Source organism: Callospermophilus lateralis, chromosome 5 (assembly GCF_048772815.1).
Source record: "Callospermophilus lateralis isolate mCalLat2 chromosome 5, mCalLat2.hap1, whole genome shotgun sequence".
NCBI lineage: Eukaryota > Metazoa > Chordata > Mammalia > Rodentia > Sciuridae > Callospermophilus > Callospermophilus lateralis.
The window spans coordinates 10,311,256-10,372,203 of record NC_135309.1 but is presented as its reverse complement, the minus strand read 5'-3'; the positions used below and the strand labels follow the sequence as shown (position 1 = coordinate 10,372,203).

Sequence of the window (60,948 nt, the reverse complement as noted above, 5' to 3'; positions counted from 1 at the left end):
GTTATTTATGAAATTATCAACTTTTTAAATAAGAATTTTCAGTCTAACATAGCAGCTCTTTGAGTACCTACTAGATGTGGAAGATTGTTGCCCGGAGGGTGCAGTACTGACCAATGACTCCTGATCAGGAGGAGAAGTGGTGACCAGGTGAGGAGGTGGGCATGGTGGGGCACACCCCTGCCTTTGTGGAATAGAGAAATTTAGTCATGTTTTCTTTCCTAAACAGCAAAGTCTGATTTCAGTGGTTATACATTTTTTTAGATTGCTTATTTAAATTTTAATTTTCAATTCATCCTAGTGTTGAAGGAAATCTCCAGAAATTCCCTTATACAGGTGTGAGAAAACTGAAAAGTTACAATCACAAGAGAGAATGCAACATCCACTAATCTACATGAATTCAAAAGTCCTCCAACAGGGAGATATTCCAATGTAGAAACCTGGGATTACACAACATGGCTTCTTTGGGCCAGGAAGACATGAAAGGCATCTCACTGGCAATGACAGGCCAAAGCAGCAGCCTTCTCAGACTAGCACTCTGCTGCAGCCTGAGAGAGAGCCTTGTATAAAAGCTGTGTATACATTTTTTTCTAATTTAGCTGAAATTGAGAACATACTAAACTCCTGGCAGCTATGAACCATGGAATGCTAAGGAAAATGTTTTGCTGGAAAGAAGAAAATTAAATAACTAGGCCTTCAGGATAAGGCTTTCTGTCATATAACCAAGCCATTTTAAGGAAGTTCCAGATCCTCATTTTAACCAGGCCAAATTCCTCAGCCATCCTCCTGCCTTCCAGGTTGCCCACAGGCATGGAGAACTCCACTGACTCCACAGGGACGAACTTCATTCTTTTGGGGCTCTTTGACCACACACAGACTCATCGAGTCCTGTTTTCTCTGGTGTTCATGACCTTCATCGCCTCCCTGGTGGGCAATGCCCTGATGATCCTGCTCATCCACACCGACCCCAGACTCCACACCCCCATGTACTTCCTGCTCAGCCAGCTCTCCCTCATGGACTTGATGCTGGTCTCAACCATCATTCCCAAAATGGCAGCCAACTACCTGCTGAACTCCAGGTCCATTTCTCCTGCTGGCTGTGGTTCCCAGATCTTCCTGTTCCTTACTCTGGGAGGGGGAGAGTGCTTCCTCCTGTCAGCCATGTCCTATGACCGCTATGTGGCCATATGCCACCCATTGCGCTACCATGTTCTCATGAGCCACAAGCTGTGTTCCCAACTTGTAGCAGGCTCCTGGCTTATGGGAGGGATTGATGGGCTGATGCAAGCCAGTGCCACTATGAGCTTCCCCTACTGCCACTCCAGGGAGATTGACCACTTCTTCTGTGAGGTACCTTTGTTGGTGAGCCTAGCTTGTGCAGACACCACTGTTTTTGAGCTTTTTAGGTATGTTTGCTGCACATACCTAAATCCTTGATCCCTCTGTCTCTCATTGTGGCCTCATACAGTCTCATCCTGGCTGCTATGTTAAGAATGCATTCTGCTGCAGCCAGAAAGAAAGCCTTCACCACCTGCTCCTCTCACCTGGCTGTGGTGGGGCTGTTCTATGGCACCCTCATGGTCATCTACATGAAACCCAAGTCCTACCACTCAGTGGGCCAGAGCAAAGTAGTCTCTGCATTTTACACCATCTTCACTCCTGTGCTGAACCCCCTCATCTACAGTGTGAGGAATAAAGATGTCAAGGGGGCCTTCAGAAATTGGCTGGGTAAGACATATGCTATGTGATTCCAACGAGAGGATTTACCAAAATGGCACCTCCCAAAATGGATTCATGCTGCCTTTACAAATTATTAGTTTATTTCCTCTATTGAACTGCTGATTTTGTGTTCTACCAATTTATTTTGTTTTAACTTTGCCATTTTATCTTTTAAGGTATATCTGTGCAGTGTTTGGTGAATCAATTAAAAATTTAATTGTACCAAGTGATAGACCCAGTCTGATTCCCTCTTAAAACTGGGAACCATCTCACCAAAAGACATGAAAATCTAATTTCAGCTTTACTATAAATTACTGCAAATTCTGATCTTGATTGGAATGCCTGTCTGTGCCTTGAACTCACCCATGCCTGGCTTTCTCTGACCAGATAGCAGCCCTCTCTAAACTTTAGTGATGCCTCATAAATCTTGGCCTTCCCTGGCCAGATAAGGACCCTCACTGAGGCTCTAATGACCTTCATAAATTCTGATGTCAGGGCCAGCAAAAATGTAAACTAGCCTTTGTGTTATGCTCCTCTGAGTTTTGTTATCTGTAACCCCCTTTGTGTAACTTTCTGGGCTATAAACCTGGGCTGCAAGAAAGATGCAGGGCTGTCTTTTTTCTGTGGTTTTTGTTGGGAGAGGCAGCCCAGCTGGTTGAAACAATAAGCTTGCTTTAATTTGATTTTAATTGGAGTCAGTGGTCTTTTCTTTGAGTCCTGATCTAACACCAAGGTTCCTCTTGGTACTGTTGAGATTTCTTTGTTCCCTAATATGGAATCTAGCCCAAGAGATGCCAGAGTCTGTGGATAAGAACATGTTGGGGGCCATGTTCTTGCTTGCCCACTGCATCCACTTGGTTCCAGTTGCAGTTAAACCCAGGGCTGCCCTGTTGGTTTTCTATCTGATTGAGGTTCCCATTGCTGAAGGCAAGTGTTGAAGGTGCCTGTCCTTATGACACTGCTGTCTCTGTCCTCACAGTGAACAGCCTTGCTTTATATATTGGGTATGTTTTATTCTCCTGCTGAATCATTCTTGCATAAAGATGGTGACTTCAGCTCTTGTTTCTTTCAGTATCAGTCATTTTATCTGAATTCAAGCCTAGCTGGCTTCTCTCTTTGGCTTCCATTCATGGAATATCCTCTTTTTTCCTGCACTTTCCTCTGTGTGTTCTCACATGTGAGGGGTTCTCTTGGATGAACATAGAGTTGTACTTTGGTGTTTTTAACCATTCAGCTGCTTAATGTTTTATAACCAAAGAATTTATTCATTGTGTGTTCAATTTATTCATTTTATGTTCAAACGATGTAATTATTAATAGGTAAGAACTTATTACTTTCCCTTGTTTTTTTCCATTTTTGCTGTATGTTAATTCTTTTTTTCTTACTATATTCCATGTTGTTAGTAATTGAATCTATTGTTATGTTTTGAATCTTTTCTTTTGGTTTTCATTGCATCAGGTTTTTTGCTTAGTGATTACCAAAACCTCTATGGGGAATATTACACAATAATATCAGGTTATATTAATCAAATGATTACTTAATTTTGATTACCTTAAAAAAAAGAAAAAAATAATTAAAGCAAGACAGGTGTGTCTCAGTTGTACAGCACTTGTCTAGGATGCATAAGGACCTATGCTCTGTCACCAGCCCCACAAATATACATACATAAATGTGAATACTCCATTTTAACTCCACTCCTTCCTCATATTTACAAGGCAAGTTGACATGATCTATAACCTTGTATCTTGCATACTTTTGAACAAATAATGGTTATTTTTAATACATTTGCCTTTCAAACTTTGAACTAAGGAGAACCAGGGTACACACCCCGTTGTGTTGCTGGTATTTTGATATTAACTTCAGACTTCTCATTCACTGGGCTTTGTTCCTCTAATTGTCTTTCTGATGCTCAGCAAGGCCCTTTCTTTCCCTGACCCTTGACTTGGTGCCTGTTTTTACTGGTGAATGCCATGTGGGTGAGGTAGGAGCTCTGCTGTTCCCAGCCTACTGTGAGCAGTGTTCTGCTTGATGTGGACCCTTAATCAGGAAGTCACGGGCCCTGAGCAGCAACTCCCCCTTCACTACTCCAAGGGGAATGATTTACAACCCAGAGAATCAACTTGAGTATATGACCAGCTAACTGTGCAGTTGTGGGAGAGAAGTGAGTCAGAATTCTGACAGTAAGACATTGTGTTTGCCTTTTAACATTGTGTCAAATGTTCACTCGTACTGAAATACAGAATGGAAGGTACAGATCTATCCACACATGCTATCTTCCTATATGACTGAGGAGGTGTGTTCACTATCTCTGGAGTCAAGGGGAAGATTTTCCTCAATGCACCATGAGCAGTAAACCCTTTTTTTTTCCCTCTTTGATGTCAGTGTCTCTTCAGGACTTGTGCTTGGAAAAGAAAAGTGAGTGATGGAAGGAAGGGTTCTCATGGAAGCAGAAGCTTTGGGAGCCTTCCTCTTGCTCCTCTTCCTTCTTACTCTGGGTGATGGAGAGTGCTTCTTCCTAGCAACCATGTCCTATGACCGTTATGTGGCCATATGTCACCCTCTGCGCTATCCCATGCTCACGAGCTGGCCACTGTGTCTGAGGATGACCATGAGGTCCTAGTTCCTGGGAGCATCTGACAGGCTGATGCAGGCAGTTGTTGCCCTGAGCTTCCCATTTTGCAGCAGGCAAAATAATTGCCATATAATTTCTTCTGTGAGGCCCCCATGCTGGTGCGCTTGGCTTGTGCTGACACGTCTGTCTTTGAGGATGTCATGTACATCTGCTGTGTGTTGATGCTCCTGGTGCCCTTCTGCCTCATCCTGAGCTCCTACAGTCTCATCCTGGCTGCTATCCTCCACATGTGCTCCACAGAAGCCTGCAAGAAGGCCTTTGCCACCTGCTCCTCACACGTGGCTGTGGTGGGGTTCTTTTATGGAGCTGCAATTTTTAACTACAAGAGACCTAAATCCTACAGGTCAGCTCACCACGGTAAGGTTGTGTCAGCCTTCTATAGCATCCTTACCCCTATGCTGAACCCCCTCATCTACAGCCTGAGGAACCGTGAGGTCAATTGGGCCCTGAGAAAGGATGTAGCCAGCGTGTGGCCTTGAATAATTGTGGGGACAAGTGCACGGAGTACTGCATATATGGCATATGATAAGGGCATCTAAGTGGCAGGCTGCTCCCCTGTGCTAGGCATGTGAGCAGCAGGCTACTTACCTCATAGGCACAGCCCTGTGCATGAGATCATGTGTTGCAGTCCCTGCACTTGCTCCGTGGCCCACTCCTTCATTGGTCACTGCAAAGACAGCAGAATTTGCATTATTGGTTGCCTGTAATCTGCTTAGCTACTGTTGTAGTATATATACTTGGTAACTGCACAATAAAATCAGACCTGTTTTCTGCTTAGTCTCTGGAAGTCTTGATTAGCGACTCCGAAGTCACATTCTCCCCTACCCTGTTTCATGGACCTCCTTGCTGGACGAATGAGAGCCCACACACCTGGCACCTGAGCAGGCATCTGAAGTAAGCCTATAAGACAGGGTACAGAAGGGGAAATGGGGAACCTACTGACTTGCAGCTGTAAGTGCTTCACACTCTCTTGGATACTAGAACCCTAAATAAGATAGAAGTCCAGAAGTTCTGGGATATAAACACTAACCCATGGGTCAATACTGCTGATGTTTCTGTTCCTAGGATATGGGACAAGATAATGGCAAGTTCATGGCAAGCTGAAGTGAGACAGGGGTATATTTTGCCACTACATTTTTTTTTTATTGTGACAACCATTCAGCAAAGTTTAGGGGACCCTGCAACAGACCCTTGCCATATAATGATGGCCCTGAGGGAAAATGAGGCTGTGAGAGACAGGGGAAAAAAGGTGGGGGAAACAATCTACCTCAAAGCTAGCAACCGCAGCAGGTACAGGAGGGAGAGAGGCAGAAAATGGTACCTCTAGCCTTCATGTGCAGGAAGAGGTGACCACAAGTGGTGCAGGTGCACCTTCTACTGTCAGGAAAAGGTGACATCCTTCCCTGAGTCAATGGCAACTGTCTCCTTATGAGGCAATGCCCATCTAGCAAGGGACTATGACAGCTTAGAATTGACCAGGCCACTGGACAGGCCCATGACATGGTCTCCCAGAAACCCATTCCAGGAGGCAGAGATCCTTTTGAAGGTCTATGTAGGATAAGAGATGAGAAGTGGGGTGAGGGAGTACAAGCTTTCCCAGTCAACACGGTCCCCACACCAGAGCACCTTGCAGAGCAAACGCTTGAATCTCTCAGTCTTGAAGTAAATTGCCCTCAAGACTGGAGAGACTTAGCCAGAGCAGCTCTTCAGCCTGCAACATTTTTGAAGTGGAAGGCATTCTCCTGTGATGAATGTGAACAATAGGGGGATCCTAACAACACCCCCAAATATTAGCCTCCCAGCTGAGTGCTTGCAGGAGAGGGAATCTACAGATCCCCTGCAGTCCAAGCCACAGGTCCACCAAATTATTTTGATCAGGTGCAGCTCTGTGCTCTGAGAGCCTGGAGGAAGTTGGCAGCTGGGGGAGGGACAGTTTCCATACAGGACTTAAGGCAGAAGGCCACTGAGGACTTGCCACAGTTTACTGACAGGGTAAACAAGGCATGAAGGAGGCAGGGTGGCCTTAGCCAAGGAGTTGATCTGGGATGGACTAAATAAGGAACACAGAGCAGCAGTGGTGCCAATATACAATGGCACACTGTTTGAGTGGATTTTGGCCCCCCAGGATATAGGGACACAAGCAGCTCAAGCCTCTCTGCAGCCCTCAGCCATGACAGTTTCAAAAAAGCAGGACTAAGGAGGCTTGCAGACAGCTAGTCAGAGACTGCAAAATGTGCACCTTTTCTCTCCACTGACCTTGCACAACCTGCTGGAGTAAATCTCTGAGAGTTAAAAATCTAATGCTCGATGGCAAATGGGTGTCACTTACTTTGCAACCTTTGGAAATTTAAAATATATTCTTGTAATAATTGATGTCTATTCAGGCTGTGTAATGGCAGCAGCCCCCACAGGAGAAACCACAAAAAGGCCATCTCTCATCTACTTAAAATGTTTTGGAATTCCAAACGTTCCCATGTCTACGAAAACTGACAATGGGCCAATCTATACTAGCAAAACATTTGAATCAGTTTGCAATGATTGGCATATACAGCACAGAACTGGGATCTCAAACAACCCTTAGACTCAAGGCATCATAGAAAGAAAACACAAGGAATTAAAGACCATGGTACAAAACAGAGGGTGAAACTTGTCCCCTCCTGATGCCTTGAAAAAAATCTTATTTGCTTTAATTTTCTTCCAATGTCAAAATCTTCTATAGAAACAGCAGCCCGTAAGCATTGGGCCCCCCTCTTGGAGCCCTCCCATCTACCTATGGTCTCATGGAAGGATCCCATAACAAATGCATGGGATGGCCTGGGGACCCTCTTAACCATGGGTCGGGGGTTTGCATAGGTTAAGAGGAGCCTCACCCCATCTGGGTGCTTGCCAGAAAGTCAAGCCCTGGACCTCCAGAACCACCAACCAAGAAGATGAAGGAACCAACTCTGGAGGAGAAACTTCACAAGCAAAGGACTCAACAACACAAACAGACCTCATGTAGAGTAACCTGGGGTGATAAAGGTCTTGTTGACCAAGCCACCAGATTGACCCCTTTGCCTGGTGACAATCTCATCCCTAGGCCTATGATGATGGTCCTAGTGTGTGCAATGTTCAATGCTAACAGTGAAGCCTCCCATGAGGTATATTCAGCTTTGGTCACTAGGCCACCACCTTTATCTGTGGCCAATTGGGAAGGAGCCCTACCCAAGCTCTTTTCCAATAAGTCTAACCTTACTGATCCTGAGTTATCCATCCAGGAGGTAACTGTACCCTGGAATACCACCATTTCCATACCTACTCTGCCAATTTGTTTCTCTGAATTAGATAATGTCCCCTCTGTTTTGCTCTTGCCAATGAAACTATTGTAGATAACTATAATAAGTCACATGTTGGGCTGTCTCTCACTGATCTTGAAGTTATAGTTAATGCTACCTATAGTCATAGACTCCCCCATGCCAAATTCAAGAAACCCTTGCTGCCAACATGCTCAACAATGCTTTGGAAAGCTCCCCTCAGATAATGATAGCATCCGATGGAATCAAGGTGTCACTGCCACACCTTATCTCCTTGATAAGAGGAATTTCTCTGGGGAAGACCAACATCTATGTACCTGGGTGGGCACAGCTCCCTGGAATGTAACTGATGTGCCCCAATACCATATGGGCCACTGCAGTAACTGCTACACGGGATAAGCCATTACCAACCAGTAGGCAGGAAATCAGTATGGCATGATGGATATCACGCCAATATTACTAGCTGCAACAGCTGGCTGGATGAATGGGTTTATACTGAGTCCAGACCCTGACCATGGACTTGCCTTTGTGCCAAATCATACCCATACCCACTATGCACAAGCTTGTGTGACACCACCCTTTGCCATGCTAATAATCAATGATACTGATGGCATAAACATCACTCATACAGAGATCCCTTGTGCAGTCAATACATCCTGCTGGCTCACAAATTGTCTAAACCCTGCAGTGAAAGCTAAACCTATAATTATCCTCAGAGTGCCCCCAGCAATCTGTCTTCCAGTGACCCTGTCCAGAGAGTGGAGGAGTCCACGGGACATGGAGATGAAGAAACTTCTGAATGAGATCCTGCACCAGACAAGGTGTGCAATTAGCCTCATTACTTCTGGGGTTACTGCCCTTGTAGCTGCCATCGCAGCCACAGCCACTGTCACTGCTTCCCTCTCTCAGAGTATCCAGGCTGCTCAGACTGAGATGAATGTGTCCACTGCCATGGCAGAAGCCTTTGCCATTCAAAGTGACTTAAATAAACTATCCTGAGCCACTGTTTTAGTCATCAGCAAGAACTAGACCTCACTAGGAACAACTAGATATTCTGTTTTGTTGCAGAGGCTCATTGTGACCCTGAGTTTCATCGTATTTGTGTCACCCAATATGCTGTGTCTGAAAACGTAAACTTACACTTCTCCAGTTTTTCTCTGCATATTCAGAGCACTTGGGATGCTAACTATGTTATGACTATGCATAACCTTACTAAGGCAATTGTCAAAATCAGTGAGACTAAGATGTCTATCTTGACAAACTCCTCTTTCTTCCAGGGATTGACTGAACACTGGAAAAACCTGATAGGCAAATTAATCTTTATAATGCTATTACCCTGGCTTTACTGATTATAATAGTGATAATTTTTTCTTGTGTTGTGAGGTTTATGTAACCATGTAAAGGCCACCAAACAAAAAACAGCAATGCTGGCTGAGGTCCTTGCAGCAGAGTCAGAGGGGGGAGATGTGGGGACAAGTGCCTGGAGTACTGCATACATGGCATACTTTAAGGGCATCTGGGTGGCAGGCCACTCCCCTGTGGTGGGTGTGTGACCGGCAAACCACTTACCCCATAAGCACAGCCCTGGCTGAGAGACCATGTGTTGCAGTCCCTGTGCTTGCTCCACCGCCCATTCCCCAATTGGTCGCTGCAAGTACAGATAGCAGAAATTGCATTGGTGGCTGCCTGTAATCTGCTTAGCTACTGCCTGAGTATGTATGCATGGTAACTGCACACTAAAATCAGACCTGCTTCCTGCTTGGTCTCTGGAGGAGGTCTTGATTAGTTACTCCGCAGCCATACTCTCCTCTACCTTATTTTGAGAATCTTTTTGCTGGATGAGAATGAGCCCACACAAATAATGACTAAAAGGTTATCTACTTGCCCAAACAGGAAGCCCTGTACAAAGACCTTGGTATTTCTTAGGGAGAAGGTATTTAACTTTCATATATACATAGATATAGATATAAATATATTTTTTCTGCTTTACTCTGGATCATGCGTGAAGGTCCACACTTTGAGTTTGTTTACTGAGCTGTCTTCAGCAGGTCAAACTGTGGATTGTTAAAACTCTGTCAATTAAAATGTCAGTAACATTTCTATGTTATGCACCACAGTGGTTTCCTTTTTAAATAATGAACTAAGTGTCTAGTGACTTTGAGGATTGAGGTACTTTGCTGCCCGTCAGTGTATGATTTCCACAGTTGGGTGTTTAGACTGCAGGCATCCTCTTCAGAGGTTTCCACAAGTCTCTGCCCTCGCAGCTCACACCCACCTCGAGCAACATGGCCCACTGAAGCAGGAAGGCAGAGCATCCCTTGGGACAGGACCTGGGCCTCAGCAAGGGAAAGAGGCAGAGAGGCTGTGCCATCCTGGAGGAGACATGGGCCTGGATAGCACCCTTCACTGCCCCGAAGGCGTCAGCTGCGGTAGCTCTTCCTTAGTGTCCCTTCCCCTCCCCCAGCCACGGCCAACCGCAGAACCTGTAAAGCGCTTCCTCTTGGACAGCAGAGCCTCGCCCCAACCCTCGTGCTAATGGAAGCTTGGAAACTAAAGGAAGCTTGGAGTTTGAGCTCCTGAGAGGAGAGCCCCCAGCCAGCGCGTCTGGAGCTGCAGCGCTGCAGGACGGCGCCCCTGCCGGTCCCACGAGGCTGCGCAGCTGCAAGGTTACCCTGGCCCTGGGCGTGGCCAAGTGGCCGCAGGCACTGTCTGTGCCTGGGTGTTTCCCTCCAAGGTCAGGACGCTTGTCAGAGTCCCGTGTTGCACTGTCTGTGGGTCTGCTGTTTTCCTGCCAGTGGTCCTCCCTGGCTGGCGCCTTCGTGTTCCTCCGCCCATCGCTTAGCGGAGAGGCATCTAGGCAGTGTGCAGTGCGAGCAGCTGTGACCTAGCTGCAGCCAGCCTCTCTATGTGTCATGTGCCTCTGCTCCTCTTGTCGATGGTGGTGACTTACTCAGCCTCTTTTCAGAGCGTCTGCTGACTTCAGCCAGCAATGAACACGGATCCCAACTGCTCCCAGTATTATGGAAACTTTTCCATTTGGGCAGATTCTTGTGAGCACTTGGCTTTTCATTTGAATTTTCCTGGTGACGAAGGGCCCTGAGGACTTGTCATCAGCAGATTGTCTATGTGCTTATGTTCCTTTTTGTGTTTTGAATTATTTCAGTTTTTGGGAAAAAAAAAGTCTGTAGATATTTCAAATCCAAACACAGCCATTGATCCCATAATAGAAAGTATAGGGCACTCAGAACACTACTGGGAGTTTTAAAAATAAAAGTCATGTGTTAGGAATTTTCTAACATATCTTGTAATTTATTGCCCAATTTAATTAGTGTGTGTGTGTGTGTGTGTGTATGTGTGTGATATTTCTCTTCCAACTCCTCTGTTTTGCTAGAAACTGTAACTTTATTTCTTTTAATTATGATTTTTTATAAACTACTGGTCTTCCATTGCAGGGCAGATTCCACTGAAAATCTAAGACCTTTTTAAAATTGGGACTTGGGTGTTTTAGAACAATCTTTGTTTAACAAATGATTACATACTCGGAATAATTAATAAGGAATAAATTCGACACCTTTAAACAAATTGTTGAATTTGTCAAGAAAATAATTTTGGCTATGCATTTTTAGTAGACCTATCTTTCACACATATTTGTGTGATGGTCAAAGACAAAGCTAGTGAATTTGAAAATTATCCCAAGGCTGTGGTTTAAAATACCACCTACATTGATTGCTGTTTTTATTCTTTTCTCCTCTTCTGCTAATCTTGTCTGGATCTGGTTCCAGTCTTCACCACCTTTCCTTCTCTTGAATGTGGCTCAGTAGTTGTCCATGTCAGGTGATGGAAGTTGCAGAGGACTCTAAGCAGAGCAGGAATAAAATATGCTGAGTGAACAGCGAAGGGTGCAGAGGCTCAGGAAAACTTTATTGTTCCTTTTAAAAACTGTTTTTTCTTGATTTTTTTCTTGTTGTTATCATCATTATCATAAATTTAATTCTACATGATTAATTGATGGCAAAACAGTCCATCCCTTCTCCCCTGAGAGCCAGCCTCGCCACTGCTCCCCCTGGAGTGCCAGGGCTGCCCTAGGTGTCCACCACTGTCACCATGATACTTAGGCCTGCTCCTGCCCCCTCCTTCCCAGGCCATGCCATGGGGACTGGCTCCTTCTGCTGACCTATGAAAAGACCACTGTTTTCTCCCTGAGGCCGCTTGCCATAGGGCTCCCATTAAGACCTGTCTTCTGTGCTTCTGTTTGCAGGTTCCAAATAACTCTTGTGCAGTGCGCTTGCCAAATCCATCCCATCTGAAGGAGTGCCAAGTCCAGGCAGCTCTGGTGCCCTCAGCCACTCCCTTGGACGTGTCTCTTTGCACAAGCCAGGGCTCAGGGCCATTGGGGTGAGGGTGACTGATGCCCCAGTGAGCAGAGGAGGCTAAGTGAGAAATGCTGCCTGTGGTGTTTACCTGGTGAGGTCCAGGGAGGTGGAGGCGGCCCTGCAAGTGCACATGTGGGACTCAGGCATCCGGGGTGAGCCTGCAGCAGAGTGCACACCCATCACAATGCCTCACCAGTGCACCGGGCATCCATCCTGCCAGGCCTGCCTGGTTCCGGGGCACTGATCTGTTTGCTGAGCATGAGGTCCACGTATAGAGGGATTTTACCACTGAATGGGAGAACTGAAGACGCTGAAGTCTCTGAGAGTGCTGGGTGAGGGTGTGTGCTGTAGAAAGCAGCCAGGCATGGAAGGGAGGCAGGTAAGTCAGATCCATCACCCAAATTCTCAGACACAGTGAAAAGCCTGCAGACCAGGACTTAGGAGGAGTGAGGGAATGTGATGGAGCAGAGTGTGTGTGTACTTAAAAGTGAGTTCCAGAAGAAATGTCTGCATTAGGACGAAACTGTATGTGTATGTGGCAAAACTAGAGGCAGCTAATTAATTCAGTTTTCTTTATAACATACTATTTTAAATTTCTATCTCATGAAATGGTGAGTGCTAAGGATTTTGAGTAAAAGATACTAGAATTATGCTTGGTTGAAGATTCCCCAAATTACAATTTAATAGAAACTTTAAGAGCAGCCAACTGTCATGAGAGGTAGTAGATTTTCCCTTCCCATTTATATGTATCCATCCATACATAAAATTCATGAAAAAATTAAAGTTTGAAACTCATGTGGAGAACATATTTTGGGGCCAGTTTCCAAGGTTACAGAGGAGAAGTGGGTAGGAAGTCTGTGTTGCGTGTCTCTCCAACATTAACAAGGATTTGTGGAGCGAGGTGGGGAAACAGACTTCACCCTGGGAAAGTGTTGTATGTCCAGGGTAGAAGCTGCCGGGTGTGTACCAGGTTCTTTCAACCTCCTCACACATTAACTAGCTTGCTGTTAGAGCACTCATCTTTGGATTCAGGTGTAGCTCTGCATGTCAATCCAGATGCCACTGAATGGCACAGAAGGTATAATTTCATTAATAATCCTGGCATCTTAGGAGTATGCTCCTGACCTGGGGTGACTTGGTGGGAAGAGTCGTGAAATGTGCCTGTGGAAATTCTAGGTGCCTCATAGAAGTTGCCCCTGGAGATAGAAGCAGGACACTGAGGGAGACAGGAGTGAGCGATGTTGGCTTCCCAGAGCTGCAGGGAAAATGTGGATGGCTGTGTAGATGCAGTGAACATCACAGGAACACAGTCAAGTCAGAAATACACAGGAGGAAGAACTTAGGAGCAATTGAAAACATTTGATGTTGTAGTTCATTTAAAAATTCTGTCTGTGGTAAGTCTTTAATGGCACCTGCAATGGGCATGGGGTCTGCTAAACACAGGGATCTCAGTAGTAAATGGTCAGGGGGTGACTTCAATAAAGTGGATAATTGGAAAAGCAAAACCAGAGGGAAAATACGCTTCCATAGACACAGTATTGCTCAGTTTGAGTTGTGAGTAATTTTCACTGGTTTGGGAAATGTTTGTGACCAACCAGCTCACATGAGGCACATTGCCTGAAGTCTCCACCTGAGTGTGTCATCAAGGCTTCTGAACTGTGGGTCAGAGCCTTTGGAACAGCCAGGACAGGGGCATAGGCAGGGTCACAAACCTCACTCAGTGCTGGTCTTCTTGACTCAGGACCACAGCAAAATGCTGCCATTCTGTCCAGGGAATTAGAAATAAGGTTAAGAATTGATTTAGTGCATGATAAAGAAACAGCATTTACTAAATAAATAAATAAATAAAATATATGAAAGTCTAAATCATTTATATACTCTTAGAGACTTAATTTTCACATGTGGAAAGATCAAAATTTATTATATTTAAACTCAATAGCAATCGTCAATGAGTTGATCAATATTTTGTTGTTCCTAATTTTGTTGACTAGGCTATGTGTTGAAAGATGGAAACTTAGATTAGTGTATCTGTACATTTATTTATTTATAAACATGTGTATGCATGTTTATATATATATATATATATATATATATATATATATATATATATATATATATGATCTCCTTATTGAGGGAGAGAGCATATATACAGAACATTCAAATAAGTATGAAGTAAGGATACAAGTAACCACCTTCCAAGTATAAATAAATAACATTAACACCTAAGATTTCTCATATGTAGAATAAAAAAGTTATGATTCAAATTCTACATGTTAAGAAAACAGAGAAAAGTAAAATATATTTGCAAAGATACATTGTTGATTTTGACTACATATAGCTTTCATTTCTTACATATCAACAAGGACAACATTTAAAATCATCCTATATTTCATCTGCTATAAGTTTTATCCACTTAAAAATTCATTTAAAATGAAGTTTCATTGTCATAATATTTATGTGTCTATTTGTGTATTTACTCATTTGTTCATGGACTGCTGTGGCGCATGCCCTTGAGGGAGGACTCTCACATCTTGGGCTTATGGCAGAATGGTCTCTCTAGCATGGCCCATGTATGTTAGTCATGAGCTCAACACGCATGATTGAGCAACTGTTGAAGGCCAGGTCTGTCCTGTGCAGTGTCCATCATGAGGCTAACCCTGGTGGAGCAACAACAATGAGTGGTGAGTGGAATTGACCTGTTCATTTAATGAATAGAAGGTGAAGGTGGACTGCAAACCCCACACAGCAGAACAGTAAGGAGACCAGAGGAGTCCGGGTCCAGGGGGAGCATTGGGATTTTAAGAAGCCTATGCAGGGTAGGCCTCCTTGAGAAGGTGAGAGAGCTGACCAAAGAGAGAACTTCAGTTCATTACGTGAAATTAATTGACACTTTGAGAACCAACATAGACCCAAAGGCCAATTGAGCAAGCTAAGCATGACCCAGGAGCGGATCAAGTGCAGGCCCACTCTGTGAAACAAGTCTGCACCAAATAATTATAACATATATCAAAAATTTGAGATAGGGGACTTTGCAGGTTAGTGACCAGCTGGTTGAAAATAGGTGGTTGTTATTCACAACCCATCAATGTCATCAAATGACACTGAACTTTCATGGGAGAGGCAGAAGTCAGATGCTGAATCAATATAAAGGTGGATGATGTGATTCCTGTTGTGTTACCAGAGGTCTTGTGAAGAATGACTACAGAAAGACGTGATTCCCCCACCTCATCTAGGTAGGAGCACGCCCTAGGCACAAGTAATTATGGAAAAATGGTGATGGATTTTCCTGTGAAAAAAAATAAAGAAGAAAACTTAATCGTATATAGTTTCAGCAAAAATTCAATTTGGGGGGGCCTTTTTTGTGCACAATCGCCAATGAAATTACATCTGCAATAAATTTCTAACAAATGCAGTGAGTTACAATTTTGCTTTGAAGGTTAAACAAGGCATATTAAATAATGGGAGAGTTGGGTAAGGAGCACAGTGTGCCACAGGATGTGCTCAGGGTTTGTACTCATCATCACTGTCTCTGTTATTACTGTGTCCTTGTTAATGCCACTACCCTGTCACCATAGCTTCCATCTGCTTCAAAGAAACCCTTAGGGAGTGATACAAGATATAAGAGAATGTGACTGAGCCAACCAACATGCAGCAGAATTGCGTTTTGTGCTCACTGATGGGTCAAAGTGGTCCCTGAGCTCTGAGGAGCAGGGGCACCTGGGTCAGAATGCTTGCTGTGGCTTCCCATATGTGCAGGTTCGGTGGGGAGAGGGTAAGGCCACGCTCCTCCGGTGAAGCCAACCACCTGAACCCACAGGCCCACTTTATACCAACCACTGCTTGAGTTTGCCCCTCTGAATTTTCAGATCACTGCCTGGTGACCATCTGTCATCTGCTAGTTGTTGTCACTGCCCTTGATGGGAATCTGTGATCAGGTGTCACAGAGACATCATCTCCACCAGGTCTGACATGGACCTGCCTGAGTGAGCTCTCTGAACAGTGAAGGTTTCCACCAGGTGCAGTAGGTCAAGCCAGAAACCAGCCCACCAGCTCGACCGCTCAATACTGCCCAATCCTCACAAAGCACCATCTGCTACACACTCTTCCAACACAAATGTCTCTGATAAACTACTGTCTCTCCTCTATTTCATCACTGTGTTGCTGTAGTGGCTCTAAGGCATGTCTTCTCCATCTCTCTTTCAATTCCACAGAACCTGAGTGGGCTCAGTACCACCCATGTGGGACAGGACCACTCTGCACCCTTGAAGCCAATTGTGTGGGATTGGCTGTGTGCTGGACGATCTCAGTCCAGGAGCCAGGAGGACTGGGAAACACAGCCTCCATCCCCCTTTATCCTGGGTTCCTCATGTGCTGTGATGGTCTATGTCCCTGAAGGGCTTCTTCAAACTTCACAGTAACATCCCTGGGGATTCAGAGGGAGAGAGAGAGAGAGAGCTGGCACCGCCACATATTGCTGCTGCTGAGGCACCAGCCCAGTTTCCCTCTGCCAGAATCTGCCCTGTCCCTGAGGGACAAGCAAAGAATGACCCTTCTCCGAGTTCTCTACAATAACTACAGTTGTGTGTATTTGAGGTTTATAACATGATAATATGGGGTGCATATTGACAGTGAAGTGGCTACAGCAGTGGGGCAGATTGATTCCCATCATCACCTATGGTTACAAATATCTGTCATCACATTGTTATTTTTGTGAAATAAAGAGTTAAAATCTAGTCATTAAACAACATTCCTTTATACAATATCATCTTATTAAATTTAATCTTTAAGCACATTAGCTTATTTTTCTTTTTTAAAAATATCTATGAGGTCATTCATACTAATGACAAAAACTAATTCTCTAATGATGCACTATAAATTACAAACAATAGAGTTTAAAAACTATTTCCATGTTTTGGTGGAGTAAACTAATATCGAAGACTCAAGGAAGTCTGAGAACCTAGGGAGGTGTGTAATGTGGTGATTACCAGGGTAATTATATTATTCTGCAGCCTGTTTTAGCCTTATAAGGCAAAAGATGTAACGCATGAGATATAAAATCCCAGAAAAGTTTGAAATATTGCTCTTTCACTTGCTATTTTCAGAAAAGAACCATGAGTGAGATGAGTGAGGAGTGATGGTCTAGTGGCTTGAGTGGACACAGGCAGGTGGAGGGGAAGGGAGAGGAAGGAGGAAGCAGAGCCCTTGGGGACTGTTCTGTTCCTGGACCTCCCCCATCTCTCTCTCTCTCTCTCTCTCTCTCTCTCATTCCCTCCCTCTCTCCCCCCCTCCTCTGCTTCCTGGCTGCCATGAGCTGAGCAGCTTTCCTCCACTGTGCCCTTCTGCTACAGAACTTCGCCTTGGAGCCAGCGGACCATGGACTAAATCCTTTGAAACTATGAGCCACAATAATTTTTTCCTCATCTAAGTAGTTTTTGTTAGGTGTTTTGGTCACAGTGATGAAAGGCTAACACAGTTTCCTATAGTTCTCTGGAATTTACATTTAGTTAAATTTAGTTTTAACTGATACATAAAACCACACACACTGTGCATACTAATGGGGTTGCATGCGGTATTTCAACATGACTACATTGTGAAATCTTTAAATCAGCCAGAACATGTCTATCTCTTCAAGCATTTCTCACTTCTTTATGATGAGTACTTTCTAAATCCTTTGTTCTAATTTTCTGAAATGTGCAGTGCATCATCGTCACCTGTTGTCACCCTACTGTGCAATAGCACACCAGAATTCCTTCTCCTGTAACTATAACTTAGTCACCAGTGATCTACTTTCCCCATCTCTCCTTACCTCCCTATGCCCCACCTCCTGTGACCACTCTCCCACTTGCCTATGAGATAATTATTTTCCCACATCTGAGTGAGAGCATGGACCCTTATTTTTCTGTTCCCATCTTATTTCATGTGACACAGTGATCTTCAGTTCCATCTGTGATGTCACGAATAACAGAATCACATGTGTCTATGGCTGATGGTGTGTCTTTTGTGTGTCTGAACACATTTCCTCTCTCCATTCTTCAACTGATAGACACTGAGGTTGCTTCTATTTCTTGGTTATTGGGCACCCTGCTGGGATGGACACAGCAGTGTCAATGTTGCTTGATGTGCTAATGTTATTTGCAAATTGAAACTATATCACTAGAAAGCCTAATCAGTGTTCCAGGATGCTTCGGCCACAGAGGAGGGATGTCACATCTTCAGATATTCACTAAAGCATTTGACAAGTGATAGTATTTTATTGTCATTTTAAATTTAATAATTGGTGAGATTAAATGAATTTCCCTCAATTGATCATTACACATTGTGCCTCTTTTGGGATTTCTTGCAATTGTGCAGATTTATTAATTTATACTTTTTGAGTACTTTCATATCAATTTTTGAATACATATTTTTGCCATATACATTTTGAATTTCTTTTAATTTTTATTATTCATTATTATTTCAATTGCACATACTATGGATACAGTGGGATGATTCAATGCATGTGCATAATATAGAATGATTAAACAAAGATGGTTAGCATTTTCATCTTAAATTTTAAAGAACATTTAATTAGTATATAATTGTGTGTTTATTCTCATGTGTTTCAAGAAGATTATTTCTCTATTTCTTTTAGAAAGTATATAGTTTCATAAATCATCTATATATCTAGGCTGGAATATGAATTTAAATAATTTACCTGTTTCCTCTTGGTGTAGTGTTAAGAAAGGTATCCTTTATCCTTATGAAAAATAAGAATATAAAACAAAAAATTGATTTTTTTCCTAGTTTTTGTTTAATTTCACCATGTAAGCTATTGTACTTAGTATAAATGGGATTTATTTGGGGGTTGGGTGTGAGTTGGAGCATATTAATTTCTTCTTCTCCTATCTCATTTGGCTCTCTAGTGGACATGGTGTGCCTGTTAACAACATGCTGTCTAACTTCTAGTAATTCATCTTTCTAAATTTACAAACACCAAGTCCAGGTCCTGCATTCTGCTCCTTGGGCTTCCTTGTGTCTCTCTTATCTGAGAAATACACTCTCAGGTAGGGCAGTACTTTACTGTATGTGGACACCAGCACATGTGTGCATTTCCCTCTCCTTCTGTTTGGGTAATTCCTAGGCACCATGGGGTTAGTGCACCTTGCTGGGGAGCACACGGAGGTGTGATCAGCAGAATTCAGAATGCAGGCTTCTCCACAGCACAAACAAATTGCTCCCTTCATAAGCAAATGCCATTTAAAAAAGTATATAGGATAATGCAGATCAAGCCCATTTTTCAAATTCTATAGTGGGCTTCTTTCATATTCCAGTTGTTAAATACAATGTATATGACAATCACAATGGTACCAGAGGTGATGTTGTATCATTGTGAGAGTTGTTTTAGATTTGCTGATAGCACAGTAACTGTGCATATGTCCCTGTTGTTAGCTACTTGCACTAGTGGGAGTGGCTGTGAGTTCCATGAAAACACACCACATGGGATTGTGTGGATGTCTGTAACATATTGTACTTGTTTGCTTCACACAAAATGGGTTAGATCCTGAGACTCCCTCTCCCGGGATATGAGGGTGGCGAGGCAATTAGAAGTGTTCCACAGTTGTCTCTGTTCATGCACACAGCATTCCCTGGGGTATAATTCTCACTTGAGATCATTCAAGATGATGCAGTCATCAGGGAGAACAAAATGCTCATGTACACACCCTGGGATGGCATTATTTGGCTACATGTTTGTTTCTGGAGTCAGTGAGGACAGCTGCACAAGGAAGACACTCCATGCTCAGAGCCATCCCTTCACTTGGTCATGCACTCCTGCCCAAGCCAGCTGGAAGGTCATATTCAGTTCATTTCCTAATTATTTTGAATCAACTACTTACTAGCAGAAAAGTGAGTACCTATAAAATGGACCTTTCTAAGCGAGCAACGTGAAACTCATCACTGTGCAATAGCTCGGTGCTTAGGATCTTCTGTTTGTAAAATCTCACAATGAGGATGGTTGTGTTTCATCGAGAAAAAATCTTCCTAATTGACTTCATCTGTAAGGGCTACAAAAATTATTTAAATTGCATTAACACAGTGCCAAATTGTTGTGTAATCCCATGTGCATTCCTCTATTTACACACCTGGGGAAAACAACCAATCTTAGGTGTCTTCCATTAACACACTTACATTTTGCTTAATTGTTTTCTTTCTATGTCCTATTTTTTATTTATGTATTTTTTTGGGGGTACTAGGGATTGAACTCAGGGACACTTGACCACTGAGCCATATTCCCAGCCCAATTTTATACTTTATTAAAAGAACGGGTCTCACTGAGTTCTTATCACCTCACTTTTGCTAAGGCTGGCTTTGAACTTGTGATCCTCCTGCCTCAGCCTCTCAAACTGCTGGGATTACAAGCATGTGCCATTGCGTCCAGCCTGTCCCATCCTTTTTGAAATTAAATCTTTTAAATTCTTCCTTTGATTTCACTGTGTCTCTCTGATACTTTCCTACATGCTCACCTATACCCATAATTCATCATTCAACATACAAGTTAAGTTATGCGGCTCAGGTATTATTTAGATCAATTAATATATCTTCAAGCTTTCTCATTATCATAAGGAATTTTCTCATACCATGTGAGCAGGCAACTTAAAGATCATTTCCTTTCAAGTTAATAAAGATTAATTTGCTAACTTAAAAAAATTCTATATGAACTTTGAAATTAAATCTGGCACTTTTGTAAATAGAAAGAGGAAGAAAGCAGAGAGTGAAAGACGGGTAGACATGACAGTGAAATTGAAAAGAAATAAATAAATGAGTTCCAAAAATTGGTCCAAACAATAGGAAAGGGTGATGACGGTGGATACAAAGAGCATGGTGTCTGTTGGAACATTATCCCAGCTACTGCCCTCAAAACTTTATGCGTAAATTGATTTTTCTTTCCAGCTAGAGATAATAATCTCATTTTGTTGCTAAGTGCAGTTCTAGAACACAAATTCACTGCAAATCAGAGGCCACAACTGACAGTGAGATTTCAGGTGTGAGTCGCGTTCAGCAGAAAACCCGGCTTTGTAATGACCCTATGTGCTGTACAGCCTGCCCCTCAGTGACCATGCAGACATCCCTGGCCAGTGCAGAGTGGAGATTTCCTCAGAGTCCCCATGAGGCACAGAGAGGACAGTGGTGGTGGTGGGAAATCTAAAATATGGGACAGCTGCACATGGCTTTGTTAATTAATCACAATCGAAGAACAGACTTTGATCTCAGGAAAAAAGAAGTGTTATGAAGATAATTCAATAACATCAATACAACCATTATTTTACAATTTAAAAGTGTATATATTTTCTAACATGCTTCAGGTGTGGAAAATTTTGAGCTACGTTAAAAACAATCTCAATTTTTTGATGGTAAAACTGAGACTTAGATTGTATTAAATATTTCATTCCAAGACATATAACTAGTCATATAGACATATAAATAGTCATTCCAAGATATATAAGTAGCAGAAAAAACTTACAAGTAAAGCTGACTCAATTTCTATACTTCACCAAAGTACAATTTAAAATGTATTTAATCCTGTCTAATCTGTATGAGTGAATAAAATGTAAAGATTCTCTGTTTAGTGAGCATATGCTGTTGTAGAAACCAGAACTCTAAAAATACATGCGGCATCCATCAGAACGTGAAGTATAATAATGCAGCACAACTCAGGAAGAGCTTGATAGTGACTGCAACCTCATCAGCAGTCGGGCAGTGGTGGGCAGGTGGGGGATGAGGTTGGCTTCAGCTGGGAGGATTCAGAGGCTTTTGGGTGCAATGAGAGACCAGGACAGCCCATGGGCAGACGGGAAGATGTCTGAGAGGTACATCTATGCCAAGGCATTTATCCTATGCAGGAGACTCGTGACTGGTACTTGCTTCACATTAACACTTTTCTTTTGTAATCTGATTAATTGGAAACTGTAATCTCCACTAAGAAAAAAGCATTTAGATGGATGGCAACAGAGCATCCCACCATTTTATTAATGTCCAGATATTTGGCTGTTTTTCTTACTCTTTGTAAATCCTGTTGCCATTCTTTTTTATTTTTCTACTTTATGTGTATGAGACCTATCATTATAATAGGTACCCATTGATTTCCCTATTGTTGAAGGGTGTGTCTGTTCTGATCATCTGCTATTCATCAAATATTTTAAAACAAATGCACTTGGGTTATGGAACCCACTGCTAAAATTCTTCATGAGAATATATTTGCCACTTAGTCCTCACTAGCATCTCCCACACTTCCCAGAGTATAAACAACAAGAAGAGAAGTTTTTGAATTTAGGTGCACAGCTTATTGGAAGACAGATTTATTACTTCACAAAGTAATGTAAACGGTATCCAATGGTATTTAAAGGTGGACTGACCTAATAAAAACTTCACCAGTTTGATAAAGCCTTTTGGCTTACTGTAAAGAGAAGGTCTGACTTATCTGCAAGGGAAGGCTGCAGGCCCCTCTTGAAGGGGTGTGCTCCCAAGGCTGAGGAGCTTGGGCTTCTGCAGTGAGCAGCTCTGCCAGTCTGAGCACAGCCTTCCCTTTGAGGCAGAAGTGCACATCGCTATGTGAGACCACAGAAGACAGGTGTCCAGGGTCAACACGCATATGGAGACAGCCCTGTCTTCAACACCAAGAGCAAACACCTGCCGGAACATTCTCCATGTCCTCCTTTGTTCTTAAAGGTGGGTGAACAGTCCCTCAGGTGAGTGAGACTGTGTAAATGCTGTAAGTTACCAGCAGTGAGGAAAACATCTGCAAAAAAATCAGGCTAGGAGCATTAGATTGGTCCATGAACCAACAGGGATCTCACCTGTACTCAGGTCTAAAGTGCTGTCTTCATGCCCAGAACACTTACAGAACTTTGCTTCCTTCCAGACATCACAGTCATGATGCAGAGGGGATCCTGCAGTGGGGGAGCTCAGGGAATCAATGGGAGCAGCTGTGACTCACTGGCCAGTCTGCACCCAAGGTGCTGGTGAGACACAGACAGACTCCCCTCCATTCAGCTGCCCTGGATGAGAAGCCCTTGCTCAAAATACAGCAAAAGATGGAAAACTCAACTGAAGCCTTCACCTGATAGAGCATTTAGTAAACTAGACAAGTATAATTGGATGAACCTACACCTGCAGGAGTCACCATTTTTTTCTGAAACTGTCACACATAATATGACGATTTCCAAATAGTCCAACTTTACCATACAATAGTATTTATACTTGGGTGCATTTTCTATGACCTTGGTGGAGCTTCCAAGCATGACAAGTTTGGAGAACCACACTGTGGCCGAGTTTTTTCTTCTGGGACTGCTTCAGCACACACCAGCTCACTTTTGTGTCTTCGTGCTCATCTCCATCATGTTCTTCGTCACTCTGACAGGAAACAGCCTCCTCATCCTGCTGATGCTGGTGGACCCCCTTCTGCACACTCCTATGTACTTTTTCCTGTGGCAGCTCTCTCTCATTGACATCCTGTTCACAATTGCAATTGTCCCCAAGATGATGTCTGACTTCCTTCTGCACAAGACTGCCATCTCTGTGTCTGGCTGTGGGACACAAATCTTCCTGGGATTGGCCTTGGGTGGAACTGAGTGCATCCTTTTGGGACTCATGTCCTATGACCGATATGTGGCCATCTGTAAGCCTCTCCACTGCTTGCTGCACATGAACTGGACCCTCTGCAGGCAGATGGCACTGAGCTCATGGGTGAGTGGTGCTTTCAATGCCTTGGTACACACTGTCTACACCATGAAGTTCCCTTTCTGTGGACCCAGAGAAATCCATCATTTTTACTGTGAACTCCCTGGTGTCCTGCAGCTCTCTTGTGAGGACACCTTGGCATATGAGACAGGGGTGTTGATCAGTACCACTATTCTGCTTCTCATTCCATTCTCCGTCATCCTTGCCTCCTACATACTCATCCTGGTCACCATCATCCACATGGCTTCTGCCGAGGGGAGGAAGAAAGCTTTCTCCGCCTGCTCCTCTCACTTGGTGGTGGTCAGCCTATACTATGGCGCCATCATTTTCATGTACATGAGGCCAATCTCTTCCCATACTCCAGGCCAAGATAAAGTTGTGTCTGTCTTCTACACCATTGTGACACCAATGCTCAACCCCTTGATCTATAGTCTTCGAAATAAGGATGTCGTGGGAGCCCTGAGAAAAACTCTATGGAAGTGTTCAGCATGTGGGAAAACGTGACTGTGAGGACTGGGCTTCTTGAGTATTGACCAAACGTGAGCATTGACCAAACATTAGACTGCCTCCAGTAGAGATGCTCAGAGTCAGGGGTGCAGGTGAGGGGCCACTGAATATTCTGAAGTGTCAGGTGTGGCACCAAAGGGATGCTGGGCTTCTCTGCAGAAACTACAGCTTGGCCAGTGTGATGACGGTGGCACTACCCAGCTGTCAGGAAGACAGGGAGGCTCTGGTTCCAACCATGTTGTCAGAGAGAAGCATGTGACTGCATTAGTAGAACTGTGTTTGCAGCTTATTATGAAAAGTCACCCTCTGTAAGTCAGGGATAGAAGATCTGCAATTTACAGGTCTCATTAGTAAGTCAACTTCAAAATGAATATTTTATTTTAATTGAATGCATATAAGTGTCATATACAGTCCTTTAAAAACAATTGAGTTGCTAGATGGCCATGTGTGTATGTTTGACATAAAGATTCCTTTGTTCATTAAACATACCCGTCTCCAATTCTAGGGAGAACTTTTGTAATCACAGATTGTGTGTGGAGTGGTTTATGTTAACCTTGAAATTCTTACCTGAAGAGTGAGGAATAAGGCACAGCCCTGCCCTCAATGCTGCCACATTCAGGAGTCAGATGGGTGATGGGTGATAGATTTAAATCTGCATAATGCTTTTGGTAGTATGACCATTTTGACAATATTAATTCTGCCTATCCAGGAGCATGGGAGATCTTTCCATCTTCTGAAATTTTCTTCACTTTCTTTCTTTAGTGTTCTGAAGTTTTCATTGTAGAGATCATTCACCTCTTTCTTTAGATTGATTCCCAGGTATTTTTATATTTTTTGAGGCTATTTTGAAAGGAGTAGTTTTCCTAATTTCTCTTTCAGTGGATTCTTTGCTAATGTATAAGAAGGCATTTGATTTAATGGGTGTTGATTTTATATGGTGTTAGTTTGCTGAATTCATTTATTAGTTCTAGAGGATTTCTGGTGGAATTATTTTGATCTTCTAGATATAGAATCATGTCATCAGCAAAGAGTGATAGTTTGAGTACTTCTTTACCTGTTTGTATTCTTTTAATTTTTTTCTTCTTCTAGTTACTCTACTAGTGCCGCAGTCTTTTGCTGGGCACAAATCACGAGTCTCCACACAGCTTGTAGATTCAAACAGCAATTCTTTATTCCCGAACTCACGCCGGCCGTCTACAAACACGCTCTGGGGGAATCCACGTTCTCTGCCCAAATCCACTCCGTTCTCTGCCCAAATCCTCTCCCGCCTAAATCCACACCGCATGGGCTTCTGTCTCTCAAAAAATACTGTCTGACCCCTAAGCACTCAAGAGGAACTCAGCAGCAGGATACGCCCTATTCTAAAGGGGGAACACCCTACTCTCCTATTATGCTAAACTTCCCTATTCTAAAGGGGGAACACCCTACTCTCCTATTATGCTAAACTTCCCTATTCTAAAGGGGGAACACCCTAAACACGGATCCTGCCCTGGTCCTTGAGCAAGGTCACCTTTCAGAAGTCCTTCCACTAGACAGCATGGGAGTAAGCTGGCAAGGAATTTGTCATACCTACTTGGCTGATGGCTCCCAGCATCTCCCCCCTTCTGATTAATTAAACAACAAGTAATGTGGCTTAAGGACCGTGCCTGGTAGGTTGTCCAGTTCAACATATGGCTCTTACCCGTCATTGGAAAACTGACCTTTAGGCGTCAGCCTCCTGTCTTAGGTTGATACCAATGCAACTGGATCATACCCGTCACTGACTACCGGTCCAGCATACAGCCATACTTGTGGATAGGTCTATGCACCAGTGGGGGGGTGAGGTTCTTTGCCTCACCTCTGTTGGCCCCCAAATTTGGCCTTGGTGCCAGTGGGGGAGTGAGGTTAATGTGGCTTAAGGACCGCGCCTGGTAGGTTGTCCAATTCAACATATGGCTCTTACCCGTCATCGGAAAACTGACCTTTAGGTAACTGACCTTTAGGCGTCAGCCTCCTGTCTTAGGTTGATACCATTGCAATTGGATCATACCCGTCACTGACTGCCGGTCCAGCATATAGCCATTGGCCCCCAAATTTAGACCATCACTAGCAGAAGGGAGGAGGATACAGAAATGCCACGACACCAAGCCAATTGACAGTTCCTTTGGAAAAATTGCATCATTGGTGACACCATCAGCAAAGATCACTGGTGACACCATCAGCAAAGATATGCCAGCATTACCACAATTTGCTGCACTAAACGTAGTTACATAGTCCAGGCAAGTTCTTTAAGCAGTTCAAAGGGGAGGAATCTATCAATCTGTCCGTCTCCTCCCAAAGTCCGTTTCCTCCCAAAGTAAGTTGACTCCTTGATTGAGCATACTTGTTGAGTTATATTCATTGGGATGAAGATAGGAATTCTGGCAATGATGCTAAAAAGACATTAACCTGAAAAGAATTATTAAATATAATGAAAAGGAAAGGTGAAAGTAAACAAACAGATCTGTTAACCTCCTTAAAAAAAATTCTTAACAGCTGTTTACCTGATTTAAATTAGTAAACAAGCAGATCTGTTAACCACCTTTAAAAACAATCCTTAACAGCTGTTTACCTAATTTAAATTAAGCCATTTAAATCACGTGAATAAAAAAAAAATTCGGATCCATTTTCTCATGAGTGCTCCTCATATATGAAATATGAACATATGCACACACAGACATATAACACAAAACACAAATGTGCAAACAAACGTACAACACATAAGATAATAATAAAGGCCTTGTAGCTTTACCTAGGTGAAATCTCCATTGCAATGTTTAAAAACTCCACAGTCAAAAAATAAAACTGATCAGAAAAACATTAACCTAGGTTTGTATGAGCTCAAAAAATAAAAATAGAACCTTATGATGTGGGAAAAATGCAATAATAAAATAGATATTGAAAAAAGCATCCTTGTTAATCACTGTTGCAGATGTAAGAATGGCCAAGCTGGAGTTCTGGATATCAGCTGTTATGGATTTGAGTCAAATTATCTTCTTTTTGATCAGTAGAAATCGTTTTGGTTAGTCTTTCTGGAATCCAAATCGGCTGCTGTTCTCCCTGTGGAAACACACAAACAGAGCCCCGACTCCAGACAATCACTGGGTCTGGACCTTTCCATTGTCCTGTTAGAATATCTTTCCAAAGAACTTTAGGCTTATGCACATTTTTTGGATACATATGCCTTTCCGCAGCACTAAGTCCTGATGAATCCAAATTTAAAAAGTTTAGAGTAAAAAGTGTTATTTTAGGTTTATCTTTGGGGGATATATACCCCTTTCCAATTCCCTCTTTTTGCTTTAATAAGTACGTTTTAATAGTTTGATGAGCTCTTTCAACTATGCCTTGTCCCTGTGGATTGTATGGAATTCCTGTTATATGAGTAATACCAAATGATGAGCAAAATTGTTTAAAAGAGGTAGAGGTATAGCCAGGACCGTTATCGGTTTTTAACTGTTTAGGAACGCCCACAGTGGCAAAATTTTGTAAGCAATGAGCTATAACATCTTTAGTTTTTTCTCCGGCATGAAGGGAGCCCATCAAAAATCCGGAAGAAGTATCAACTGTAACATGTAAATATTTTAATTTTCCAAATTCTGGCAAGTGTGTGACGTCCATCTGCCAAATATGGTTAGGTATCAGTCCTCTAGGATTGACTCCAAGATTAACTTGTGGTAAAAAGGTCACACAATTTTGACATTGTTTTATTATATGTCTGGCTTGTTCCTTAGTTATTTTAAAACGCTTTTGTAAAGTATTAGCATTAACATGGAATTTTTTATGAAAATTCGTAGCTTCTTCTAGTGTAGAGAAAATATGTATGTCATGTGTAGTTTTATCTGCTAAATCATTGCCCAAACTAAGGGCTCCAGGCAATCCTGTATGTGCTCTAATATGTCCTATAAAGAATGGATCTTTTCTGTCCCAGATTAGACTTTGTATAGTGGAAAACAAAGAGAAAACAGTAGAAGAAGGGGAAATCCTACCAGCATCTTCAAGAGATACTATAGCATTAACTACATACTGACTATCAGAAAATAAATTAAATACAGAATCTTTAAACATTAACATATATTTGACACATAGTTGGACTGTTAGCCATCCCTTGAGGGAGTACTTTCCATTCATATCTCTGATCAGGACCTTCATGATTTAATGCAGGGATAGTAAATGCAAAACGTGGACTATCCTCGGGATGAATTGGAATTGAAAAAAAAACAATCTTTAATATCTATGGCTAAAACATGCCAGGTTTTTGGCAAAGCAGACAATTGAGGAATCCCTGATTGAGCAGGTCCCATAATAACCATCTCATTATTAATGGCTCTTAAATCTTGCAATAATCTCCATTTACCAGATTTCTTTTTAATGACAAAAATGGGAGTATTATGAGGAGATATGGAAGGTTGTATATGTCCTTCCACTAATTGTTGTTTGACCAGATCATGGACTACTTGTATCTTTTCTTTAGTCAGGGGCCACTGAGGAACCCACACTGGTCTTTCTGATTTCCAAGTAATTTTTATTGTCTCAGTGGCCCTTTCTGAAAATCCAACCCATGTCTGTCTGTTCCTTGATCTATTTGAATTGGTGCTGCTATACCTTGTCCTTGTTTTCCTAATCTTTTTTCTTTCCTAAAACCTTGTCTAGCCCTAGTAGTGGGCGCATTAGGATTGATGTTATTTGTTAATGTCAAACCTAATTGATCTAGGACATCTCGTCCCCATAAATTTATAGGAAGATGATCCAATACATAGGGCTGTATAGTTCCCTCACAACCTTCAGGATCCTTCCAATCTAATATCATTGCACTTCTATGGGGATTAGTAGCCACTCCTAGGCCTCGAAGCGTTTGAGTGGCTTGTTGTAATGGCCAATGTTTTGGCCATTCCTTACTAGATATGATGCTAAGGTCTGCACCTGTGTCCAGTAGCCCATTAAAGTCGTGTCCTTGAATATTTAGTTTTAACATTGGGCGAGAATCTAAATTTAAAGACAACATAGCCCAATCTACACCTGTGGAGCCTAATCCCCTGGAACCTCTTTTTACACTATGACTAGGAAATTTATTATGTAGGCTGGGTATTATTAACAACTGTGCTATTCTGTCTCCAGGTGAAATTACTGATATACCTCTTGGAGAACTAGCTATAATTTTTATTTCACCTACATAATCGGGATCAATTACCCCAGGACTTATCATAAGTCCTTTTAATGTAGATGAACTACGTCCCAATAATAAGCCTACTGTCCCTTGGGGAAGAGGTCCTTTTATTCCTGTGGGAATGATTTGAACTCCCATCTCTGGAGTTAGTACTGCTCTGGCAGAGGCGCAGATGTCCAACCCTGCGCTCCCTCGGGTTTGTCTGATGAGGGATTTAATGGACAATGTGTCCTGGGCACTACTCTGATGGTGTTGCTGGGTTCCTCCACTGCCCCGTATATTTGTGGTTGTGGGCCCCGGAGCATTGGGCCCGGCTGTCCGTTTTTTGGCAACGAAGCCTGATGCCTTTCTCCACGGTATCGTGGGTAAATACCTGGTCCTTTTCCGTTTTTTGGTAAGGGAGTACCCTCTATGGTAGTTTGAGAACGGCATTCATTAGCCCAATGTCTCCCTCTACGGCATCGTGGGCAAATACCCGGTATTCTATTTCTTTGATACCTAGTTTTGTTAAATCCTCCTCCTATGGGGCAACTCCTTTTAAAATGTCCTGTTTGTTCACAATCATAGCATGTTTTTGGCCTGGTATCTAAAGCCTGTTGTACTGCAGCTGCCAAGACTTGCCCTTGTTCATTAATATCTCTACATAATTTAATATATGTGTTTAAATCTTCATGTCTCCATGGTCTAATAACCTCTCTGCAGCAACGATTAGCTTGGTCATAAGCCAGTTGTTTTATTAATGGCATTGCTTGTTCCGTATCCCCAAAAATTTTGGCAGCCGTTTGAATTAGCCTATCTACAAAGTCAGCGTAAGGTTCATTAGCTCTCTGTATTACCTTAGATAGCTGACCTTGTAAATCTCCATGTCCTTGTAAAGTCTTCCATGCCCTAACTGCGTCTGCAGCAATTTGTGCATATATAGCAGGATCATATTCAATTTGCTGCCGTTGACCCTCATAAGGTCCTTTCCCTAGCAGCATTTCTAGATTTCTTTGAGGGTAACCGGCTGCTGCATTTCGCCTAGCTGTCTCTGCACAAAATTCCTCATTGGCAACCTTCCATAACAAATATTGTCCTCCATTTAGCACAGATTTACACATGCTAGCCCAATCTGCTGGCGTCATGTCCAAGTTAGTAATGGACTCGACCATGCTCACCGTGAAGGGAGCTTGGGGACCATAGGTTGTTACAGCCTCCTTTAACTGCTTCACTGTTTTAAAATCTAAAGCACGGTGAATTCGCTGCCCTCCTGCCTGCTCAAGTACAGGGCATGCTAATCTTTGAGGTCCTGTCTCAGGATTCCATTTATCAACTACGGGGTTTGAGGGCCACTCAGCTGTCTCTATCGGTGGGGCTGTTGGTTGAATTAAACCCTCTTGTGATAAAACGGAGTTAGTAACAGCCTCCTGTTGTGGCCTTTTTCCTAACAACCCCTTTTCCTTTAAATTTTCTTCCTCTGTCTGACTAGCTGGAGAGACCTTCTCTTTTGCTTGATCTAAAATGTCTTTCACCATGTTCTGAACCTCTAACAATTTACTTAACATCTTTTCAGTTTGTTTTAATCTACTATAAAGATAACGCAACCCAATAAGATAACACAAAACAAAACCGAAACTGAATGAAGCAAAAACAGAATAAAAAATCGTTGTATCAATTTTCTCTTCCTCAGGGCCGACAAACTTCAAGCCTTTAGTCAACCATTTTTTCCAGTTTGCCTGAGAAATTTCTAGGGATAGGCAGCTTGAAAGAAAAACAAAATAAATCAAAAGAAGAACACATTGTTTTCTGAAATGGTCACCCATTCTCTCGCCTTCCCTCAGGGGCGAGCAATTTCACTTACCTTCAAGTTTCAGACGTTCCGCGTACGAGCCACCAGATGCCGCAGTCTTTTGCTGGGCACAAATCACGAGTCTCCACACAGCTTGTAGATTCAAACAGCAATTCTTTATTCCCGAACTCACATCGGCCGTCTACAAACACGTTCTGGGGGAATCCAGGTTCTCTGCCCAAATCCAATCCGCCCAAATCCACTCCTGCCTAAATCCACCCGCATGGGCTTCTGTCTCTCAAAATATACTGTCTGACCTAAGCACTCAAGAGGAACTCAGCAGCAGGATACGCCCTATTCCAAAAGAGGAACACCCTAATCTCCTATTACTAAACCGCCCTATTCTAAAGGGGAAACACCCTAATCTCCTATTATGCTAAACTGCCCTATTCTAAAGGGGGAACACCCTAAACACGGATCCTGCCCTGGTCCTTGAGCAAGGTCACCTTTCAGAAGTCCTTCCACTAGACAGCATGGGAGTAAGCTGGCAAGGAATTTGTCATACCTACTTGGCTGATGGCTCCCAGCATACTAGAGTTTCAATGATGAAGTTGAATAGAAGTGGTGAAAGAGGACATCCTTTTCTTGTCCCAATTTTTAGCAGGAATGCTTTCAATTTTCCTCTATTTAGAATGATGCTGGCCTTGAGTTTAGTAGATATAGCCTTATGTTGACATATGTTCCTACTATCCCTAGTTTTTCTAGTGTTTTGAAAAATAAAGTGTGCTGTATTTTGTCAAATGCTTATTCTGTATCTATTGAGATGATCATGTGATTCTTGTTTTTAAGGCTGCTACTATGATGTATTATGTATATTGATTTCTGTATGTTGAACTACCTTGCAGCTCTGGGGTGAATCCCACTTGATGGTGATGCACTGTTTTTTAAATATATTTTTGCATGTGATTTGCCAGAATTTTATTGAGAATTTCTGCATCTATGTTCATCAGGGATATTGGTCTGAAGTTTTCTTTCCTTGGTGTGTTTTTGACTGTTTTTTGTATCAGGGTGATATTAGCCTCATAGAATAACTTTGGAAGGGTTCCCTCTTTGTCAATTTTTAGAAGTATTGGTGTTAATTCTTCTTTAAAAGTCTTGTAGAACTTGGCTGAGAATTCATCTGGTCCTGGGCTTTTCTTAGTTGGTAGGCTTTTGATGGCATTTTCTATTTCATTACTTGAAATTGATGTATTTCAATTATATGACCTGCTCATTTAGAGTGTGTAGGTCATATTTCTCTAGAAATTTGTTGATGTCTTCTATTTTATTAGTGTATAAATTTGCAAAATAGTTTCTAATTATCTTCTTCATTTCAGACATATCTACTGTGATATTTCCTTCTTCATCTTGTATTTTAGTAATTTGAGCTTTCTCTTTTTTTCTCTTTGTTAGAATGGCCAGAGTTTTATCTATTTTAATAATTTGTTCAAAGAACCAACATTTTGTTTTGTAATTTTTTTCAGTTGTTTCTTTTGTTGAGATTTCATTGATTTCAGCTGTGATTTTAATTGTTTCCTGTCTTCTATTGCTTTTGGTTGATTTCTTCCTCTGTTTTTAGGGCTTTGAGATGTAGTGTTAGGTCATTTGTTTATTAATATTTTTATTCTTTTAGTCAATAAACTCAACTCAATGAACTTTCCTCTTAGTACTGCCTTCATAATGTTCCAGAGATTTTGATATGTTGTATTAGTGTTCTCATTTAACTCTAAGATTTTTAAAATTTCATCCTTGATTTCTTCTACTATCCATTCATCATTCAATTGTGTATTATTTAGTATCCATTTCTGAAAGTAGCTTCTATTTTTAATTTTATCATTGATATCTGATTTCATTCCATTGTGGTCTGATAGAAAGCAGGGCATTATCTCTGCTTTTTTGTATTTACTAATAGTTTCATTGTGGCATAAGATATAATCTATTTTAGAGAAGGAGTCATGTGCTGCTGAGAAGAAAGTGTATTTGTTTGTAGATGTATGAAATAATCTATATGTGTCTATTAAGTCTAATTGTTGATTGTATTATTTAGTTTTATAGTTTCCCTATTTAGTTTTTGTTGGAAAAATCTGTCCAGTAGTGAGAGAGGTGTGTTAAAATCACCCAGAATTATTGTACCATGGTCCATTCGATTCTTGAAATTGACTAGGGTTTGTTTGATGTTAATAGATGTTAATCGTTTGGGTCATAAGTGTGCTATTTCTTGCTGATATACACTTCCCTTAAGAAGTATGAAATATCCTTCTTTGTCTCTTCTGAATAACTTTGGTTTGAACTCTTCTTTATCTGAAACAAAAATGGAAACCCCTGCTTGTTTCATCAATACATTTGAGTGATAAGTTTTCCCCCATCCTTTTGCTTTGAGACTGTGGATGTCTTTGCCCATGAGATAGCATATTGTTGGATCTTGCTTTTTAATACAATCTGCCAGTCTCCATCTTTGGATTGATGAGTTTAGGCAGTTAATATTCAAGGTTATTATTGAGATATGGTTTGTATTCCCTGTCATCTTGATTCATTTCTGGTTTTTGATTTGTCCTAGTTTCTCCTTTGGTTGAATGTCCCTTTAGTGTAGACCCTACGTTTGCTGGTTTTCACTTTTTTTTTTTCACTTCATCCTCATGGAATATTTTGTTGAGAATGCTCTGTAGTGTAGACTTTCTAGTTGTGCATTCTTTTAATTTTTGTTTATTGTGGAATTATTTAATTATATTTTCAAATCTGTATCTTAATTTTGCTGGTCATAAAATTATTAGTTGTCATATATTTTCTTTCAGTGATTGAAATATATTATTTAGGACTTCCTAGTTTTGAGGGTCTGGGCTGAGAAATCATTGAGATCCAAGTTGATTTTTCCTTATATGTAATTTAATTTTTTTTCTCACAGTCTTTGAGATTTTATCTTTATTCTCTGTGTTAGTCATTCTCATTAAAATGTGTCTTGGTGTGGGTCTGCTGTTATGAGAGAGGCTTTTCTAGCACTAGTGAGGCCCTGGGTTTTAACCTCACCATGGAAACAAAAAACAATAACAACAAAAATTACTTGGGGAGACAGAGGCAGGAGGAGCCCAAAGTTCAGTTCAGCACCTGCAAACTGTGAAACCCTAGCTCAAAAAACAAAAAATAAAAACATGTGTCATGGATTCAGCTCAGAGGTTGTGCCCCACTGGGATTATTCCACAGCACCTCAATGAAAAACATTTCTCTATACACATATAGTATCAGCTGCTGCAACTTCAAGCAACTTAGCAAATTATGCTTGTTAGGTGCAGGGCAGACTGAAGTAACTAAGTTGTCTGCAAGGCAGGCTGAACAAACGTTAGCTGCAGGATACCCCACGCACTCAGATCCTCCTCTGTCTGGTCCTTTATCACCTGTTTGCATCATGTCTGAACACTCAACCCCATTCAAGGCTGAACCCTCGACCCCCACCCACCTGGTGCAACCAAAACCCCACATCTGACCCCTGCCCCATCTGCCTGAAGGCAGAAGATGACACCCTTAGCAACCACTGTATGATCCAATCATTGTATGCCAACAAGGCAGTTTGGAGACCCAGAGACCCCATTAGATTTTGGCTATAAAAAGTCCCTCCTGCTGGGCCCCCCTCTCTTGCTCTCTCTCACGTTCACTCTCTCTCTCACTCTCCCTCTCACCCTCTCTCTTGCTCTTGCTTTCACTCTCCCTCTCCCTCTCACTCTCTTCTCTCTCTCTGGTCTCCCCTGTCTTTCTTCTCTCTTTCCCCCTCTTTCTTTCTCGCTCTCTCTTTTTTCTCCTCTTTTGCACTGCTGCAATAAAGATCTCTTGGTCGCTCCGAGTGTTGTGGTCACTTTCCTTTCAATGCTGCCCAGCACAGTGGCGCATCCCTGCAATCCCAGTGGCATGGGAGACTGAGGCAGGAGAATTGCAATTCAAAGCCAGCCTCAGCAACTTAGCCAGGCCCTAAGAAAATGAGCAAGAGACTGTCTCAAAATAAAATATAAATAAATAAATGAATAAAATAAAATAAGAGCTGGAATTTTTGGCTCAACAATTTTGCATTAGTTGTGTTAGGTGTAGAGCAGGCTGGAACTTGGTGAAGATGGTGACCTCTGAGAGAGACAGCATGAAGTGAAGGATAACCTGGACACTCAAACCTCCATCTGTCTGTTCTTTATTGCCTATTTACCTCAACTCCAAATGCTCAAATCCTGCACTCAAGGCTGAACACTTCACCCCCCTGCTCAAGGCTGAACACTCAACACCACCCCCCCACACCACCCCTGCTGCCCCCAGCAAGGCTGAACACTGAACCCTTCTTATGCCAACAAGGCAGCTTACAAACCCAGAGACCCTATTAGATTTAGGCAGCACAGCAGACGGGCTACAAATCCCTTCGGCTGGGCTCCCTCTCTCTCTCAAGCATCCATTGGAGACAGGATAGTTTTTTCAAAAAAATGGTGCTGAAAAGTGGAAATTTAGATGTAGCAAAATGGAATTAAACCTCTACTTCTCACCACATACAAAACTCAAATTAAAGTGGATCAAGCATCTAGAAATTAGACTGGAGACTCTGCACCTAATAGAAGAAAAAGTAGGCCCACGTTTTCATCATGTCAGATTAGGGTTTGACTTCGGCTCATGCTATCTCTCCCAGAGGTCACCATCTTCACCAAGTTCCAAGCAAATGCTTCCTACCTGAATTAGTACCCAGCCCAACCAAAAAGCTCCACCTGAAAAGGGCTGGGGCCAAGAACCTGTCACTTTAGATAATTTTTAATTATCTTAAGCTGTGAGTCATGATGCAGAGGCAAGCCTGGTCAATCAGGGATGCGGGTGGAACTGTCCAATCAAGTGCGCCAGCGGAGGGGAAGGGGGGCTTCTGCAATCTCAGGAGCTTTTGTCCTCATCAACTCTGCTTCGCCATTTTCAAGGCCCAAGTGACTCTGCACCACCTGTGTTGCAATCTCGGGTGCCTGGAAGTTCCTGGAGAGAACACTGGGTCACCAAGGAAGCTAAAACTGGTGAAGTTGCGACCAGGGCTGATGCGACTCTCTCAGCACCTGCCCTGGCGCCCTGGTGTGCCGGTGAGCTAGGGAGCGGGGCAGAGTTGCCTCCTGCGGGTGGCCCAGGGTCTCAGTCCCCTGGTCCCACCGGTTGGGCTGGGTGGTGGGTCCTTGAAGTCAGAGGCAGAGCGTTCAACCTTGTCCCCGCTGGCGGGTGGCCCTGAGCTTCTTTCTTCTGCTCCTGAATGGTGGGGTGGGTGATAGCTTCTTGGGGTTGGTCAGAGCCTGCGGTCTTGTCCTGGCTAGCATATGGCATGGGCCCAGGGTTGGGATGGGTGGCTACTCTCTGTGGTCAGCTGCAAAGCCTAAGGTCCTTTTCCTGCTGTTCAGTTGCCCTGAACCCTCTCCAGTTGCTCTTCATTGTTGGATGGGTGGCCTAGGTCCCTGGGGTCCCCTCCCTTCTCTGCTGGTTTCCTATTTAGAAAGTCTGATAAGGTTAGTGATGTATTCTGAGTAGTAGTTTTAAGAATTTTCATCTGACACCGTAATTAAGATAATTAGCTATTACAGGGCTTAAGATAGCCCAAGATAATGCTTGCTCTCCACACAGAACCTGTCTTCCCACCCTCATGGTGGTCTAGTTAGCCAAAGTCAAGTGGTCTGAAGGTTCTTTGATGTAAATGAAAGTGATACTGCCAGTTATCAGTGAGGAGTCCTGCCTCCCCACATGTTGAAGTCTGAACCTTAGAGAAGCACACTGAGGCAAACATTAAATAGGGTTTATCTAAAAAGGGGTAACCTAGACTTCTCCCAGGAAGGAGAAGGGGCCTCAGCTGGTATCCTGGTATACCAAGAAGCAAGGTGTTCCACGTTTTTATGTGTCCTAGGCTTCCTCTGTTATCCTGCCCTCTCCCCCTTATCTTTCTCCTTCCTGCACACCTGACTAGGCCCAGGAATGCTGGGAGGGATGGCCCAAAGGTGGGACACAGGTGGGCTGAAGAGGGAAGGGCAGGATGGAGCAGCCCAGGACACCTTAACAACCTTATAGCTCCCTGTAGGGAGGGGCAATTCCTGGGGCAGGTTACCTTGGCAACAAGTTGGAGCAGGGGCAGGTTCTTGGTAAGGGTGAAGGAAGGGCTCTGAAGGAATTAACATTTCAATCCCTCAGTGGGCAGTCTCCCACTTCCCAGACTCACTCAAAATTGGCCTCCTTGATGGGACCTGACTGGGTTTACCTGACCTGACTGGGTTTACCTATCTATACTGACTGCCTGTCTGGTCTGAATGTTTTGTTTTTTTTTATGTAGATGCAAGTTCATAGAGAACTTCAGTTGACACCTGTAAAAATCCTTTACTTTTCCTTTTATCTTTCTTAGACAACATATCACAATTTCTTTTTTTATTAATATTATTCTTTTTTAAATTGCTTTTATTTTTTAAATAAATGACAGTGGAATGCACACAATTCTTATTACACATATAGAACACAATTTTTTCATATCTTTGTTTGCATATAAAGTATGTTCACACCAATTCATGTGTTTACATGTACTTTGGATAATGATGTCCATCACATTCCACCATTATTGCTAATCCCCTGCCCCCTCCCTACCCCTCCCTCCTCTCTGCCCTATCTAGAGTTGTCTTTTCCTCCCATGGCCCCCTTCCCTACCCCACTATGAGTCAGTCACCTTATATAAGAGAAAACATTCACCATTTGTTTTTTTGGGATTGGCTAACTTTATTTAGCATTATCTTCTCCAACTCCATCCATTTACCTGCAAATGCCATGATTTTATTCTCTTTTATTGCTGAGTAAAATTCCATTGTGTATATATGCCACATTTTTAAAAATCTGTCCATCTTCTGCAGGGCATCTAGGTTCATTCCACAGTTTGGCTATTGAGAATTGTGCTGCTATAAACATTGATGTGGCTGTGTCCCTGTAGTATGCTGTTTTTAAGTCCTGTGGGTATAAACTGAGGAGTGAGATAGCTGGGTCAAATGGTGGTTCCATTCCAAGTTTTCCAATGAAACTCCATTCTGCTTTCCATATTGGCTGCACGAGTTTGTAGTTCCACAGCAATGTATGAGTGTGCCTTTTTCCCCATCCTCACCAACATTTATTGTTGTTTGTCTTCAAAACAGCTGCCATTCTGACTGGTATCTTAGAGTAGTTTTGCATTTTTCTAATTTCAAGAGATGATGAACATTGTTTCATATATTTGTTGATTGATTGTATATCCTCTTCTGAGAAGTGTCTGTTCAGGTCCTTGCTCCATTTGTTGTTTGGGTTATATTATTTTAGTTTTTTGGTGTTTAGCTTTTGAGTGCTTTATACATCCTAAAGATTAGTGGTCTATCTGATGTGTGAGGGGTAAAAATTTGCTCCCAAGATGTAGGCTTTCTATTCACCTCACAGATTGTTTCTTTTGCTCTAGAAACTTTTTAGTTTGAGTCCATCACATTTATTGATTATTGGTTTTAATTCTTGTGCTATAGGAGTCTTATTAAGGAAGTTGGGGCCTAATCCCACATGATAAAGATTTGGGCCTACTTTTTCTTCTTTTAGATGCAGGTTCTCCACCATTTGACCCAGCTATTGCCCTTCTCGGACTATTCCCTGAAGACCTCAAAAGTGCGTACTACAGGGATACTGCCACATCGATGTTCATAGCAGCACAATTCACAATAGCTAGACTGTGGAACCAACCCCGATGCCCCTCAATAGATGAATGGATAAAAAAAATGTGGCATTTATACACAATGGAGTACTACGCAGCACTAAGAAATGACAAAATCATTGAATTTGCAGGGAAATGGATGGCATTAGAGCAGATTATGCTAAGTGAAGCTAACCAATCCCTAAAAAACAAATGCCAAATGTCTTCTTTGATATAATGAGAGCAACTAAGAACAGAGCAGGGAGGAAGAGCAGGAGGAAAAGATTAACATTAAACAGAGTCATGAAGTGGGAGGGAAAGGGAGAGAAAAGGGAAATTGCATGGAAATGGAAGGAGACCCTCATTGTTATACAAAATTACATATAAGAGGTTGTGAGGGGAATGGGAAAAAAATAAGGAGAGAAATGAATTACAGTAGATGGGGTAGAGAGAGAAGATGGGAGGGGAGGGGAGGGGGTATAGTAGAGGATAGGAAAGGTAGCAGAATACAACAGTTACTATTATGGTATTATGTAAAAATGTGGATGTGTAACCGGTGTGATTCTGCAATCTTTGTAATGTTTTGAATAACCAATAAAAAAATAAAAAAATAAAAATAAAAAATAAAAATAAAAAAATAGATGCAGGTTCTCTGTTTTAATTCCTGGGTCCTTAATCCACTTTGGGTTGAGTTTTGTGCATGGTGAGAGATAGGGGTTTAATTTCATTTTGTTGCATATGGATTTTCAGTTTTCCCAGCACCATTTATTGAAGAGGCTATCTTTTCTCCAATGCATATTTTTGGCGCCTTTGTCTAATTTAAGATAATTGTAGTTTTGGTGGTTAGTCTCTGTGTCCTCTATTCTGTACCATTGGCCTACCAGTCTGTTTTGGTGCCAATACCATGCTGTTTTTGTTACTATTGCTCTGTAGTATAGTTTAAGGCCTGGTATAGTGATGCCACCTGCTTCACTCTTCCTGCTAAGGATTGCTTTAGCTATTCTGGGTCTCTTATTTTTCCAGATGAATTTCATGATTGTTTTTTCTATTTCTATGAGGAATGCCATTGGGGTTTTGATTGGAATTGCATTAAATCTGTCTAGTGTTTTTGGTAGTATGGTCATTTTGATAATATTAATTCTGCCTATCCAAGAGCAAGGTAGATCTTTCTAAGATCTTCTTTGATTTCTTTCTTTAGGGTTCTGTAGTTTTCATTGTACAGATCTTTCATCTCTTTTGTTAAGTTGATTCCCAAGTATTTTATTTTTTATTTCTGGCTATTATAAATGGGGTAGTTTTCCTCATTTCCCTCTCGGAGTATTTGCAACTGATTTACAGAAATGTCTTTGATTTATGGGTGTTGATTTTATAACCTGCTACTTTGCTGAATTCATTTACTAGTTCTAGAAGTTTTCTGGTGGAGCTTTTTGAGTCTTCTAGATATAGAATCATATCATAAGCAAATTGTGCTAATTTAATTTCTTCTTTTTCTATATGTATCCCTTTAATTTATTTCATCTGTCTATTTGCTCTGGCCAGTGTTTCAAGAACTATGGTAAACAGAAGTTGTGCAAGAGGGCATCCCTGTCTTGTTCCAGTTTTTAGAGGGAATGCCTTCAATTTTTCTCCATTTAGAATGATGTTGGCCTGGTGCTTAGCATAGATAGCCTTTACGATGTTGAGCTATGTTCTGTTATCCCTAGTTTTTCTAGTGTTTTGAACATGAAGGTTTGCTGGATTTTGTAAAATGCTTTTTCTGCATCTATTGAGATGATCATGTCATTCTTATCTTTGAGTCTATTGATGTGATGAATTACATTTATTAATTTTTTTAAGGCTCAGATTTATTTATTCAGAACCAAATAAGATGAGATATTATTAAAAAGGGAAGAAAGAAGTGGATTTAAAAAAGTCTTCTTATATTTCCATTTGTAAAATATACTAATTTACAGTCAGGTGCAATGATGCACATCTGTAATCCTAGTGCTTCAGAGGTTGAGGCAGGAGGATTGCAAGTTTGAGGACGGCTTGCTGAGACTCTGTCTTAAAATACAAAAGGTTGGGGATGTGGCTCAGTGATAAAGTGCCTCTGAGTTCATTCCCAGGTCTCACCCCCCGCCCCCGCCCCCCAAAAAATCCTAATTTACTTTTCTACACCTGAGTATGTATTGAAAGTTTGTGAGATTTCATCTTGTATTTTTAGTGATTTCAAATTGACATCCATGTCCTGAAATCCAGAATGCCATTTAAGAAACAATGAAACTCTGTCTTGCATTATTGTTGCAGAACATGAATTCATTTCTACAAAAAAAATGTTGTGGATAAATTTATTAATTGGGATTTACAAAGTCATCAGTTTTTGTCCTTCACAGGGTGGAGAATTTGACAGGGGATAATAGTTTGTTGTTGTTTTCTGGATGTGGCGGGTTCATGTTAACTGTATGTTTTTTGGTATCAACAAGGAAATCCAGAGGTGCTTAACCACTGAGCCACATCCCCTGCTGCTACTGCTGCTGCTGCTTTTTTTTTTTTGGCGTGTGTGTGTATGTGTGTGTGTGTGTGTGTGTGTGTGTGTGTTGAGACAGGGTCTTGATAAGTTGCTAAGGGCCTCAGACCCATGAGTTTACAGTTGTGTTCTATGGCTCCTGACTTCATGCTAAATTTTAAGGACAATGATAGCAGTACCTGAAATACTGAAATGTGATCATTTAATCACTAAATAATTTACCATTGAATTAGTAAAAGACACCTATTTTCTGGAAAGGATATATACATGTTTCTGAAAAACAGAGCTGATTCCCTTCACAAGCACTCTCACCATGTCACCTAATTCCTATTCCCTCCCAAGTGCCTTCTCCCTGGGCCACCACTTTGGGAGCTTGACTTTTAGCTTATGAAGTTTGGGAGTTACATAAATACTCTGTCTACACTCACTGTGATCTGTCCAACATTTTGGCTGGTCTTAGATATGTTTCTATTTTTAGAAGTAGTATTTCATAAGTTCACCAACAAGCACAGCATACTGGTCCTGGATTTCACAGAATTTTCTAAAATACTCATTGTTTCTTTCTTAGAGTGTAGATCATGGGGGGAAGTTCAGTCTCCTTGGTAAGAAACTGTATTGTCTTTCCATTGATTTCATTGTATTTTATGCCTCTAATTTTGTGCTGTTTCTATTATAATCATTTTTTTTATCATTCATTAGATGTATTTTAGTTTTTGTTTTCCTTTTCTTTCTTTCTTTTTTTTTTGTGTGTGTATGTGTGGACTGCTGGGGTTGAACTCAGGGCTTCATGTATGCTTGGCAAATGCTCTACTATCAAACTGCTCCCCAGCCCAAGAAAATTAGTGTATAGACTGCTATTTATTTACTCATGTATTGAGTATTGGGGATTTAAGCCTGAGATAAGAGAGTTATCCTTCAAAAAATATTTTCAACTTTATGAAAGGGATTTCCAGGTGGGTGGGTATTTTACTCAGGGTTAAAAATAGAGGCACTTGGGCACTACGCACATCCAGCACATTTTTAAAAATTTATTTAAAATTTTTGTTTTTGTTGTAGATGGACAAAATAACTTTAATTTTTTGATCTTTATGCGGTGCTAAGTAGAGAACCTAGTGCCTCACACATGCTAGGCAAGTTAAGTGCCCTGCCAGTGGGCAACAGCCCCAGTATGCCCATTTTTATTTTTGATTAAGACCAATTCTAACTAAATTTCTGATGGTCTCCACTGGGAGCTGGCTTTGAGACATTTGTGAAATGAGTATGTTTCATTTCTTTGAATGTTAATGTCCAGGTGCTTTGGCAACATTTTCCAAAAGAGTATGTTTTCCACTGATTTTCCTTTGCTTCTTTGTCAAAGATCAGTGGAATGTATTTATACAGTGTCAAATACTACACCATCTTGATGATTGTAGTTTTTTTTGTACTTCTTAACCTCAGGTAGTGTCCATCCTGGGAATTTAGTATTCATTACTGTGTTGGTTGTTCTGAGTCTTTCATGACTGAAAATCTAACTAAAAGATATTTTATTGGGATTTTATTGAATGCATCACTAAAATTGGTGTGACTTGATGATAAAACTATTTCCATCTATGAACATGAAATATCTCCACATATTTGCATTGTCTTTTATACTCTCCTTAGAAGCTTGCAGTTTTTGTCATAGAGATTTTTTTCAGATTGCTATATGAGTATTTCTCTATTTTTTTCCTTAGTGCTATATAAGTGGTGTGTGTTGTTGTTAATGTTTTGTTTTCTGTTGTTAGACTCAGGGGTGCTCTACCATTGAGCTACATTCCCATTTTTTTTTTGAGACAGTCTTTCTGAATAGCCCAGGCTGGCCTCAAAGCTGTGATATACCTGTCTTTGGCCCCTGAGTCCATGAATCTTAGGCATGGCTTCTGTGCCCAGATTGCTGCTGCCATCAGTATAATGATAGTCCTACTAATTAACCTTGTGTTGTACAACCCTAATGTCATCTTGTTGATTTTCATAATTCTTTGGTTTATCTCACATAAAGTAGAGAATCATGCTGTCTCTTGATAAAGAAATTTGTGGGGTTTTTTTCTGATCTTAAGTGCATTATTTTATTATTCTTGACTTTTTTTAACTGTTGATAAACTCACGATGTTTATTATTTAGATTTTTGTTGTGATGGATGCTGTTAACTGGGTTTTAAATATTGAATTAGCCTTGCATAGGTGTCCTAAATCCCTCTTGGCCTTTGTGTACAATTATTTTTTTTAATAGTTTTGGATTCAGTCAAGTAATGGTTGTGGAGAAATTTTGCATTTATGATCCTGAATAATTCATTATTTTCTTATTTTATCTGTTTAATTTTGATAATATCATAACATATGCCTCAGAAGAAATTAGAATGTGCTTACTCTGCTTCTGTGTTCCAGAAAAAGAAAGTAGACAATTAGTGGCAGTTCTTCAGTGTCTTTCAGAAGCCTGTATGACTGTCAGAGCCTTGTGTTTTCTTTTTGGTGTAGTACTTTGTTATTGAGTCAGTTTGTTCAATAGGCATGGGCTTGTCTGTTTTGTGTATTTCTCTTTCTGCAGAAGCTATAGAAGATTATCTTTCTTAAAGAATAGGCTCAGTTCCTCTAAGTTATCTGATTGTGTCAAGCACATGTTCACAATGTTCTTAATTGCCCTTGAATGGCTCGTTTAAACCTAATGGATTTCTCTAATTTTTTTATACCTTTATTTTATTTAGTTCTTATATGTGGTGGTGAGGATTGAACCCAGTGAATCATAGATGCTAGGCAAGTGCTCTACCGCTGAGCTGCAATTCCAGCCCCTGTCCTCCATTTTCCTAGCTTCATATCGGTTCATCAGGGATGCTGATGTTCATGAAGTACTTGGTTTTACAGACTTCTGATTTCCTGATTGTGGTTTCATCAACACCCTCTCTTTTTTACTTTCCTGTGGTTAACTTTCATTTACCTTGCTCTTTTTTCTCTGGTTTCCTGAAGTGGAAGATTCCATGATTGCTTTTAGGTCTTCTTTTCTGAAATGTGCTTTGGATGCCTTTGATACCACAGAAGCCCCAACTGTGATGTTTTTCCACATTGGACTTTTCCATTTTAGTTTCCTCAAAATGGTCAACTTTTCCCTTGAGTGAACTCTTCCTCTTGTTTACAGACCTGTTTCACCTCCCATTTCCTAGAGGCTTTCCAGCTACTCTGATCTAGTTTCTGATTTAACTTCCGTGTTCTCTGAGCATGCTCTGGTTTTTACTGGTGTTGCATGCTTGTTGAGGTGGGTTTTATGGCTTGGAGTGTGGCTGTTCTGGGTGGCATTGCTATGACCCTGAGAAGGCTTTGTGCATTGCTGTTGGCTGATGGCCAGAGAAGCCCTCCTGTCTGCTGCTCTGCTGCATGGTCTCAGACCCGACTGAGTTGTGCTGATGTCTCCCAGTGTGACTGTGGATTCCTCATCATCCTGGGCAGTTCTGTGTGTTTCCATCTGATATATTCTGACTCTGTTTCAGGGACATGCATATTAAAAATTCTAGACAGTTTATTGAAATTTGAGCCTAGTGCCACCACAGTGGCATATGCCTGTAACCCCAGCATCACAGGAGGCTTAGGCCAGAGGGCTGCAAGTTCAAAGCCTGTCTCAGTAACATAGGCCCTGAACTGCCTAGAGATTTTTCTGTCTCAAGATAAAAATAAAATTAAAAGAGCTGGGGATGTGGCTTAGTGTTTAAGCACCCCTGGGTTCAATCCCTCATCCAATAAACAAACAAACAAAGAAATAAATGAAAAGAAAAAAAACTTAGTTTAGGCATCCTAGAGCCTGATCTTTCTCAGGGATGGTCAATTTCATTTGGTTTATTTTCCATTCATGAGCCATGATTTCCTGACTCTCAGTATTCTTTTTAAACTTTTGTTGTGGTTGAAAAGTGAATGAAATGTGTTTCTCTCCTTTCTCCTATGGTGCTATTCCTGTTTGTTGAAGGCTTTGTATGTTTTTCTAGTGATATATGTTATATGTACTCTGTGTAATGAGTTAGTGTTTGTTCACTCATTTGGCAGATTTTTCTGAATGGCAGAGTGGTAGGGCAGAATGGAAACTGCAGCAGTTTCAGAGCTGACAGGCTGTTTTTCACCTGAGGCATAGCACCTCTGCTTACTGACACTTCATGTGGAGGCTTAAGATGCTGCAGGTGCCTGTAACAAGATAACCTCGGCAGCAGAAGGAGCCAACAAAGTAGCTGGGAGTGAACAATCCCTTTTATTCTTACAAGTCCCTAATCTGAATGAGCTGAGTCCTTAGGCTGTTGACAAGCTTGTGCCACATAAGGAATATAAAATTGACCTTCCAAAATATCACCCAACTCCCTTGCCTTGGTGTCCTCAAAACTTGCTTATGTATAAAAGTAAAAGCCTGCTGTGCTCAGGGCTCAGGCTTGGGGAATTATTCCTCTGAGCTGTGGTGCCACTAATAAACTGTTGATTCCAGATCTTGGGATGGTGGCCCTCATTTGCCCCTACAACAGAAGCTAGGAAAGAGCCATAGAAATAGCAAAAGCTCAGTTGTCATGTTTTCTGTTGTTGTTGTTGTTGCTGGATTTCTTTTTTGGTAGTTGTTCTGGGGTCTCTGCTTGAACACACAGTGGAACTGTTTAAAACTGTGCTGTGCCTTTACTCTGCAGAACCATCCTGGGGAGCAGTCAGTGCTGAGCATGTGGGTCTTTTTTCTCTCTGAAGGGATTTCTCCTGGCCTGTGTGTGCTTCCTTCCTTCCTTAGAACACCTTGGTTGTTTTATTTTGGAGAAGGATACTATGGTATGAACCCTTAGGTGCTTAATCAATGAGCCAAAGCCACAGCCCTCACCTTTTATATATATGTATTTATTTATTTGAATAGAGTTTTGCCAACATGCTAAGGGCATCAATTTGTTGCTGAGTCTGGCATTGAACTTGTGAACCTCCTGACTTGGATTTTTTTTGGAAAAGAAATTTCTAAAAGAAACTCTCCCTATAATGTACTTTATCAGACTTTAGGTGATGGTTGAGTGGGGAAATGATAATTTGCTGTTCTTGCCAGATGCAGGCTGTATGTTTACTTAAATTCTTTTAAGGAATTTATGGTAATTCTTTCACAGTGATCACTTCTGACTTAGGAGAGTGAGAGGTTGTTTTAGAAAGTAAGATAGTTCCCATAATGATTTTAATATTACATGCAGAAACGTGGGTAAGATCTGCTGTGTGCACTCTGGATCCAGTGACCAGGGTCTCACAAGGGGATGTGAGGCCACTGTCCTACATAAGAGAGGGGCCGTCTGAAGGGCTAGTAAGGCCTCACCATGCTCCCTCCTCTTCGGTGCTACTCATGACTCTTCCTGAGGCTGTGGTGAACTCTTCAGGGGTTTGGGTCATGATGAGGTTCTTGTTCTGATGGTTAGGCTTGTGTTTCAACTTTTCTCTGGAGGGTATGTGTGTGGAGCACTCCCTCTCCCTGGAGCCATCATCATCTTGGATATAAATGACTTTCCTTCTTCAAAGGTCAACTGAGTACATTTGTAGGAGTTTATTTTGCGTCTCTATTCTGTTCTAAGTTATGGCAGTCTCTTGACAGTTCCAGACTCTCAGTTCTGTTCTATTTATGGCAATACATGATGGTCCCAGACTCTCGGTTCTGGTCTATTTTTTGGCAGTACTGTATTGGTTCCAGACTTCCTTTTCAATCATTTTGATGTGAGTGTTTATCTTTTTCTTTGCTGCTCATCATTTTTATAGAATTATTTGGGTTATTCTTCTGTAAAACTAAATTTCCATTGGGTGAAGTGATATATGACTCTAATCCTAGCAGCTGAAGACTGAGGCAGGAGGATAACAAATTTAAATGCTAGCCTTAGAAACTCATGAGGCAATTAGTGAGAAAATTAGTGAGTACTGTCTCAAAATAACAAATGTGCTGGGAATGTGGCTCAGTGGTTAAGTTCCCTGGGGTTAATCCCTGCTTTTTTCTTTTCCCCACCATAATCAAATAAATAAAATTAATTTCTTTTACATTTCTTAAAAGTGTTTTAGTCTTTCACATTTGGATGTATAATAAATGGACTTTTGTAGAGGACTGTAGTGCCTTTTGGCACCTAGATTCCATTTTGTCTGGACCATCATTTTGATCTGTCTCTACAACATTAATCTTTTTATACTGTGAAGGCCAGCCAAATAGTCTCGGTCCCTTGCTAACATCTTGTTATACTGTGCTCTCAGAAGGTCACATGTTTAAGTCCTTGAATATGCTTGTGTGTCAGCGGCCCAGGCCATTCTGGTAGGTGATCTTGCTAGCTGTTCCATCACTGTGCAGACATCATAGCATGCTCGCAGATGTCCATGGAGTAGCCTGTTTCACTCCCAGACTCTGTCAGATACTTGAAGATTCTGGGCTGCAAACCTGCTGCTTTACCACACTCTGGAAGAGCTCATGTGTTGGTTTACTTGCACTAGCATTGCTACAGGCACTAGGAATCTCTTTTACAGTAGACAACCACCACACATGGGTCACATACTTGACGAAAGTGTCCTTGAACAGAATATGCCCTTGTGGCACATGACTACTTCATGCTAGGGAGCTGGCTGCTCTTCAAAAGAGTTTGACAAACATTGGCCATACATTCTTGCTATGAGGTTTAGAAAAGTAATTTCTACTGTTTATTAAGGAGATTATTATGAGACTTATAAAATGTTGTAAGAGTGTTATTTGGACAATGTGATATCTTGGGGTCATTGAGTTATTTCTAAGAAAAGTGGCATCTTTCCACTTAGCCCATCTTCTTTGACATTAACTACAAGAAATTATCAAATTTTTTGTGTTTATTAATCATTTTTCTTATTTACTAGTTGGCTAAATTTGTTCTATAGTAAAGCATCTAGAAAATTCTAGTTACTATCTTAGTGTAATCACACAGGATGAGCTCAGTCCCCAGTTAACACCTTGTGACAACCTGTGTGAGAGGTTGCCTAAATGTTGTTTATGAGGGAAGCTCCTTAGTGACCCCATGCCAAGAGGTTGTTTTGAGAGAGCTGATTCTAGGCATTTATTTAAGAATGGAGCAATAGACTTGCAGAAGGAAACAGGAGCTCAGTAAATATCATGTTGTTTTTCATTAACTGTGTAGGCACAGTGAACCACTGTGGTTAGCAGGATCTGTCCCAACAGATGAGTCTCCTAATTTCAGCAATTTCCTACTCAGTCAACTTTCTTTTCTAAGGATAAGTAATATCCGGGGTGCTAATATTATCTCTCTACTGCACACGAAGTTCCTAGGATGTGTAATAGAGGTGCAAACAACAAAGAAGTTATCAGTGATCAGGAAGCCAGTCTTACTTCCTGTGAACTCACCAAAAGAAGAGTGTAAAGCACTATACTGTTTGCTTTTTTAGTGGGCCAATCCTAGTGTTGGAATTAATTGTAGTAAATATTTGATGAACCAAATCATGGAATTAACTGGAAAGCCAGAGAATCATTGAACATCATACATGTTGACTCTGGATTCCTCATGCTGTCAATCTCTCTTGGTTTCCACTACAATTTTGTGGGATATTTTAGATCTTAGTGACCCTTAAGGACATGGCTGTGAACTTCACCCAGGAGGAGTGGGCTTTTCTGGAACCTTCCCAGAAGAACCTTTATACAGATGTGATGCAGGAAGTCCTCAGAGACCTGGATTTTATAGGTAATAATGATGTTTTTATAATTAATCCAATAGAGAACTCCTGTTTATTTCCTTCATTTATGTAGAATGTGAAAAGGGAATCATTTGGTAAATTATTGCAGCATGAAAGGCACCTGGAATTTGGCAAAGTTTTGCTAGGTTCTAAAAATTTATAATGATTGTTCTGGGTTGGTATTTTAGAAATTAAATGGGAAGACAAGGACATTGAAAATCAAATTGAAAATTCTGGGAGTAATCTAAGGTAATTGTACTCAAAAGTGGAAGCAACACCCTTGAGGGATACTGAGAATGTCATAATTTTTAAAAGAAACATGAACAACTTGTATTTATTCTTATAAGATTGTTTACTAGAAACATATACTTAACTGTAACAGATAGTCAGTCTTTTCAAAGTACATGTCATACAAAACATACTATGAAGCTGGATTTGGAAATATCATTATTTAGATAATAATCATAGGGAAGGTGTTTTGCAAAGCATTGTCTCTTTCAATCTCTTTTCTTTATTTTCAGGAAATTTGAATAAGTGAGAAAACCTAGGCTTTACCTGCTGTTGGTAGAAATGTTAGCCTAAGACTTATTAATAAATAGAAAATCATGAATGAATCAAGCATTGATAATGTGCTGGTCATTCTTTAAAATAAAGTCATATGGTAACTTCAAAGGTAAAGAAGATAGTGTGGGGAAACTTTAAGTGAGATTCCAAATCTTAATCTGCACCCCCCCCCAAAAAAGAGAAACAAACATTGTAAATCCATGATACTTTATGACTGCATTATGTGTGCAAAAGACTTCATATGTCCTTCATTCCTTCATAGGCACATCACATCTCACTCTGGACACAAACAGTACAAGCATGAGGAATGTGAAGAAAATCCATGTGAATTTAAACAGTGCAGGAAATCTCTGGTTTCTCTCAAAAAAATACAAACACAAATGTTAACACAAATGGGAGATGAACCTTCTAAAATTACAGCATGTGGGAAAGTCTTCAGTTGTTCCAGTTGTATTCAAGGACATGTAGAGACTCATGTTGGGTGGCAACCTTCTGAAGGTAAACAATGTCGTGAAGCATTTTCTTCTCTAACAGATGTTCAAAGATACATAATAACACCCAATGGGGATAAAACTTTTAAGTGCAAAGTCTGTGGAAAGTCTTTTATTTCTGTTCCTTATTTAGAAGACATGAAAGAACTCATTCTGGGGAGAAACCCTATGAATGTAAACAAGGTGGCGAACCGAACCTTAATTTCACTCACAAGTCTTCAAAGTCACATGGTCACGCACACTGAGGATGCATGTTTTAAATGTAAGGTATGTGGGAAAGACTTTGCTTATCCCAGTTTATTTAGAATACACCAGAATGCACACTGGAGAGAAACCCCATGAATTTAAGCACTGTGGCAAAGTCTTCATTGAGTCCTCTACCCTTCATTCACATAAAGAAATTCATAGTGGAGAGAAGCCTTATGAATGTAAGCAGTGTGGCAAAATATTTACTCATTCCTCTAGCCTTCACTCACATAAACAAACTCATACTGGAGAGAAGCCCTATGAATGTAAACAATGTGGTAAATACTTGGCTAAATTCAGTTATCTTAGAAAACATGGAAGAACTCATACTGGAGAGAAGCCCTATGATTGTAAACAATGTGGAAAAGCCCGTACTTTGTTCAGTCAGCTTTACTCACATAAATGAATTCATACTGCAGAAATACTGTACAAATGAAAGCAATTGGCAAAGTCTTTTGTTATTACTGTTTGACTCATAAACATGTAGCAAAGTTTTCAGAAGAAAAAACTTTGAATTTAAACTGTGGAAAATCAAGAAATGGCTTAAACTGATATATATATATATATATATATATATCTCCTATCTGAGTCTATACACAGGGGTCTATACCCAGGAGTGTGCAGTGTGGTGGGCAGCTCCCCTTCTGCTGTAGATTAGTGGTATGCCCCACCCACCTCTATTGTCTGGTGTGACTGGCAGGGAGCTCTTCTGTGCTGTGGATCCCTGGCACACTCTGTTCCTAACCTGGGTCCCCTGCCAAGAATAGAGAGGGTGGCCTCTAGGAGAGACCCTGGGGTCTGATCTGTTGTAAGAGTGCTATTTAAGTGACCTTTCTCTTTGATACAAGGTTTTTGGTGTATCACTTTTAGTGTTCATTTGGAAAGGCAGGTCAAAATACAGTGCTGTGATGCTTCTGTTTTTAATAATTCAAGCTTAAGCTATCCAGGAGCACTTAATCTTTAAAGGAGAATTTTGGAAGCTTTCAAGGATTAATGTAAACTTTCTTTCCACATAATGAGAGAGTCTGGCAACTTCCTATTTTATTTCTTTGATTCAGTGGAAATATTGCATAGTGGTGTGTAACCACTTGACACAGAGCCAGGATTTATCTAATAAATCCATTTGCCAAAGGCAGGAGTTACAGGTTTGCTACTGGCAAGTGTGAAGCACATGAATGAATGCAACTGTCCTGGGGTTGAGGCATGCTCTGTAGGAGTTCAGTCTTAGTGAGTATATCACTGCCAAAATCAGACTCCTAGGAGGGTCACAGTATCTCCTGATAGGTCCTGCCTACTAATTCTGGGCAATAGTGTTGGTGTGTTAGGTGGAAGGTGGATGGTAACCTTCTGATGTATTGGGGTGAGTAACTGAGCCAGTAGGGAGGAGGTAGAATGATTAAATGAGAAATAAAAGATTCTTCACTAATGAAGACATGATTTGGGAGCCAGAGAATATATCAAGTAACCTCTTGGACCTTGAGACACATATTTCCCTTAAAGTATGCATTTTCCTACAAAGGAGACATGATGCTTTTGTGGAATGAACTGAGATTAATATGGAGAGGATTCATTTAATGGTATAATGTACTGGAAATTTTGAAAACCTACAGCAGACTTAAATTCAACCTCTTGTTACAATTTTATAAAAGATTGTGAAATTCTCAAAATGCTTACAAATCGCCAGGTGTGGTGAATCACACCTGGAATCCCAGTGGCTTGGTATGCTGAGGCAGGGGGACTGTGATTTCAAAGCCAGCCTGTACAAAAGAGAGGCACTAAGCAAGTCAGTGAGCTCCTATCTCTAAATAAAATACAAAAGGGGGCTGGAGATTTGGCTCAGTATTTGAGTGCCCCTGAGTTCAATCCCCGGTACTCCACACCCCAAGAAAATGCATATGAATCATGTTTGAACATACAGTGGGCCTGTCCATTATACCATTTTATTCTTTGGATTCTCAGGAATGGTTTGGCAGTGCAAGAACTCTGTAAAATTAACAAATTCAACAAAAAGCAAGCATATGAATTTTTAAAATAATGATATAACCAGGGCCATGAGGATCAGTTTCCTGCTCTAGGAATCCTCAATAATTGTTGGTTATCACAAGTAGCCATGGTTTTCTTATCATGAAATAAGTTGTGAAAACCTCTGCATTGCAGAAATTTCTGAAGGTGCTAAGAGTGTCTGCCTGTTCAGAGTCTTTGGTGGAAGAATCCCATATGGGCCTGCCCTGTTCATAGACACCATCATCATGAAGATCTTGTGAGACTTACAAGTGAGGAACACATTGCAACTAGGTCCAGTGTAGCCTAAAAAAATGTTAGATTTGCTTGTCTTTAAGGAGCATTTCAGGGATTCTTGGAGGAGGTTGTCTGCAATGTAAGGTCAACTCTCTGCTCCTGGAGAAAGGGGGATGCAGCAAATCCCATTTCAAGGTCACCTGTGAAAAACTGTTGAGTACTCTGAAGAAAGTGTTTTGTCCTTTAGAGGTAAGGACAATTTGCAATAGAATGGTTATTGAAGTATAGACAACAGAAAATTTTAGCCAATTCTTTCTATTTTTTTTATTGTTGGTTGTTCAAAACATTACATAGTTCTTGATATATCATATTTCACACTTTGATTCAAGTGGGTTATGAACTCCCATTTTTACCCCGTATACAAATTGCAGAATCACATCAGTTACACTTCCATTGATTTATATATTGCCATACTAGTGTCTGTTGTATTCTGCTGCCTTTCCTAACCTTTACTATCCCCCTCCTCCCCTCCCCTCCCCTCTTGTCTCTCTACCCCCTCTACTGCAGTTCATATCTCCCCCTTGTATTATTTTTCCCTTTCCCCTCACTACCTCTTGTATGTAATTTTGCATAACCCTGAGCGTCTCCTTCCATTTCCATGCAATTTCCCTTCTCCTTCCCTTTCCCTCCCACCTCTCATCCCTGTTTAATGTTAATCTTCTTCTCATGCTCTTCGTCCCTACTCTGTTCTTAGTTACTCTCCTTATATCAAAGAAGACATTTGGCATTTGTTTTTAAGGGATTGGCTGGCTTCACTTAGCATAATCTGCTCTAATGCCATCCATTTCCCTCCAAATTCTATGATTTTGTCATTTTTTAATGCAGAGTAATATTCCATTGTGTATAAATGCCACATTTTTTTTTTATCCATTCGTCTATTGAAGGGCATCTTGGTTGGTTCCACAGTCTTGCTATTGTGAATTGTGCTGCTATGAACATCGATGTAGCAGTGTCCCTGTAGCATGCTCTATTTAGGTCTTTAGGGAATAGACCGAGAAGGGGAATAGCTGGGTCAAATGGTGGTTCCATTCCCAGCTTTCCAAGAAATCTCCATACTGCTTTCCAGATTGGCTGCACCAATTTGCAGTCCCACCAACAATGAACAAGTGTACCCTTTTCCCCACATCCTCGCCAGCACTTGTTGTTGTTTGACTTCATAATGGCTGCCAATCTTACTGGAGTGAGATGGTATCTTAGGGTGGTTTTGATTTGCATTTCTCTGACTGCTAGGGATGGTGAGCATTTTTTCATGTACTTGTTGATTGATTGTATGTCCTCCTCTGAGAAGTGTCTGTTCATGTCTTTGGCCCATTTGTTGAATGGGTTATTTGTTATCTTGCTGTCTAATTTTTTGAGTTCTTTGTATACTCTGGATATTAGGGCTCTATCTGAAGTGTGAGGAGTAAAGATTTGTTCCCAGGATGTAGGCTCCCTATTTACCTCTCTTATTGTTTCTTTTGCTGAGAAAAAACTTTTTAGTTTGAGTAAGTCCCATTTGTTGATTCTAGTTATTAACTCTTGTGCTATGGGTGTCCTATTGAGGAATTTGGAGCCCGACCCCACAGTATGTAGATCGTAGCCAACTCTTTCTTCTATCAGACGCCGTGTCTCTGATTTGATATCAAGCTCCTTGATCCATTTTGAGTTAACTTTTGTGCATGGCGAGAGAAAGGGATTCAGTTTCATTTTGTTGCATATGGATTTCCAGTTTTTCCAGCACCATTTGTTGAAGATGCTATCCTTCCTCCATTGCATGCTTTTAGCCCCTTTATCAACTATAAGATAGTTGCAGTTTTGTGGATTGGTTTCTGTGTCCTCTATTCTGTACCATTGGTCCACCCGCCTATTTTGGTACCAGTACCATGCTGTTTTTGTTACTATTGCTCTGTAGTATAGTTTGAAGTCTGGTATCGCTATACCGCCTGATTCACCCTTCCTGCTTAGCATTGTTTTTGCTATTCTGGGTCTTTTATTTTTCCATATGAATTTCATGATTGCTTTCTCTATTTCTATAAGAAATGCCATTGGGATTTTGATTGGCATTGCATTAAACCTATAGAGAACTTTTGGTAATATCGCCATTTTGATGATGTTAGTTCTGCCTATCCATGAACAGGGTATATTTTTCCATCTTCTAAGATCTTCTATTTCTCTCTTTAGGGTTCTGTAGTTTTTATTGTATAAGTCTTTCACCTCTTTTGTTAGGTTGATTCCTAAGTATTTTATTTTTGGGGGGGATATTGTGAATGGAGTGGTTGTCCTCATTTCCATTTCAGAGGATTTTTCACTGATATACAGGAATGCCTTTGATTTATACGTGTTGATTTTATATCCTGCCACTTTGCTGAATTCATTTATTAGCTCTAATAGTTTCTTTGTAGACCCTTTTGGGTCTGCTAGGTATAGAATCATGTCATCTGCAAATAGTGATAATTTAAGTTCTTCTTTTCCTATTTTTATGCCTTTAATTTCTTTCGTCTGTCTAATTGCTCTGGCCAGTGTTTCGAGAACTATGTTGAACAAAAGTGGTGAGAGAGGGCATCCCTGTCTTGTTCCAGATTTTAGAGGGAATGCCTTCAATTTTTCTCCATTCAGAATGATGCTAGCCTGAGGCTTAGCATAGATTGCTTTTACAATGTTGAGGTAAGTTCCTGTTATCCCTAGTTTTTCTAGCGTTTTGAACATAAAGGGATGCTGTACTTTGTTGAATGCTTTTTCCGCATCTATCGAGATGATCATATGGTTCTTATTTTTAAGTCTATTGATGTGGTGAATAACATTTATTGATTTCCATATATTGAATCAGCCTTGCATCCCAGGGATGAATCCTACTTGATCATGGTGCACAATTTTTTTGATATGTTTTTGAATCCGATTCGCCAGAATTTTATTGAGGATTTTTGCATCTATGTTCATTAGAGATATTGGTCTGTAGTTTTCTTTCTTTGAAGTGTCTTTGTCTGGTTTAGGAATCAGGGTGATGTTGGCCTCGTAGAATGAATTTGGAAGTTCTCCCTCTTTTTCTATTTCCTGAAATAGCTTGAAAAGTATTGGTATTAGTTCCTCTTTAAAGGTTTTGTAAAACTCTGCTGTATACCCATCCGGTCCTGGGCTTTTCTTAGTTGGTAGTCTTTTGATGGTTTCTTCTATTTCCTCAATTGATATTGGTCTGTTTAGGTTGTCTATATCCTCCTGACTCAATCTGGGCAGGTCATATGACTTAAGAAATTTATTGATGCCTTCACTATCTTCTATTTTATTGGAGTATAAGGATTCAAAATAGTTTCTGATTATCTTCTGTATTTCTGAAGTGTCTGTTGTGATATTGCCTTTTTCATCCCGTATGCTAGTAATTTGATTTCTCTCTTCTTCTCTTTTTTAGCATGGCTAAGGGTCTGTCGATTTTATTTATTTTTTCAAAGAACCAACTTTTAGTTTTGTCAATCTTTTCAATTGTTTCTTTTGTTTTGATTTCATTAATTTCAGCTCTGATTTTAATTATTTCTTGCCTTCTACTTCTTTTGCTGTTGTTTTGCTCTTCTTTTTCTAGGATTTTGAGATGAAGTATGAGATCATTTATTTGTTGTTTTTTCTTTTTTTTAGGAATGAACTCCAAGCAATGAATTTTCCTCTTCGAACTGCTTTCAATGTGTCCCATAGATTCCGATATGTTGTGTCTGTGCTTTCATTTATCTCTAAGAATTTTTTAATTTCCTCCTTGATGTCTTCTATAACCCATTGATCATTTAGTAACCTATTGTTCATTCTCCAAGTGATGCATGTTTTTTCCTTCCTTCTTTTATCGTTGATTTTCAGTTTCATTCCATTATGATCAGATAAGATGCATGGTATTATCTCCACTCCTTTATATTGTCTAAGAGTTGCCCTGTGACATAATATATGATCTATTTTTGAGAAGGTTCCATGTGCTGCTGAGAAAAAAGTGTAACTGCTTGATGTTGGGTGGTATATTCTATATATATCAATTAAGTCTAGGTTATTAATTGTGTTATTGAGTTCTATAGTTTCCTTATTCAACTTTTGTTTGGAAGATCTGTCCAGTGGTGAGAGAGGTGTGTTGAAGTCTCCCATGATTATTGTATGGTGGTCTATTAGACTCTTAAACTTGAGAATAGTTTGCTTGATGAACATAGCTGCACCATTGTTTGGGGCATATATATTTATGATAGTTATGTCTTGTTGGTGTATGGTTCCCTTGAGCAATATGTAGTGTCCCTCTTTATCCCTCTTGATTAACTTTGGCTTGAAATCAATTTTATTTGATATGAGTATGGACACTCCTGCTTGTTTCCGAAGTCCATATGAGTGATATGATTTTTCCCAACCTTTCACCTTCAGTCTATGTATGTCTTTTCCTATCAAATGCGTCTCCTGTAGGCAGCATATTGTTGGGTCTTGTTTTGTGATCCATTCTCTTGGCCTGTGTCTCTTGATTGGTGAGTTTAAGCCATTAACATTTAGGGTTATTACTGAGATATGGGTTGTTCTTTCAGCCATATTTGTTTATTTATGTTACTAAACATGGTTTGTTTTCCTTTTTGATTATTTTTCCCCCCTTTACTGTCCTACCTCCCACTGCTGGTTTTCATTGTTATTTTCCATTTCCTCTTCCTGTAATGTTTTGCCGAGGATGTTTTGAAGACATGGTTTTCTGGCTGCAAATTCTTTTAACTTTTGTTTATCATGGAAGGTTTTAATTTCATCTTCCATCCTGAAGCTTAATTTCGCTGGATACATGATTCTTGGTTGGAACCCATTTTCTTTCAGTGTTTGAAATATGTTATTCCAGGATCTTCTAGCTTTCAAAGTCTGTGTTGAAAGATCAGCTGTTTTCCTGATTGGTTTACCCCTAAATGTAATCTGCTTCCTTTCTCTTGTAGCTTTTAAAATTCTCTCCTTATTCTGTATGTTGGGCATCTTCATTATAATGTGTCTAGGTGTGGATCTCTTATGATTTTGCACATTCGGCATCCTGTATGCTTCTAGGATTTGGGATTCTGTCTCATTTTTCAAGTCTGGGAAGTTTTCTTGTATTATTTCATTGAATAGGTTGCTCATTCCTTTGGTTTGGACCTCTATACCTTCCTGTATCCCAATGACTCTTAAGTTTGGTCTCTTTATATTATCCCATATTTCTTGGATGTTCTGCTCATGGTTTCTTAACAGTTTTGCTGAGCTGTCTATGTTCTTTTCAAGTTGAAATACTTTGTCTTCATTGTCTGATGTTCTATCTTCTAAGTGTTCTACTCTGCTGGTAGTATTCTCAATTGAGTTTTTAAGTTGGTTCATTGCTTCCTGCATTTCTAGGATTTCTGTTTGTTTGTTTTTTATTACCTCTATCTCCCTGTATAGTTGATCTTTTGCTTCTTGGATTTGTTTATGTAATACATTGTCAAAGTGGTTGAAGTGATCTTTCTTTGTCTGATTTTGCTGTTTAATGTCTTCCTTGAGACTCCAAATCATCTGCAGCATGTATATCCTGAATTCTTTATCTGAAATTCCATCTGCTGCAGCTATTACCTCTTCTAAAGTTGAGTTGACCTGCATTGCTTGTGGTCCTTTCTTTCCTTGTCTTTTCATATTGCTCGTGTTTCTTTCTGCTTGATGAAACTGTTGTGTTTTTGAAATTTTCCCCCTATATATTTATATTGCTCTTGTATAGTTGAAAAGTCTCCCTTGCAGGGGCGGGCGGCGGCTCTGCTCCTCCTCCAATTGGGGTGATCTGTCTACCACGCTGGCAGGCCGCTGGGACTGTTCTGCCAGTCGGTCGCAGGTCTGCCTATCTTGGAGGCGTGGGCAGCGGCTCTGCTCTGCCCCTCCTCCAATTGGTGTGACGTGTCTACCACGTCCATGAACCCCTGGGCCTGTTCTTCTGGTCAGTCGCAGATCTGACTACCTTGCAGGCGCGGGCTGCGGCTCTGCTCTGCCCCTACTCCAATTGGTGTGACGTGTCTACCACGTCCGCGAACCCCTGGGCCTGTTCTGCCGGTCAGTCACAGATCTGACTACCTTGCAGGCGCGGGCGGCGGCTCTGCTCTGCCCCTACTCCAATTGGGGTGTTGTGACTACCATGCCTGCGGGTCGCTGGGCCTGTTCCAGAAGCGGGAGATGGCTCTGCTCTGCCCCTTCTCCAATTGGGGTGACGTGACACCACGCCGGCGGTTCGCTGGGCCTGTTCCGGGCATGGGCGTCTTTCTATTTTTTAATGTAGAAAATCAAGCTATAAATTTTCCTTTCAGAATTATCTTCATACAATCTCAGATATTTGGTATATTGTATCTCTTCTCTCATTTGTTTAAAAAAAAATCTTTTTTCCCCCTTGATTTGTTGTGGGTAAAGTCACTCAGAAAACATTCCAAGTCCCAGTTTTGCCCAAATTGAAGAGTCTTTATTTGTTCGGCCAGCTGTGACTTCTCCCCACAGGACCCATAACTGTTTCTAAAAGCAATAGGAGCCTGATCATTCTAGCATATTTAAAGACAAAAACCACATCTGAGTTGATGTAGCTGCAATCAAGCAGGTACAGAAGCTGGAATGAGCAGTTAGCAAGACAATGCAATGGGTACATTGGTATTTCCTGTGGGACCTATCAGGTTTGCATAGGAGCAATCTAGCAGAAGGGAAGTGGGTCAAAAGGACCCTAGTTGAGTACAAGTTTGAGAAAGGTAGTAATGTCTAGACAATCAATATCTGACAGGGTACATTGCCCAGGAAAAATGGAAACCAAGTCAATAATTTTACAGTGTATAAGAATTTTTATTTTGTGTTGCCAAGTATGTTATGCTAGGTAAGTATTAATGGGTACATAGCCAGGGATTTCCTATGGGAGAACTTTTCTTGCAGGATATGGAGTCTCAGGATAAATGGAGTCTGTCTGGCCATTGCTCTATAGCTTGACCCACAGCAGGTATTTTTATTATTTATTCTTCTTTCGAATGTGTACAACGTAATCTTCAGGTGTTATAATGATTTCTGCTTTCAAACTTGTTGTTTTCTAATTTTATTCCATTGTGGTCTGATCAGATGCAAGGAATTATGTAATTTTTGTATTTGATAAACTTGCTTTGAGCCCTAAAACATAATGTATTTTAGGGAAAATTCCATGTGCCTGAGAATGAAGTGAGAGTGAGAATGAAGTGAATTTGGATGTCAGTGCATGAAATATTTGATGGATATCTGTTGGATCCTTTTGATTAATAATACTTTTTAGTTCTTTTTTAGTTCTGAAGAGTCTTTACTCAGGATGGCCTATCTAATGGTAATAGAGTTGTGTTGAAATCACTCAGTATTGTGTTCTCTGATTCTTTATATTGAGAAGGGTTTGTTGTATGTATGTAGTTACATGGATGTTTGGAGTATAAATATTTACAATTGTTATATTTTGTTGGATGACTTCCTTAACCAGTATGAAATGGCCTTGGCTCATGTTAAAAGTGCTACCATAAGGGAGGGAGTGCAGGCATCTCCTTGATATAAATCATTTCCTTTGAATATGCACCCATTACTGTTGTTGCTGAATCCTCTGAAAGTTCTACTTTCATTTTCTAAGGAACTCCCAGCTTTTTTTTATAATTGCTATACTATTTTACATTCCATCCAACAGTGTATAAGAGTCCCTCTTCTTCAACAGACTTGTCAGTGTTTGTAATAGCATTGTTATTAAAAATAGCCTGGCTATTATTATTAAAACTTGCTACCCATAATTAGAAGAGTAGAACAATACTCTTGTCTCTCACCCTATGCAAAAATCAACTCAAAAAAGAACAAAGTCCTACGAATCAGACCAGAAACTATGCAATTCCTAGAAGAAAACATGGGGTCAATAGACCAGCATACAGGCACAGGCAATGACTTTTTCAATAGGACACCCGAAGTTCAGGAAATAATGCTAAAAGTTTATAAATGGGATGCCATCAAATTAAAAAGCTCCACACAAAGGAAATAATTACTAATGGTTTAAAATATTTGCTAGGTACTCTTCTGACAGGGAATTAGTATCTAGAACATATGAAGAACTCACAAAACTTATTAGCAAAACATTAAACAACTCCATTAATAAATGGGCAAATGAATTAAGCAGATGCTTTTCAAAAGAAGAAACACAAATGTCCAAAGAATATATGAAAAAGAATCAAATGATTTTAATATATGAATTGAATGTTCCTGTCTCAATTCTCCCTTGTAACCATCTTAATTCTAAATACAAAGTCTACTACCAGGTTCAACAAATACAAATGAAATCACTTAAA

General features: G+C 40.8%; 1 protein-coding gene and 1 pseudogene across 1 annotated transcript; both read left to right on the top strand.

The window, feature by feature from the left end:
- The first annotated feature begins 807 nt into the window (after positions 1–807).
- LOC143386927 (olfactory receptor 2T8-like) lies at positions 808–2,654 on the top strand (annotated as a pseudogene).
- Positions 2,655–23,288: 20,634 nt separating this feature from the next.
- Positions 23,289–24,233, top strand: LOC143400259 (olfactory receptor 2T27-like). Its single transcript, XM_076857556.1, has one exon. The coding sequence runs from the start codon at positions 23,289–23,291 to the stop codon at positions 24,231–24,233; it is 945 nt and encodes a 314-aa protein (XP_076713671.1).
- The last annotated feature ends 36,715 nt before the right edge of the window (positions 24,234–60,948 follow it).

Bases quoted from the DNA above. Each gene is read 5' to 3' on its own strand.
- LOC143400259 (XM_076857556.1), top strand. From the start codon at position 23,289: ATGACAAGTTTGGAGAACCACACTGTGGCCGAGTTTTTTCTTCTGGGA.